This window comes from Diadema antillarum, unplaced genomic scaffold (genome assembly GCF_040938485.1).
Source record: "Diadema antillarum isolate AM-2024a unplaced genomic scaffold, OU_Dant_1.0 seq00001312_RagTag, whole genome shotgun sequence".
NCBI classification, from domain to species: domain Eukaryota; kingdom Metazoa; phylum Echinodermata; class Echinoidea; order Diadematoida; family Diadematidae; genus Diadema; species Diadema antillarum.
The window spans coordinates 180,620-252,708 of NW_027272085.1; the positions used below are offsets into that span (position 1 = coordinate 180,620).

The 72,089-nt window shown below is 39.0% G+C and overlaps 3 protein-coding genes across 4 annotated transcripts in view; 1 reads left to right on the top strand and 2 right to left on the bottom strand.

Moving 5' to 3' along the window:
- Window positions 1-1,157: 1,157 nt before the first annotated feature.
- Window positions 1,158-45,171, bottom strand: LOC139708144 (serine/threonine-protein phosphatase 4 regulatory subunit 3-like). 2 transcript variants are annotated; one of them, XM_071620121.1, is made up of 16 exons: window positions 44,908-45,171; window positions 29,989-30,044; window positions 28,094-28,192; window positions 25,998-26,621; window positions 18,130-18,273; window positions 17,470-17,514; window positions 16,823-16,939; window positions 15,410-15,464; window positions 10,797-10,873; window positions 8,824-8,923; window positions 7,787-7,945; window positions 7,137-7,306; window positions 6,563-6,708; window positions 5,723-5,937; window positions 5,011-5,273; window positions 1,158-4,030 (listed from the first exon to the last, which is right to left on the bottom strand). In XM_071620121.1, exons 1-16 carry the CDS (start codon window positions 45,065-45,067, stop codon window positions 3,932-3,934), a joined length of 2,529 nt encoding a protein of 842 aa, XP_071476222.1. In that variant the 5' UTR covers window positions 45,068-45,171; the 3' UTR covers window positions 1,158-3,931. The 2 variants fall into 2 exon arrangements, with proteins under 2 accessions (XP_071476222.1, XP_071476221.1); XM_071620120.1 differs by having other exon boundaries at window positions 1,160-4,030; window positions 8,824-8,926.
- A 7,587-nt stretch (window positions 45,172-52,758) lies between these two features.
- LOC139708139 (RNA-binding protein pno1-like) lies at window positions 52,759-59,526 on the bottom strand. The gene is made up of 5 exons (XM_071620116.1): window positions 59,308-59,526; window positions 56,961-57,110; window positions 56,167-56,250; window positions 55,340-55,589; window positions 52,759-54,855 (listed from the first exon to the last, which is right to left on the bottom strand). Exons 1-5 carry the CDS (start codon window positions 59,524-59,526, stop codon window positions 54,788-54,790), a joined length of 771 nt encoding a protein of 256 aa, XP_071476217.1. The 3' UTR covers window positions 52,759-54,787.
- A 1,809-nt stretch (window positions 59,527-61,335) lies between these two features.
- The window catches only part of LOC139708140 (KICSTOR complex protein kaptin-like), a 15,118-nt gene continuing 4,364 nt past the window's right edge, over window positions 61,336-72,089 (top strand). The window contains exons 1-8 of the mRNA XM_071620117.1: window positions 61,336-61,552; window positions 63,394-63,476; window positions 64,240-64,327; window positions 64,794-64,848; window positions 66,172-66,245; window positions 66,865-66,937; window positions 67,644-67,750; window positions 69,866-70,079. Coding sequence (XP_071476218.1) covers window positions 61,336-61,552; window positions 63,394-63,476; window positions 64,240-64,327; window positions 64,794-64,848; window positions 66,172-66,245; window positions 66,865-66,937; window positions 67,644-67,750; window positions 69,866-70,079 — 911 coding nt within the window. The remainder of the gene's footprint in view (window positions 61,553-63,393; window positions 63,477-64,239; window positions 64,328-64,793; window positions 64,849-66,171; window positions 66,246-66,864; window positions 66,938-67,643; window positions 67,751-69,865; window positions 70,080-72,089) is intronic.

The following is a 72,089-nucleotide window of genomic DNA, read 5'->3' on the forward strand; positions in this document are numbered from 1 at the left end:
GTTCCTTGGTTGTTGTTTTTTGTGAAAGTAAATGGCAGAGGGATTTTTTTGACATATGTCACATTATGAGAACCTCTTGAAATTGAAGATGCGAAGACAAGAAAAATGTGTCGGTTTATCGTTCCATCTCTACATTTGACTCACTCTCTCAGGATATACTCTGCAGTCTCCTCACACTGTAATTGTTTAAAAAAAAAAAAGACAATTTTGTGATTCACAGTGAACCTAGCCGTGATGTGCAAATACTGTATTGATGAGGTGTTCCATTCACACCCAGTGCGACGGAACCTTTCGTTCGGCATCTATATCTAATGACTGCGCAATTACACATCATCCCCCAGCAGACATCGTACAGCCGTCGGACCGTTTCGTTTGCCCTTCAGCTGTGACGAATCAAACTTCTAATGGGACTATCATTTAAAATGCATCCTGATGCAATACAGGCTCAAAGAGCAATATCTATGGCCAAGTCGAAATATCGGGAATGAAAATAAAAACCGTCTGTAAAAAGTTCTGAATTGACCATCAAGTGAATTCAAACGAGAATCTGACTGGCAAATATTCAACTCAATAATATAATCCAACAATGATTTCAATTTCATTACTCTCTGTATCATTGGCAATAGGTAGACAAGGGTACTGAAAACATTACAACAAAAATTTGAAAAAAGGGGCACAGAAATATATTACAGGACAGGCACCTTTAAATACAAAATAATTCCACTACATTGTGTTTTGTATTACACTGGTAAACAAATGCTCAAATATTTTGCCACAAAGTGCAGACTAGCTGTACAAAGTTATACAGGTTTTGGTACACTCTGATATTTTACACACAGCATAATAACAAAACACATTGGCTTCTTCTCATATTTTTTCCTCTTTTTTTTTTTTCTTCTTTTTATTTTGTTTTGTACAGATAGTACAGGACTGTAAGATCCAATGATTACACAGCTCCAATCATTTCTGGCATTCACAATTTGAAATAAAACACGCATTACAATAACACCAATACACTGGTATCAAACACAAATGTAATGTAAAGCACTCACTGAGCAAAAGCTTAGAGAGAAAGATAAATAGATTAGAATGAAAAGATTGATAGAACAGGACAGACAGATAGATAGATAGATAGATAGATAGATAGATAGATAGATAGATAGATAGATAGATAGATAGATAGATAGAGAGAGAGATAGAGAGATAAAGAGATAGAGAGATAGGTAGATAGAGATAGGACAGATAGATAGACAAGGGATAGGGTAAAAATAAAATTTGTATTAAATAAGCCACAGAGCACAGACGGGAAAAATCAGTGGTAATCGCATCTTCCATTTGTGCTTTAAACTTGGAATGCATTTTTGTGTATTACATCTACCTATATTGTCTGGAGAACGGGTGACAAGGAGCCAAGTAAAATAGTTGAAAACATGACACTTGTAAACTACGTGCATATCAGAGTCCTGCCTATCTTTAGAGGCAAGACACCAAGTCAGCGCCAATGATAAAACATACAAGCAACAACACCCAAGCTCAACTATTAGTGACTTTCATGATGACACAAGCCCAGCTCTCTGTGAAATGCAGTGAAAACAAATGGGTGACTTGGACATGCAAGCACTGTGTCCACAAGGGAGGCAATCGTGCCCAGGACTTGGTTTGAAAAATGGCCAATTTTACGGCCAAAATTATCATCTCAAATGTTGTTGAATTTTGGTGCTGCCCCTGTATTCATCAACGGCTTTACTTTGCACAATGCAAGAGTGAGTATGTGCGTGTGTGTGCGTATACGCATGGGTGAAGAAATAGGGGAAGATGCAGAGGATCGTCAGGAGGTATGATTACAGGCTTGACCTGGAGTTTATGCAAGGAATGTCAAGAATGAAATCCACTCATTGCTCATGTGCATTACACACCTGTCAAACAAATATCAGTTTCACGGTGTATGGAAGCTGATCTTGAATTTACAACACGAGTTCCGTTTGTATAAACCATCTGCCAAGCATGATGTACAGAGCAACACCGAATGAGTTCTTGGTGACATATTATCATTTGGCTTCACATCTGAACTTTCAATACCTGGTTATCATGCGCGAAACAGGTGTGGAGGTAGCGCTGAACTCGTTTTGTACCGCAACTCACATACTGTATACACCAAATATTTCGCGAGGTTTTTATTTTCGCGAATTTCACGAGTCAGCTGCTATTCGCGAAATTAAAAACGCGCGAAAATATTGACTCTGATCCTGATATGAATGTGACGTATGCGTACACATTTCTCCGTTCAGTACAGGACTCCACAATCGCGAACTTAACCACTCGCGATATTGTCGGAAAGTCTCGATTCGCAAAAATCTAGACTTGCGAAATATATGGCGTATACAGTAGCTTACAGCAAATATGTGACTGCGTAATCCCCCTTAATTACCTATGCAAGTACAAATGGCACCAAATATTTTGAAAAGCTCGGATCACACTACATTGCATATCATCTGCAAGAATGGTGCAAGGAAATGTGTGCCTGCCTCTAAACTAAAACAATCAGATTTTGTTATGAACAAAAGCATGAGTAAATGAAATCCCTCAACAATTTCACTATCATTGCATATACAGACATATGGGCATACAAACAATGACACACACACATGCACACACACACACACACACACACCCTACACACACAAATTCACATCCACAGAGGGAACCCTGCAATTGCAAAGCCATGTCCAAAACTGATGAGCATCTGATACTGGGGACAAACATGTGCGTCACTCTGAAAAGAGTCAGCAAACATCCTGCCAACTTGTGTCCGTTCGCACTGCAGAGCTTGGGCATTGATGGGGGTGTCTGGAGTCATCAAATCACCCCTAAAGTTTTCCTGAGATACGGTGCAGCATAGAGTCTGAGGAGGAGGGGGAAAGAACCATGTCACACGACAACCCAGTCCTGGCGGATCTATCTTCCACACATACTTGCACACTTCGGTTGGTTTGCTCCGACGGTCCACTCAACGCAGGGAAAGCGGACTTTGCACACAAGTTGTTGCCGCTTCAACCAACCATCTCCTTCCCCTGGAGCGGGCAGTAAATCGCACCACAACGAACAATGCCATCCGGGTACCAATAGCACGGTGTCACTTCTCACAGGAAACAGCATGTCTTAAAAGATATGTCGTCAAAATAAAAACAACGTCTCAATGCTGATGCTACAATTTAAAAAACAAAACAAAAAGACAAGATTTGCCATCTCCGTCAATAAAAAGAAAATTTGAGTAAAATACAGCAACACAAGCAGCCAATTTTCACACGCGACACACAGTTGCATAATCCATGCTGACAACCACTGCTTACAGGGTGGGAAGTGAGACGGACGGGGAGGTGGGGAAGAGGGGAGGAGAGAGGTAGTGATGACACCAGGCCTCTAGCTACCCTCAGTTGGCTCCAGCAATGCATCCTCTGATGGATCCAGCCCTTGTTTACTACCCAAGACTGGGCCTCATCTTGTTGATAGGACAATTTCTGGCATTGGGCACGAAGGTTTACAGAAACCCCCCGGGGCTTCACCAGCGGGTGCTCCACCTCTCTCAGAGGGCTAACAGGACCTAAACTTAACACATCTTTCGTTCTGCGAGCTGAGGGGGACCAAATCCCTCCCAGCTGACATGCACTACTGAGAGCAACTAAAAGGGAAAAAGGAGATTGACAACAGCAGACTGGCACAGATGGATGTTGGCTTGTGGTCAGTCTCTCGCTCTCTCTCTCGCTCCCTCTCTGTGTTGTCTTTCGCTCGTTCTCTCTCTCTCTCTCGCTCGCTCCCTCTGCTATGTGGGCGTGCATCCACCCGTGGCTGACCGGCCGGCAGGTCCGTTCGCAGAGACTCAAGGCATTGTTGACTGGTTTTTTGAAGGACGGGTTGACTGAATGGGATGCTGCTATAAGAGACGAGCCCTCTTCAGTGGGGGGTGGTCCTCTGCATCGTCGTCCTCGTCGGAATCCTCATCGGGGTAATCTACTAATCCCACTAATCCTCCCTGCAAGAGGAAAAAACAAGAGATAGACACACGTTCTTATTGTTACAGAGTCTGAAAAGTCTGAAAAAATGTGAAACATCTGAAAAATGGTCCTAAATGCATTAATCTGTGAACATTTCAATGCATTTCAACTGTCAAAAAGTCTGGTAAGTGGGTTTGGGGCAGAGTAAAAAAGTCTGAAATCAACTGTCACATCCCTGTAACAAGCCAGTACATCCAGTACAAGCACGTGCCAGAAAAATCAACCGAGTACTGTTGATGCACAAATTTTCACGGTGCATTAATTTTCGTGTATTTTGCGCTACTTTTGGCTAACGCGAATTCTAAAACCTGCGAAAATATCGTCACGATTTTCTCTGCACATTTTGAATGGGTTGAAAATCGTGCAGCATGAATTCAAGAACCCACAAATATGTGTTTGAGCCACTCAGCGCGAAAAATCAATGGCACGAATATATGGATGTTTACGGTATCAATAATCTTCTTTTCCAGAGAGTGTTACCCTTCACTGTCATTAGCTCATAATCCAGAATTGATGTCATCTTATACTACATGGAATTATAAATTTCATGCATACCCTTGAGAATGGCAAGGGAAACTAGAAATATCCCTGACGGTGATTAATAGTCCTACCTAGTACTTCTGTACTGATACACTGCAAAGAATAACAAACAGAAACTAATGTGCTGTTACCATGGCAACATATTTTGCACTCCTGTTGAAAAATGCATTCTCAACACCTTTACATTGCAGTCAATATGGGTGCCAAATTTTGTTTGTATTGCTTGAAAACTGGAGAAGTAGTTACAATCCACAAAATTTATGACAGGTCACCTGCCCAAACACCCATCTGACTACACGCTGACCCCTATATACCCCTTCAAACTCTGTTACGCAGCGGTATAACTATGTATAGTCTGACTGCTGCATCTGTTGGAAACAACCCAGTGCGAGGCAAACCTCCTACAATTTCTACGCACCTTTGTTGCCACACTGTTCGCTTTCACTTCCGGCGAAGGTGTACCCGTTAACTTCTTGGCGACGCTATTAGTCTCAGAGTCCGAAGCAAGCTTTTTGAGGGGTGGGGTGTTGACCACATTGGACGACGGGATGGGGACAGGGCTGCTGGGCCTGTTGGGTAGTGTGGACGCCCTCTTAGGACTGTTCCCTGAAGCTGGTCTGAGGGGTGTGTCTACCCTCCCATTGCTGGTGCCCAAGTCAGGCCGGTTCAAGAGTGGGTTTTCTACAGACGATGACATGAAATGATCACATTAGCCACGACAGTTTAGTTTTTTGTGTTTTTTAAAAAGCAACCATCCTGCACATGAAAACAAAATGACAAGTGAGTTTACTGCAATGAGTTGTACAATGGTATGGTGTGCAGACTTAAGAAAACACTGCATACAGAAAGTTCAGGCAGCTAAAAGGACACAAGTGAGAAGCAGGTAAGCTGGCCTTACTTACACAATCATTTACAGATAGCAAAGATATGAATTGGGACAAATGACGAGAAATATGATGAATGCCACCGATCCATTTCTGCTCCACAATAAATAAAACTCACAAAGAAAAATGTCAGAGATCCAATATCACCCTGCAGAATAAAATTATTGCAAGACCATAGTGAGTTATGCATCAATAGCTGTCAGGTGGAGTAAGCCAGCAGGCATTCACACCATCCACCTGTCTCACCTTTCTTGTTGCCGATAATCCTGCCCGTGTCTTCCACATCATCAATCACATCGTCGCACAGCTTGGCCGACCGGAAGGCACTGTCCACAACCGGCACCACTGCCTCCGAGTCCTCACCGTCTTCATCCTGGTCAAACCACAGCTCCTCCTCTTCCTCCATCTCCCTGGGGTCCCGCCGAAACCGACTGTTCTGCAGTATGCTTGCATGCCTCAAGCTGCAAAGGTGACGTGCACAAGAACACATGCAATGTAATAAACAGGTGGCATACACATTAGGCAAATTAACCCATTCAACCAATCGTTGTACCGTTCATCATTGTATTTCAGCATGTAACAAACCTACAGAAACCACCACTTAACATCACTGTCTTTCATTCTATTGTCATAACCTTGATTGCCTGCCTACCCTGAATTCTATAGAGATCTGCATTGTTACTACTCCTGATCTCAGCCCAATTAGGACAACTAAAAACAGGAATCATCAACTCCCGACCCCAATCCGTACAATAAAATGTGTACGAAGTAATGTAACTAATGGGGTGGGGGGGGGGGGGGGAATTCCATACCAATGATGATGTAACTAACTGATATATGCATCACTGTCATCACTTGGGGGTTAAGAGTAATAATACCTGTACCAGAGCCCTATCTCACATATAGTACAAAGTGTGATGTCCTGGCCATTCATCATCACCGAAACTGGTCCTAAACAACTTCACCGCGCCCAAGTGTTTATGTCCACACCTGGTTTCAATCAAAGCTTTAACACAAGATAGTGAAAATATCACTTCGGTACTCTATACCAGGAACAAGCAAGCTTTCTGTCAGTGCCTTACTCACTTGTCAAGATTTGGCTTGGTGTTTATCCTGTCCATGTACTGCTCATACTTGACTTTGAGCCCCTTGAAGGTGGCCACGTAGTCCACATCCTTCAGCTCCTCCCCGTGTTTCTCCACGATGTGTGTCAGTAGCATCTTGATGCCCTCCTACATGACATGGGGAGAGAGGAGATGGGAATGTAAGGCTACGGCTAGGAACAGAGAAAACGACGTAGTGAGGACAGTGGCGCAAGAATTGGCCTCTCCGTTAAGGTCTGACCAAAGCACAAGCAGAACTTATTATCCAAATGAACTCCTAGAATTCAGTGAGGAGGACTTGCTTTCTTCGCACACTCAAACTGTAAATGAGATTACTTCACAGTCTAGATGTACTCATGAGAGTTCATTATCTTGCCATCCCCAATGTGCTCAAAAATTCAGTGAGGGCTTGTTTTCCTAATGCACTTCATAGTAAACTGAGAACTTGCTTTCCTAATACACTCTAAATAAGATTACCTTACAATCCTAGTGTACTAAAAAATAAAAAGGACTTGCAGTCGTTTCTTAGACTAAGACTTTAGATGAGAAAAACTTACTATCCTGATGTACTCAAAGAGTTCAATGAGAGCAGAGTTCAGGAGGTTGTACTTCGGTCCATTGGCCATGAATGACACTACGAGTGGTCGAAAGAGGTTTCCCTTCACGATGTACCGGTCATAGAAGTCGTCCCTCATTGCAACAACTTTTCGAAAAAAGCGGACAGCACCTGCAGAATTCAAAGAGGAGGAGTGATACGTTACGTACTGGGCATCGTTTTCAGTTTGTGGGAAGAGAGCATTCCATCCATGAAGTGCGGCCCATTTATGTTAATTCCAATCTTCAGACTTTATTTCTCCAGTGTCAGAAAATACACAGCAAGCATATCTCAAGTGCAGCTTACGAAAAGGGCAAAGAATTTGCACTATGCATATGTTCAATGCAAGACTGCTTGTTACACAACCGATAATTTGTGTCACATTGAAAGTAAACTACATATGATGCAAAAATGTACTGACCAATCACTCCGTGAGAAATTGGATGCAGACTAGTCTCACAAAAAAGAACTTCAAAACAAAACATGGCACCCTTTACTACATCAAGCATTCATAGAACACAAACTTACATAGAACTAGTCTCACAAAAAAGAACTTCACAACAAAACATGGCACCCTTTACTACATCGTGCATTCATAGAACACAAACTTACATAGAACCAGGAACTGGTGAGAAGACTTGAGTAATACTAGTATCCTTCTCAGGAGGTCTTTGCTAATGATGTAGTTCTTGATGTGGTATGTATGATGCTCAACAGCAAATGTCAGTAACTCTAAGATCAAACTTAGCAGTTGTGACGTCTGATAGTCATCTACAGCACACAAAAGAAAGAAAATATAATTTCGAATGAAGTCGGAAGGCAATGCAGATTCACAGCTAACAGATAACATTTATGTGATCAGAAATTCTATCATTATCTTTGTCAGTGCAATGGCAGGCAGAGAGCTCAAAGACATACACAGGATTACAAACCAAATGCATCAATAAAACAACAAACTTCTGGGGGCATTATTCCCATCTGCCTTTAAACTTTCTGTACATACATGACCCAGGCATTCCTAGGAATACGAAAGACCTCCACTAGTGTATGAACGAAGGAAGGTGCATATAGTAAGCCACTTGAACACATGGTATGTAACAAAACTGACGGGTAATGTGGACCACCAACCTAATTTCAAAAATAAATGTAAACAATGACTTTAGAGGTCCCTATCTCTGCTCTGCCGTTGACATCACTGCCAGTTGGTGATCACTGATAGTGATCCTTCTGTCATCATTTGAGTCCAGCACTGTTAATTGTCTTTTGCCTGTTATCTTAGCAATTGTGGACAAAATTTTTGTAGCGTTTACTCTTCAAAATATGTATTTCGGCATTTTCTAAAACCTGTGGAAAATCAGCACAAAAGCAATTGGATACCTTGCCATCTCACAGAGGCTGGCTTCTAGCTTAAAACAAAACAAGAACAACAACCAAACCCAGACGACATACAACTTCAAAAGATGCCATGACACTATACTGCTTCACAGACAAAGACCATCTTCTGATGGGGTATTTCCACTTATTTTCTGAAAGAATTGACTTCTACTTCGCGTCAGTTGACTGCGCGCATTGTCTTGACATGAGGTAGTGGTTAGTTAGACAAGACTGAGGCACATTGTTAGAAAAACAGCTAAAAATCCACATTTTACCTTTGCTTGGTTTTTCCTCCGTCGTGTTGGCAAGGAGAGGAGCAGTGAGGACGTGCATACAGTGCTTGTAGAAAAACGTCAAGAATTCCGTCTTCTCCGTCTTCTGCAGCCAAGAATGAAGAAAATACTTGCAATGCCTTTTTATAATCATGCTCCATGGAAAATGCAACAAAACTGTTCACATCAATGATATTTCAGCACATCTGGCCAAGAGATGATTCAAAGAGCCAAAGTTCAATACATTTGCAAGGGTTGACACGTAACTCCTTGGACAAAATGTTTTACCTACAAAGTGTTTCCCTAGCCACATACGTCTATATGGTTACCTAGCAATGCCAGGAGCATTGATAATGCTAGGGCACTCGGTTTTCACACCACAAAGTCTACGGTGGATATGTTAAGATGGTATCATTCTTATCACAGTATGGTAAAAACATTGCGACACACCTCTTTAGGCACCCTTCTCCTTACTAGCACATTTTATCAAACAGCTGGCATTTGGTACCAGAACGGAAAACACCAAAGTTAACTGAACCTTTTTACACATACAGCAATGACTGATGAATGAATATACTGTATACGCCAAATTAGCGAGTCTAAATTTTTGCAAATCGGAACTTCCCGACGATTTCGCGAGTGGTGAAATTCGAGATCATGGAGTCCTTGAACCGAATGGAGAAATGTATACACATACATACGTCACATTCATAGCTTGATCAGAGTCAATATTTTCGTGTCTTTGCGAATAGCACCTGACTCAGGAAATTCGCGAAAATAAGAACCTCGCGAAGTATTCAGCGTATACAGTATTCTTTCAACTCATTCTGGATCAATGAATAAGGCGTCCTCCTGTCATCAAAGTATAAAAGGTGGTAATTTATCATAAATATGGCCTGGGCATATTGTACTAAATGATAAATGTCTATTAGTCATCACTCAGTGCAAAGATGAATACCGTATTCTCCTGCAATAAGGCCGCATCTCCGCATACGCAGCACCCCGACATTGGCTACAAAAAGAAGAAAAAAAAAATCTTTCAAAACTTCAAAACTTTCAACCTTTTTTTCTGAATTTTGAAAATAAACTTCTTATGTATTTCTACCTGGTTTTGGATGTTTCCAAATTCTTGTGCATGTGTGTGTGTGTGTGAGGGTGTGTGTGTGTTTGTGTGTGTGTAATTCTAAGTTTTGACTGTATGAACACTGAATGACGCAAACCCCGTGTCCCATAATGTGAAGGAAAACTGAGTGGTGTGCTTGATGTTCATGAATGAATTTATGGAATAAATCTTTGTTGAAGAAGAGCGTACACGCTTGTCTTTACATTCACGCAGCTTGCTGTACATCAATAGCAGAGCATTGTGCAGCATGAGATTATTGTAATGCAGTGGCCAGGACAGCTCTGCGAAGCAACATGTTCGTGCTGCCCAAAAAATGGCACGGAAACAACAGCAGTTAGTAGGTGATGACAAAAAAGTTGTCACTTTATTGCAAAACATAGCGTCGTTTATGAGATTGCTCAATTTCTTGTATGATATCGAGTTGCTCATTAGCACATTGCATAGTCCGTTACACGATTATATGTGTCGGTTCACCAGTTTATTCTCTTTAGATTGAACAGGCCATGATATGGTTGTGCTGGTGTATAGGCCACGCCCTGAGTTTATTACTTCTTTTTCGTAAAAATTAGTGCAGCCTTAACGCCGGAGAATACAGTGACTTTTTTGAACGCTTACCACATTGCTGTAGTGATGAGGGTCACTATATGACAAATACTGGCCTTTTAACACAATTAGTTGATCATAATCTACTGCCAGGTCATGCACTTGTTCTTAATAATTTCCACCCTCCCCTCCTCCTTCAACATTCCAACATCACTTCAAAGATGTACTGCATTTAACATGGTAATCTGTTTACGTCATAACACCAGATGAATAGGGTCTTTTGTGAAATGCAAAACAAAAAGCTTCTCACCACTCCTGTTGCCATCATGTTTTCTGGATCCAGCAGCATCCGCAGGATGTTCATTAGTTGGAGAGCACTCCCGAGATCTGTGACATGAATGAAGTTAATGCATTTAATCTATATAATATAATCATATTCATTATTTGATCATAATACATATAAAAAATCTTAAAATATACACCAAGACTCGCGGTCTGTTCAAACCTCAGTTACCTCGAGGGAGCTGTGACTATACAGGCATCAGGCAAAACAGAGCAAACCAACCATGTGCTCTCCATTCCCTTTCTGCCCATTCACAGCATGTTAACTTAACCTGCTATACTAATCAGTACGTGTGTACATCATGACACGTTGCAGCTCCATACAAACTGGAAGAAGGGGGAGGGGAAAATTACACATGGAACAGTTGGCTTGGGTTATGCAGCGCTGCACACTGGCACTGGTCCGACGGTCCCTGACCAATAAATATCACTGGCAGACCAGTAACTTTTTCAGGAATTGAGTTTGACCAATAAAAAGTGGAAAACCTGGGTACCTACTGGTCCTACCTCTCTGCTGGACCAGTAGAAAAATGGGTTAGTGTGCAGCCCGGGTTTATGATATGATGTCTGGGTGGAGATGGGGAAGAGCATATGGACAAGACTTTCAATTATAAAGCCTGTTCATAATTAGCTAATGTGTCTTAGCTCCCACATGACATTTCTTTTTTCTCAGTTGGTCAAGCACTTCACTCATTTTCAAAGGGACGTGATGATAATACAAAAGCTTGTCACATGGGGACCTAAAAATTAATCTCAGGAATTCTTACTCAAATGTAGAATGAACTTCGGTAGACCAGGTGACCAGAATGGCAAGTCAATTAACACTTGGAGAAGCATTCATTTCATTGTTTTGCATTTCATGCATGAACAAATTTTTACTATCATCATTGCCAAATACTGAGCTTCATGAACACTCTGTCGCTGTCTAGAGGATGTGCTGGCAAGCATTACTCATAATTATTGCATTACATTACTATGAACATGTGAATGATGGTTGAATTGTGCATTGCAAAAAAAAAGGGTTGACAATAATTACTCAAGTTTTCTAGCACACAAAATCCTCTATCACATGTGAATAAGTAAACAATTCATTGCACATACGCAGGGCTGCACACTAACCCATTTTTTCTGCCGGTCCGGTAAATGCCCCGTTTTACCATTTTTTGCCGGTCGGAACAGAAAATTTACCGGTCAACAACAACAACCTAAAAAAACATTAAATGACTTGCTAACTTATTTTCTTGGTTTTTATGGACGTACCCCCCCCCCCCACCCATGTACATTTTACAGATTAATATATTTTTCATAACTTGCATTATTTATTGCACAAAAAAGATAGGAAAAAATAGAATGTTTGTTTGTGAACAGAATCAAAACAAAATCAGATTGTATCAAATGCGTTTGTGACTTTTTCTAAACATCGGCACACAAACTTGCTGCGTAACCTGCTCTTGGGTCAGTTGGATTGCGATGATTTAATGAATTATTTTAGCTGTGATATTTTCTGGTGCACACGCTACAAGGGTTCTTTATTTTTCTCCCGATAATCTATTCGCATTTGTGCATGCGTTCTTGAAAGGTACATGACATGCAGGGCCGAATTCGTGATCCTTTTTGCGCCCATTTCCACCTCAAATATTAGCGGGATTGTGACGATTTCATAAATTACTTCGGCTGTAATATTTTCTGATGCAAGCGCCAAAAGAGGTTGAAAATGTGTCCTTTATTTTTTCCCGACAAACTCTTCGAATTTCCTATTAAAAGTGCGTTCTTAAAAAGATGCACCACATGGCCGAATTCATGATACTTTTTTCGCCCATTTCTACCTCAAATATCAGCGGGATTGTGACGATTTCATAAATTACTTTGGCTGTAATCTTTTATGATGCACGTGCCAAAAGGGGTTGAACATGTGTCCTTTATTTTTTCCCAATAAACTCTTCGAATTTCGTAAGTGCGTTCTTACAGATGTTCCACACAGCCGAATTCATTGATACTTTTTGCGCCTATTTCTACCTCAAATATCAGCGGAATTGTGGCGATTTCACGTATTACTTGGGAAGTAACTTTTTGTGATGCACGCACCAGCAAGAATGGTTGAAAATGCGTTCTTTACTTTTCTCCCCATAATCTCTTCGCATTCCGTACATGCGTTCTAAGACACGGCCGAATTCACGATCACTTTTGTGCTTATTTCTACTTCAAATATCAGCGGGATTGCGATGATTTCATGAATAACTTCAGCAGTAATCTTTTATGATAAACGCGCCAAAATGGGTTGAAAATGTGTTCTTTATTTTTCCCGGATAAACTCTTCGCATTTCGTAATGCGTTCTAAACAGATATACGACACGGCCAAAAATCATGATTCTTTTTGCGCCTATTGTTTCCTCAAACTTCAACGGGATTGCGATGATTTCATGAATTATTATTCGGCCGTAATCTTTATGATGCACGGGCCAAAAGGGGTTGAAAATGTGTGCTGCATTTTTTTAACCCAATAATCACTTCGCATTGCGTACATGCCTATACGACCGAATTCACGGTCCTTTTAGCGCCTATTTCTACATCAAATATCAGCGGGATTGCGATATGTCATTAATTATTTCGGCTGTAATCTTTTGTGATACATTCACCAGAAGGGTTGAAAATGCGTTCTTTATTTTTCTCCCGATAATTTCTTCATATTTGGCGTTTTCAAAATTATACATTGCATGCAGGGCCGAATTCGATATTCTTTTTGCGTCTATTATTGTTTACTCAAATTCCAACGGGATTGCGAAATTTTCATGAATTACTATTCGGCTGTAATTTATATGATGCAAGCGCCAAAAGGGGTGAAAATGTGTCCTTTATTTTTCTCCCGCTAATCTTTTCCCATTTGGTACATGCGTTCTTATCTACAAGGTATACGACACGGCCGAATTCACGATCCTTTTTGCGCCTATTTCTACCTCAAATATCAGCGGGATTGTGGCGATTTCATGAATTACTTCGGATGTGATCTTTTGTAATACACGCACCAGAAGGGTAAAAATGTCTTTTTTATTTTTCTCCCGATAATCTCGTCGCATTTGTGTATGCGTTTTTGATAACCAAGACGGCATGCAGGACTGAATTCAAGATCCTTTTTTTTTTTTTTTTTTTGCGCCTATTATTTCCTCAAATTTCAACGGGATTGCGTTGATTTCATGAATTGTTATTCGGCTGTAATCGTTTATGATGCACTCACCAAAATGTGTCCTTTATTTTTTTTCTTTTTCTCCTCTATAATCTCTTCGCATTTCGTACATTATCTTTTGGAAGATACGACGCGGCCGGTCGAATTCATGATCCTTTTTGGGACGATTTCTACCAGAAATATGTAAGCGGGACTGCCATGATTTCATGATTTTTTTTTCTCCCTAGTATTATCTCTTCACATTTTGTGCATGCGTTCTTAAAAAGTACACGGAAGGGCCAATTTCGTGATCCTTTTTGCGCCTATCTTCGTTATGAGAACATTCTGAGCGAATGAAAATATTAATTTGTGAAATGACTGTGCAAAATGAAAATAAATGCAATCAGATCCATTTACTGTATCGCTGAATATCGAATGCGTTTTTACTTTTTCTAAAAATCAACACAAGTAATTATTAGTTCTAACGTAACTGCCACGCTGCTGCGAAGCCGGGATCGGATCGATCTTGCGTTAAAAAATCATGAGTAAAATGACCCAGAAATGCGTGCGCTTCTTTCAATGCTTCTTGTCTGGCATGACCGCCGATTGCAAGCAAACGAGAAGCAGTTACACTGTACATGCTTTGCATCGTTTGCTTTGCATGTATTGCAGCATTGCATGGCAGTGCGTAAGCAGTGCCAAATGCGCAAGCGAGCGCGAATGTAACTGGTCGATTGCTAGTGCTCATAACTATGTTTACTGTACAAATTGCACCGGTAGACATAAACGAAAACTTGCGTAAAACTTGTTGAACAGTGCGATATCTTGCATTCTGTTTCTCCCTGATCGGGGCTGCTCTTTTCCTTTCTATTGACCCCACCAATGCTTTTTTTTTTTACTGGTCATGTCGGACCGGTAACTTGTGGATTTCCTGAAAAGTTACCGGTCCGACAGTGACTTTTACCGGTCTTGGACCGTCGGACCGGTGCCAGTGTGCAGCCCTGACATACGGATGTAATCTCTGTTCATATTCACTGCTCTATTTCCCCAATAACATTCACGATATACTACAAAATGTGAAGAGAAAGTGTCATAGTACAAATGCATCATGGCCACTTTAGACTTGTTTCATCCAGAAGAATATTATACTTGCTAAGATGTGTAAAAATCTATTTCTTGCAAAGCTAAAACAGATCTTATAACTTATCTGACATTGCACACAAAACAAAAGTAGCATTTTGGTGCTGTCCAACTTTACAGCCCAATATTTACACAGGACATGTACATTCATATTGGAATTTATCTGGGACACAGCCCCAAACAAACATGAACAAGGCCAAGGAAATGGGTTTTAGTACCCCTCTGCTGCTGCACAGACACACACACAAACACATTACACTGTTATAAATAACTGGACTTACCTGGATCTGTGTCGCAAATCATCTGCTCAATGACAAGGTTGATTAGAAGAACATCCTGCAGGGTAGGCAATAAATAGAGACAGGCGAAGGTCACACACACTTTTCTCTTCGCAATGGAACATGAATGTGACAGATACACGGCTGAACTGCACAGAGACAAGTGGCCCTCGAGAGCCCAAAAGTGTTGGCAAAATGCAATCATTTTGCAAACTGCACATTTGCTGACTCCTGTTACTCATAGAGGAGAGTTCATTCCCACTCAACTACAAAAGGAGAAAGCCAACTATTGCTGGCTGGTGCTTATTTGTTGGGGGGGGGGGGAATCCATGAATAATATGATGGAAACTAAATACGAACAGTGACTGCAGAGGTACAGAGCACATAAAAAAGATGTAAATGCGACTTTACATGCATTTATACCAACTTTGGACATGTTTTTTGAACACCAGGGCCCCATTTCACAGAAAAGTTGATATGACAGCAACTCTTACTGGAATGGCAATTGTCATGGTAATGACAAGAATCCAGCTTCCTGACTGGCTGTTGCTATGGGAAGTTGTCATTCCAGCAAAGAGCTGCTACCGTAACATCTAATAGGAAACGTTGCCAAGACTTCTATGACCGGAGGAACAAATTCGTAGGCAATTACAGTTCGACAGGTCTATTTTAGAGTCCAGGTAAAAAATAGGGGTACACTAAAAGTCAGATGACAATCTTGCTCATGATATTGGTCTTATTACTCCTCACAAGTGCTGACTGACCTTTGTGGAAAATAAAACAAACACAGTTTTACATGTCACCACATTACAATCATCACTTCCCACACCACTTAAAACTTGAGCGTGGGTGCTACGTCTTTCATCCCGCATGTCAACTTGGCATTAACATTCCTACCCCGTATCATCTTCAGGCCTGAATGAAACATTCTCTGCAATACAACTTGGATGATGAGGTACATTACAATTACTGTTCATGGAAGTTTGCTCTATAAATCATGAAAGTTCCTTTCTTCCGGTGAACCCAAGCTTGAAATATCACTGGAAGGGTTCTGGGCTCCGCTGGCTTCCAACTCATTTCCTGCTATATGAATAATGTGCTGTTTGTTTGGTTTCATTTGGATATCTGTTTTGGTTTTAGGCAGTCAAATTCAGAACCACACATAATATTGCTTGTTCTTATCATCAAGAGCCAAATCAAATTTGCATACATCATCTGGCAGCCAGGACAGCCTAGGCTTTTTACCTTCTTGACTTACATTCCCTGGAGGGATTATTCAACATCAGATTTGCTTTGCTGCCTACTTAGCTCAAGAAATGAATGTAAGAAAACAGCTCTACCACTGACAAGGTGGCTTTCGCTGGTTTCGAAAATCTGCTCTAGGCAAGGAAGAAAGCATCGCAGCGATCAACTTACATCATCCGATGATGACCCTTCGTGCATAATGAATTCCCGCACCATGGAGGCATTGAAGCCAACGACCAAGGAGAAGATATCTATTGCTGCTTGCCTTACATCTGGGTCATCCATACCCTGTTGGGAGAGATGAAGGCATCGTTAGCCTAATTATCACTCATCACTGCCTGCATCAAAACAAGTATGGTGGCGGAATGTACGAACCAGAGCACACACAAGTGGCTTGTGTGTCTTGTGTGTCTATTTTAGAGTCACTATAGTTTGCTAGAATGCCCAGGAGCTGCTTCTCTTTGGCACAATGCCAAAGTTTACCTTGAGCAATACAATTGTTTATGATGTGCCAGAGGGGTTCAGTATCTAAACATGCTTGCTAGCAAAGGGGCATTGACAGAGAAGAATTAGAGCTTGGTCCACATTCCAGAAAACTACATCAAAGTAATGCTTTACTATCAGATCTGGCTAATAACCAATGAGGCATGTTAGGTATAGCTTCATATACTGCAACTGACTGACAAATTGCCCTAGGTGTATATCAACGTAAATAAGCACTGTACATAAGCAGCCACACATACTGCTGGAAATACTGTGAATCGACAATAATCTCACTTAGAAAATGGTAGGGATACACGACACAAATTGATACTCACCAACACTACTTCCAGGGCAGGAAGAATACCTAGACTTGATAACGTCTGCAGAGTCGTTGTTCAAGGAGAAACAAGTGAACAATAAGAGAAACAATCAAATGACACCGTAGATTTCCAAATCCCTGCATTATTTTACGCGACCGACATATTTCACAGCCCCTCCACGTCTACAAGACTAGAAAGGAATAGTGTAATCAGATGTTCACGTGAATATCTTCTCTCTTCAGATATGGCCACACTCAAGTAAAATTTAGAGTATATGTGTAGTGTGCTGTATCACAGGCAAAGACAGAATGTCAGCATATGAACACAAGGGTACATGTAGAAATCATGCCTGTAGAGAGCCATAGATTGCTAAGAATGACATTTGGAAATGCATCATAGGGTTTCACTGCGACATGACTGACAGAGCACAGAACACAAAGAGAGACATAACAGCCTCCTTTGACAATGATTGAGATGAAGCAGTTTTTTAATGTGCATGACCTTATGGGACAGGCCAGTATCCAAACAGGGCCTTACATGTAAGTCAGACATTTCATGAGACTTCATGGATGTGTATATGAACTGAAATACTCAATGGCTTAATATGAATATTTGTCCGAAATTTTAGTATCTTCTAACAAAACAACAAAATTGCCACTTGACATGTTCTCCTACCTTGAAGAAGCCCTCTCTGTTCTGGCAATTCTGCGCAAAGCAGCAGAATTCTTTCAGGAACAGGACGAGATCTCTCCGCCTCTTGTTATCTGTATTCTCGTTGATGAGTTGTGCAAACAGCTCGGGTAAGAACTTCTCGTCATCCTGGATGGAAAGATGGCAAAATCATATGAATCAAAACATCATCACAAGTCTGTCCACCATTCACCTCATTCCATCCACCATGAGTGACAATGTCACAGTATTACCAGACACTCCACTAGCTACATGGCTGGAAAGTAACACTTTTTAGCCAATGTTCGGTGACTTTATGGTCTTTGAACTAGAGAGATTTTGCCCCAAATAAAATCAGCTTTATAGTACCTCAAATAACAAACATTGCACATACTGATGTGCCATATATCACGACAAACCATTAAAGACTTTCTTCTGTTAATAAGATTTAAGGCATACTGATAGACAAATGAACAGACAAGCCAAATACACAATGCCATTACTGTTTAGGGTGGAGGCACTGAAGAAGAAGAAACGTCAGTATGAAGCGCCATATAAATGCAATTATTATTATTATTATTATTAAGAAATATGAATCAATGCGTAGAGGAAGTTAAACTTGACACATTAAGACTGAAATCTGATCTAAAGGAGCACAACAAGGTACACAATCTGAAAGATCTGTTTAATTACTCCAATTTAAAAACACAAATAATACAAATAACTCATAACTGAGTTTGAAGTACTTCCTGATACTCAAGCCTCACATGAATGGCCGATTGTAGGAATTGGCACCATTCTACATATCATTTTACTCATCAGGTATCAGGTAACTGATCAATAAAGCTGAATGCTATGCTTCCTTCTGCAGCAAACATATTTTTAGACATAACTCCTTCATTCACTTAAGGCAATCAAACAGACAGATAAATGTACCATCAATTGAGTAAACACCATGAACTAACAGGGACTATAGTTCAATATCTTAACTGTGATGATTAAAGTGTTCAGTTGATCTCCAAACACTACCACTCAGGCAGGGCTCAATGAATCTCTAAAAACTGCACAGTTGAGGTGATACTGAAATTTTGTATGCCAAGCTCACCTACACTCCCCCCGTACATGAGCGGGATGGTAAACTTTATTAAGATTCAGGTTGTCATGAAAGCAAAGTAGCACATTCAACTGTTAAACATATACAAACATACCTTGGGGAACATTGTATGTTCACCTACACATCCACAGGTGATCATTATTACCACTTCTTCACAAAACTTCACAATTTGCTCATTCATCTGATCAAACTTGGAGAAAGATTTCCGAACATATGGAATTCACTGGCTCTTATAATGGGCTTGAAAATGTGTACTATTTGAACATTTGATGGTATACCACAGAGGAATTCATACAATATTATTTGCAAATTTGTTAAAATGCACTAAAACCATTCTTTATCTTAACCCCTCTCAATTAAAACAGAGGAAGGAAAAGAGGCTGAATTAACATACATGTATTTTGTGTTTCTCTCTTTGGAACATTAAACTTCTGACAAGGCCAACGGTAATATGAATACGAAAGAAAAAACAACAAACAACCACACACACATATACATCCCTAGAAATCAGAACATATCCTTGGTTCATGTCCTAAATATGCTACAGCTTGTTTCCCCTAAAGAACATGATTCACTGCCATGTTTAAATCACTGCCCTTCCCTTTTATACCTGATGACAGCTGCACATCAAGCACAAACATGATTACGTGATATGGTGATTTAATGTGGCAGCAATCGTCGGAATATCGCAGCAACCTGGAATAACCAGGTACCGTGGCTCTTGGGATCCTTATTGCTGATATATCATTTACGGCTAAGGCCGCAACACTCCGATACCTTCACAATAGCTCTGACAAACACGTCTGAGCAAAATCTGGGCACTCTGCCTGTTGGCTTTTCATTGTGTTTCCAGAGGAAGCCCCAGATTACAGCATGAACAGTCATTGGTCAAAGTGTGTGCGGAATAATCAGCTTTTTCTGGTCAGGATATGATCCTCAAACTGCATCTTTGAAATCTTGCGCAGGAAAAGCTTGGAAATTGAGGTACTTTGCTCTATTTCCGCGCAGAATTATGCATGTATTAATACCCAAGCATGATTGTACTGGGCAAAGTTGTTTCGACGCAGTCAAGGAGAATGTTATACAAGCGTATAGAAATAACAATAGATGTGAAGGATAAATGGTCCAACTGCTGACTTTACAAAATAGAGCTACCTAAACTTGCCAGGAAAAAACAAAACAAAAACATGAACAAAACAGAGTCCATTTGGACTACCAAAGAATTGACCTCTTAAATCTAGCATATTTAGCAAGCATTTGATTATCAAATATGTGGATGATGCAGTGATGATGCAGAAAAGGATACTGTAAAACGAGGAATGTCTGCGTGCATTTTAATTTCGCAAAGTTTGCAAGCGGCAACATTCGCGAGATTAAATTGCACGCATAAGTTTTTGCCTACACAATATGCATTGGATGCCAGTGGTAATTCGCGAAAATTTCATGCCGCGAGAAAGGCAGTCGGCTCCAAACAGCGAAATTTTCATGCCGTGAATATATCGTGTTTTACAGTATTGATAAATATTTTCATAAGTTGGAGAATTACATATGATAGGTGTCAATAGTTTTTGTTTTAACTGTAAATGTTGAGTCAATGTATTACAGTTGTTATGGTGAATGTGATATTGTATGTTAATATGTTTCAGTTTCAGTTGCACCTCATGACATGTCTTTGGGTGTACTTGTAATGTAATGTACTGTATGTAATTTGTTGTAATATCCAATGTACAAAAAATTCCACTGCAGAACAATATCAAAGCAATCATTCTATTTTCTTTTCTAACACTAATGTTAAAACTGCCCTATTAAAATATCTTTACAGTAACCAGGAGACAGCGCATTTACAGTCCAACATTATTACCATTATAATGTACGGTGTATATAATGCATGATCATAAAGGACATTCACCACTCCCCTAGTGAACAGACAACATTCTAGCATTGCCATCCCAAAAGGACATCTAGCATGCTCTTGGATCCGTAACTACATAATGACCCAAAAATGTTGCGATGATGTGGGCAATAACCTCTTCATGGGGGGGGGGGGGGGGGGGGGGGGGGGAATACCTACGTCAATTAAGCAGATAATTTTGAATCTCTGTTTATAAGTAGTTACCCTCATTTTCTAGACAATGTAATACACCTAAAGACGGAATCCCCTCATGTACAATTAAATGTTCAGTCTATGAGGCACACATGCCACATACCAATCAGGGCTCCAACATATCATCATTTGTACAGTAGTGGACCTTTTCACTTTGAGGCTGTCTAGAAGAGGTCGTGAGCACACTGAGGTAAAATATCACAGACGGAAATTCATGCAACGCTTTTGTTGGCACTCCTAGATGCACAGGTAGCTCGAGCAGAAATTTGACTTATGCCATTTAGCAGACCCTGCCGCCATATCACATCTCCAGACAAAATTTGATGTAAAAGGCTGGGAGAGGGAGGGGATGGAGGACTTGGGAAAAAAAGTGCTCTTACATCTAGTGTACTGCATTCTGAAAAGGTAAGGCAGTGTATTATTGATAGATCCTTATATCACTGTGTACATCAAGAACACCCAAGTCTCCCAGACTGAATGTTCCACTTTTCCTAACATGTGACTAGCAAATTTATTGGTTTTCTTGGTTTGAAGTTTGCAGCAAAGAAAAACCTACATTGTATCAGCATTTACGGGTGCTTACAATAACTGTACCCACAGCAGGGCACTACAAGACTATGTATCAGCTTACAATCCAAGTAGCCCCAGTGTAACAAATATTTGCCTGACAAGCAAGTGCTATTTTTGCAATAATATGCACAACTAATTACACAGAAAACATTGCTTAACTATCAGTGAAGAACACCGATAATATCATCTGTATCAGCAGCCAATAAATCATCTCTTTTTCTATTTCTTTTCGTTAACATGTAACAGAAAAGTATCCCAAAGCATTTACTAAACATTATATGTGGGTATAATACTAACACTCTTTAGTGTATGGGTGTTTTTTTTTTTTTTTTTAAAGAGACCTTGGAATAAGGCGACAACTTTCTTTACACACTGCCTACATTACAGTGTATAGTGAGTTGAAGTCATGTTAGTGGCATCCCACACAGGAACATGATTTAGCCTCTTGCTTCTTTCTGTCAGAGCCAAGCGCCTTCAAGCAAATGCAGCAAAATCTTATCTGAAATGTACCACAAACTGTGCATCATGTATGGTACACCCCTTTTACCACCTCCACGCATGCTAACACCGTAACACACAGGTATGGCACTGACCCACTTTGAAATCAACAACATAACTCGGGAAACAATGAAGAATGCATGTTTCACATATACAGTATATACATTGTACCTACTCCATGCTTCGCCTGACACAAGAGTAGAGTGATTACTGAGTATTTTGTTTGCTTTCTGCACTGTGTCAAGGTTGTCATCTCAAGTTTGGGCCATGTGCCAAGAGAAACATACACATATCTGCACTACATGGTCCTCATCCTAGCCTTGAATGCAACCCACATAATATTCAGTCATATTTCAACTTGAGCAACTTTCCAGTATGGTGGCTAATTGACAATGTCTACGTCTGAACATGTGCCTTGCTTGCAAGGAGTGTAATGACAATGCAGTTCACCTGGTTGGGACACACTCTGAAAAAACATGACAATTTATCAAAACTCTACATGCATGGTAGGGCTAAAAATAACCTGAATTGTGACCCAGATAAATTATTGAACAAGCAGATACATGTATAAGGCAGCTGGTGATTTGAGTGGCTGGCTGTAACTTATGTAAACATGTAATATTCTTGGGAACACACCTGGAACTTCAGTTCTGATACCACACCATACATGTACCTTCTCCAAATCCAGGACTGCCAACAGTTAGGCACCAGAGCCAAAAAAAGGTTTTGAACAGCACTCAGGGAGATATCTTTGTATAATGTATATCTTACTAGTCAATTACACATGTGTACTGTATGCAAATCCAAAATCAACAAGGTTTTCACATTCTCACTTCAGAATACTACTGTTTTCAGGAAGCCTCTTGCACAATCAGTGAGACTTGGCAGGCTCTGGAATTCGAGGCAAATATCTGCCTGTGCTTAATTTGGTTCACAACGAAAGAATGATTCCATAAATTACCTCTTATTCTCAATAGCAAATGACTAGTAGGAGTCATACCAAAGAAAGACAAACTATGAATGTGTCTAAATCTTGTGAACCACCCCATACAAGTTACCACTTGAGTTATCACTTGAGCAAATTACAGTGACCTTATAACACAAAGCCTACAAAAGGTCTGGAAACATGCATTTAAGGTCCACCCACTAGTTTCAGGTAGTCAGTTCTTTCTGACAGTAACCCTTTCTTTGGATCTCAATTTGTAGTATGTGAGTAGAAAAGTACAAGTAGCAACATAAAGAATCGACCACACACATAGAGTAGGTATAGACACTACAGTGTGTATCTTCCATGTATCATCACACATGCATGAAAAGTGGTTTCGACTGAGTGCATGCAGGGGCCAGCACTATGTAATCTATGCTGCATGGTTGCATGGAATGGTGTATCATAACAGCGCATCAACTCATCAAAAGATTGCACAAATACTGTCCCTTTGTAGAGTCAGTAGGGATTTTTGAGGTGAAAATAATATGTGATGTGTGTTTACGAGTTCTTTATATTGTATCTGTCTCATAAAGAACAAAGTCCTTTCTCAGCGGTACCCTTTGATGAATGTTTCAAGTTCTAGTTTATCAAATAATATCTTCACAGTGGTGGCCATGGAGAATAAATATCCTTTTTCATTCCACGGGTAATAAAGGATGGCTCAGTGCACTTGATTAGATGCTAAACTTCAGTGACTCTTGTTTATAAAAACATCACTCCCACATGTTTGGTTTTCCATCATTTATTTTAACAGATTAGGTACGTCGAATTGTGATGAATCGTACTTCATTCTACCGCTGAGAACCTCCTCACTCAGATTTTAACACTATCAGAAAATCTTTATCGGGGAACATTTTATTAGTTCTAAGATAAAGCTCATAATGTTCCTGGTTTTGATATTGACCAGAACGCAATGATCTGTTCCCTTGAAGTTCAACTTAGCCCATATTCCTTTCAGCAGTGATAATCATAGTGCTTGTTGATAGGATGCAAGCCCTACAACAGTATTACATATTGATATACCATAGGTCAACCATTTTTTCTCTAGAAAAATTGCTTTCAAAGAACCAAGCAACAATTTAAAATCTAATGAAGTTACAGCCTGTTATTACAGTCTGTGCCATCATACATTGCTGTTACAGGAAGTTCTGTATGTGACAGATCCTACCAATTTACAATGAGCAAATGTCAAAGAAATACGCATATAAACTCACACACACACACAAAAATATAAACAGTAGTCTACGCATAATTGGGTACGACTTTCATGGGTACTCTGCTTAATTGCCGAACAGGCTGAACAAACAGTATATGGGCAATTCCGCGGTTAGTAACGTTACATTTGAACAAATTTAGATATTTGTTTTTACTACCTAATTACAATTTATTCATTTTAAGTCAAAATTATGTCAAAAACATGTTCATCCTTCCCAGGTTTATGATACAGAAAAGAATGAATACAATCCAAGAAATATTAGAATTGCTATGGCAACTTAAAGGGCTGGTTAGTAACGTTACGAAAAAAGGACATGACAAAAAAATCAATGTCTTGTAACAAAAAGTGTGCAAAAATTCAAGTTACTTCAAACAAAGTGCTGCATTAATTTCAATTATTGCATCATGACAGATGTTCACACAATGTTTTTTAGCAGTTCGACCAATAATTTCTTAGCTAGACCCCCAAAAGCATGGTTAGTAACGTTACGGTTAGTAACGTTACATTTGTCCGGAGTAATTCCGCAGGTCATTTCACCCTTTCGTAATCGACAAAATGTCACATGACTTCTGAAGTATTTAAATGTATTCATCTTCTACCCTTTAGCAAAACTTTGAGGAAAAAATTTCAAAGGAACCCACTGTAATTTGCATTTAAGTGAATTTCAGCGTCCCCAGTCCCACATGTACATTTTAAATGATGGTTTTAGATCTCGCAAAATCAATAAATACGAAAAATAAAATCTACTGAATTTGAAAGACCTTAATGATAGGTGAACATCCATGGCATTAGTTGATACCTAGATTAAAGAGAAAGATAGAGAGGCACCTTTCTTTTATCCATGTCATGTCCACCTAACTGCGGAATTGCCCATATCGTTCTTACCAGATAATCAGGTAGGCATTTCAGTTAAATGGATATAAATTTTTCAAACAAATATGATCTACTTTTATAGTTTCCCATAGAAAATATTCAAAATAGGTCTGAATATAAAGTCTGAATACATTCTGAGATGCTGATAGGCAATGGAGCTCAGTTTCACGTATTAACACGTTAAATGTGCTGAGTATGCTCTATTTGCTGTATCACTACAAAGTAGAGGAACATTTTTCATGTCAAGGATGTTGTGCGACTTTAGCCTTCACAAGAGTCAGACAGACTAGCTGCGGCCGTAGCATGACATACCATGTAGTGTGTGTGATACAGGTAGGTGCATAGTGTGTGGTATCTGTGATTTTTTAATACTGAAACACACTCGGGTAAATCAGCTGCACAGCTTAATTGGGTGAAAAATGCTCTGGGCGACAATACCCAATTATGCGGCGACTACTGTTCTCATTTTTAAACAAATGGGATGACGATCTTGATGTCGGGATTAATTTACCTGAATCATATCTACTATGTCCACTTTGTTGAAGAAGACAAACGAACCCAGCGTGGAGAGCATGTTCTCCTCAAAGACTGACGGCGTTGGGAGGATGACATCCTGAATGTACTGAACCCGGTAAGTCTGGTGGATTTTATTTAGAAGGTTCCTGTTCGTGATGGGTATCACTTCGTGAAAGCTTGCCTTCGAATTCAAATATTCCCTATGTCTGTGGGGGTCGGTGCAGCTGGGGTCATACTCCAGGCAGCCGACCACGTCGTAGATGAGTTCATCCGAGAAGAGGATCTCCAGGAGTGACGTCTTGTTGAGGAGGATGGTGTTCTTCATAATTTCATACAGAAAGTGCAAGCTCTCCGTGTTCTCGAGGTCCTCACAAATACAAAACAAGTCAATAAGCTTGCGAATGTAGTTCTCCTTCTCTATTGCTATGGCGAGCTTCTCCCTTTTGATAGGCGACTGCAGCGAGGTGCTGAACAGCTCCGCAACCTCTTCCAGTCTGCTGAGTTCACAGGGAGGTAGCTCAATGGGCGTGGCTGCTTCTGGCAGTTCCTCAAACCTGTCCTCTTCCGATTCGTCCACCACATCTTGGGTGATGTCGACTGACGGGTCCTTGCCTTGCACCTGTTGATAAGAAAGAGTAAAGTTTGGATCATCCGAATTCTAACATGACTATAATCAGAATATGAAATCATCAAGCCTATGGATTGTCTTGTTCAATAACAGAACATGTCTTTTACCAGGAGAAAGTATCCTTGCCAGAAATCTCATGTGAATAACAAACACACGCAGCACATCGGCAGACAATTGACAGAAATTAGACGAATGTTTCAGTACAATATCCTCAGTATCGGTTAAGTCATCTGATTTAACATCTAATGGGTGCTGTTGATGAGTCTTTCTGATGGCATTACTGGTAAAAGTTTGAGATATTTATGAGACTGTTCACTATGCATTTCCCCCGCTCCTAACTCAACGGAAATCTACAACTGAAGAGCTAGCGGCGGAGCTGTGATAATGACTGGACATGTCTTTCCCTTGCTGTGATTAGCTAGCAGCAGTGCTACATGTAGCAAAGTTGCTATTCTATGCTAGCCTCAGCTCTCTTTGGCACAGTGCGCAAATGCAGAGACTATGTACAATGCACACACTCTCCCTACCTGATCTTGGCTGCACTAGTGCTGAGGGCAGCTAGCTAACAGCACATGTAGTCAATGAAAATGCAGGCTACAGTTGTCCCATTGATATATCATGGTAAATTTTCCACTTGCTCTACAAGCCAGATGTATTTTAATCTAGAAGGTAATGGCTGTAATGTCAGATAAAGGTGTTTTCAAGAAATGGTTGCATTTAAACTTTTGAGTACTGGCACTGAGATACAAATATTCCCTCAGAGGGAAAGCTGTGTACTTTTTTTAAGGGGTATCACTCTGTTCCCCATATGATCAAAATCATACCGTACAAATGCATGTGCATGCAAGCAATCGTTGATGGGCACAAGAGATCTTGATTGCACACTTCTGAAGTGGCATTGGTGCCTTTTTCATTGGCCTTGGTGCCATTTACAAAAAGAATCAAAGGTCATATGCCTGCAAGTACAGATGTCTTAATTTAAAGGAGACTTGATGCCCAAATAGTGGCTTTAGTGCCTTTTCTATTGGCCTTCGTGCCTTCAGAAAAAAAGAATCCAAGGCAATGTGCCCTATTTTTACAGTTGCCTTAATGCAAAGTGGCCCTAATTTAAAAAACAACAACAACAAACAAACTTAATTAATTTGCGGCCTGAACACTACATTAACAATTGATATGATAAACAAAAACATCACAATCAATTACACTTTCAAAGAATTAAGGAACTGGACAATTAGCCATACTGTTCTTCAAACAGGCGAGTCTTAAGTTTCTTTCTGAAACTGTCGATGTGGTTTCTGTCCTGAATACGGGTAGGGAGACTTGTTCCGATGATGGGGGGCAAAAATGGAAAAAGCTCCATCACCACAACCACATATAATGATGGGAACGAGGACAATTGTGAGCTGTGCTCCACATGATGATCTGAGATTCATATGTGTAGCCTACTTGAGTGAGATAAGTACCTGACAAATGATTTCCCAGATGTCATCACAACCAGCTCTCTCCTGGAAACTGAGAGCCAAGTCATAGTGGTCATTCTCAGACCATACGATCAGAGTTTCCTGGTGAACAAAGACAATGAATGACATGAAATCAATGTTTACAATAATTTCAAAAAAAAAAAAAAAAAATCCGACAATCGTAATTCAAGACAACCAATTTGATATAATATGTTATTGTGCTTGTAGTATGATGACAAAACAGTAATGACTGGACATGAGTTACATCACTGTGTATGTATACAGATGCAGTAATCATTAAGTGATAAAATCCTTTCCTGAATAAAGGAGGGCTCCTTCAAATGTATCTAATTTCACGTATCCAACTATTTCTATAGAAAATCAAAACAGTCAATACTTACATCAAGAGCTTTATAATAAAGTTATTTTACTTTGATGGTTTGGAGATGGAAGTCCATTTGAATTATTTTGATATTTGTTACTGAATTTTGTTTTCTTACATACTTACTGTTACTGGATGACTAAGTTTCACTCACTTTGCAATCTGCATCATCTAAACAGGTAGATTCTTGAATAAATGTAGTAACACTTTTGAAACGGAATGACATCAAAATATATATCTGATCTTTTTCTTTTTTCTTTCCTTTTTAGATTAAGGCAGATTCTTGGATAAATGTAAGAACACTTTTGAAATGGAATGACATCAAAATATCTGAAATTTTTCTTTTTTCTGTCCTTTTATGCTTGCTCTTGGAATTTATGTAGTAATGGTACTGATAAAAAAGAATGGTGACCTGAAGCATAGTTAATTTGGGATTCTATTTATTATTAACAACAAAGTGTCCCATTGTTTTTACTATTTTCTTCTTTTTTCTTACAAAGTTTAAATTATTGAATGGTGTCTGATCATCAGAGGCAGTGTTATGAAGCAATCCTTTACAAGCTGCAAAAATGAATGTTGTTTTTACAACTATTTCAAGGTTTTGCTGTCTTCTGGTAGCATATTTTCATTCCAGCCAGTACAACTTACTTGCATCCTCAATCAAATTAAAAGTAGTATTAGCTAAAACCAGTCAAGTTGAGGGATTTATAACAAGCTTTTATTGTGTTCAGTGGAACAAATGGAAATGAACAGAAAATTGTTTTCATGAAGATAAAACCTTGATGAAAAGCTTTACATATCTTACTCACTTAAACTCATCCCACCCACCCACACACACACACACAAACACACAAAAAATACATGATATCACTGATCATGTCACAACACACACAGAATAAAACGATTTCAGGAAAGACGTACTTTGCACCTGTTGAGATACACAATAACACCCACTACAATGAGGGATATTTTACACCTTGGGTATGTTTTTACACACTCGAGTGCGATCTTGAGCTTTGAACTCCTGCAAAGTATGCATTCATATTCACGCTACGCTTTATGTTTCATAGAAATTGCAAGATATAAATCCAAAGTCCATTAAACACAAATCTATCACGGAATGGCAATGGTATCTGAACTGACATCTTTTAGAGACAGTATGTCATCCTGGATAGTATCAGAGATTATATAAACAAAGCAAAAGGTTGACAAAATCATACTGAAGATTAAGTTTCAGAGTTTACAGATGAGTCAAAGATATGCATGTTGCTGCTGAATGAAATCTTAATTATAGCGTGTTATAGAAATTGTAATCAAGCCTGGTTGACAAAGCTATTCAGTACCAGCACCAGTCTAAAAATCAAGGGAACTTTTCACTGTATTTGCACTAGTAGTAGAATAGAATATCAGCATCTCATTCCACTGTCACCATATCACTGGAGAACATGCACTTTTCCTGAAGTAAAAATCAGTTTTATATCTCAACTGTGTGGCAAGGAATGCAACAAAAACTGACCTGTTGCTTCTGGTATGCAGTGTCTGGCTGGATTTTGGACTCCAGTATAATAGAACCTGTATCAAATTACACACACAAGAAGAAAACATAAATATGAGATATCAAACCTACAATGCATTTGTCTCATTATGTTCACGTAAGAATGTGGTATGAGCAGGCAGAAAAAAACATTAAATAATCAAATAAAGTAAATACTGTAGGTGGAGTAAAATATGCATTGTGATTGGTTAGATTGCATCACATGATTGTGGAAAAACTTCCGTGTAGTAAAGTAGCACGGCCGTGCCACTATACCGAACGCTTACAACACACCTATGCCTTGTCTACGCAAAGATTCGCGCAGCGAGGGACGTAGGACAGACAAGGCCAAGCCTTTTTACATGCGCATGTGTAGAGCACAGGACGTAGAGTCTGCTCAGAAATACGCATACGCGGCTCTGCTAGCTATACATGTTGTACGTACACAAAGTTAGTGTTGCTCTGCATGCTCCGTGCAAGAAATCAGTATGGTGAGTCCAACGTTAGATCAAGCAGGCCTACTTCTAGGTTATAGGCCTACAAAATGTACGGAAAATGCATGTAGAGTGTAGATCAAGGGGCCTATTTACTGTAACTCCAAATACTGAATTATCCCTCATGCAGTTCTACTGGTATTTACCTCAGCCTACAGCCTCAGTGAAACAAAACAACACTCGCGATAATTCAGTATTCATCGTTCTACAATCCAGTATAGTGCATCTCAGACCATGCCCTATTTGTATAATATTGATCAGTCAAATCTAACCACATACAAGCAAACAACTGCAAGATCTGGACAAAGACCATTTGTGCTGAAGATGGATAGCCTTAGGTGAACATTTCTGTGCCACTGGTAGATGCAGTGATTTTACACAAGGCATAAGATCAACAACTTTCAAACAGACAACGCATAATCAGTATGCTTTGCAAATTGCTAAAAACTTCCAAGACAACATAATAAATGTTTGTTTTCCATGACTTTTTGTCAAAAACAAACACATTGTACAATTCTTTGAGGTTACTATGACCACCCAACTGGTAAGGTAACTGCAATTAAAAAAGAAAAAAACAATTCTATTTATCACACACACAACACACACACACACACACACACACACACAAACACAAACATACACACACAACAAACCCTGAAGAGCATGTGATATCAATAGTCCATCACCATGTCTTCAGGATAGAAACACTAATGCATTGGAAGGCATGAATGATGAAACTGGCATACTTATGTAGATGTACAGTAGCTACATTTACATGTACCGTTAGTTTTCTTTCAACCTTTCACGGCATATGTTTCAAATTATCAAACTGCACCTGCTCTTATGCAATCACTACATAAAAAGACACAGGTGTACCTCCACCTGATGGTGTGCACATTGTAAACAAAGCAAGCAATTATGGCAGGTGCAGATTTTCTCTGCCATAAATACAGCAGAAAGTAAACATGATTTTAAGCACACAAGAAACACATGGCACATTGTGTTCATTCATATTTATAATCGTGTCGCTTGATGATCCATACAGGCCCACTGATGTACATGTACAAATATATGAATACATTGTACATGGCATGCAGCATACTTGCTCATCATCCAATGCAACATTTTCCTCATGCCCCCCCCCCCCCCCCCCCCCCGGCATTCACTTAAAATTCACTACATGTAATTTTTGCCAGGGACAGGCAAGGTTTTCGCAAGTTTTGTGGTTGTTAAGGGCAACTTTTGTGAATCGAGCATTGATAGAATTTGAATCCACTACCAAAACTGTTTTATTGTCAACTGCAATGACATGTGCACAAATGTCTACATACACAGTGACAAATTACATTCTTGGTAGGTTTCCTTCGTGTATATGTACATGTAGGTTTCAGGTTTTACTACATCCTTTCAATATGAGCTACTATGACCCTTGAGCTTAAAGAGGATGCAAAAGAGTTCTATGACCCAGGTTTACACTATACTCTCCATATCAACACCATGGCTAAAAGGATCAAAAGTTAATTCTGCTTTGCCCATTGCCTATTATACCTGAATATTAAATGTAAGCTTTCACTCAACAATTGTTTCTCCTTTATTTACATGTATAGATGAAATACTTTCCAACAGTGAATGGAGAAGTTTTCATTTTTTTTCTTTCTACAGAAAGACTGATTATTGGGTGCTGAAGTAGAACTATCTCCAAAAGTCTTTAGCCTGATTGATCTGAACAAAGTTAGTTCATGAAACCAAAGCTGTTAATACTCATTTCAACATCTTTTTTTTCTAATATACCTCACTTTCTTTCCATCTTGAACATATTTCTTACCCGTCCAAACTGACATGCTGTAGATGTTTATATCATGCCACAAAATAGGGCATGCACAAACAAGGCTCAAGTCATTACAACTGTTTAAGACATAATTCACTAAAAAATTACTCTGATGTATAAAAATAAACAATTTAAAAAAAATGTGATTTCACGACACAAAGCATGATTTTGTCACTTGACAATGGAAGGGAAAATGTGATAATCCTACATTTATAACAGAGTCAAAAGGTGCTGTTTAATGGAAATACTTGAGAATGTCTGGCACAGGTTAACATGCAGACATACTGTACATGATGTAAGATCACACAAACATTCTGACATAACACTGCTAAGGAAGAAGTGAGGATATTATGTTTCTACAAATCCTCAAATCTAAGCAAATCTAATCTTCAAGCAAACCTTCAAGCAACACATAATCCTCAAATCTAACTGTACACATCTCCTCCAAAAGGTAATAGAATCATAACTTGGACCTCATTAACATAGTACATGTTATCTTACACAGTAGTAATAAAATGACAAAATAACCACATAGCAAATAAAGCCACCATGCTAAAATTTTGCTACTAGTGAATTTCTTTTTTTTTTTACTAGTGATTAATAATGGAGCCTTCGGCAGAATTTCATGTAAAGAGACTTTATTAGTAGGTCAGCATATATTTTACTATACATACTCTTGCTCAACAAACTAATGGTCTTTCTACAGCGTACTTGGTTGCCATGAAAGCATAAGTCATATACAAATGTACATGCAGGCCTACTGTAATCAGATTAGAAAAGGTTATTGACTGATATGAAGAGCTGTGGTATCAATTTTAAGCATATTTTCCCCCAGCAACTGCAGTCTAACAATACATACAGTACATACATCCATTGCTTGTAGCACATGGATACATTTGTATCTCAGACCACGGGTATCATTGACATGTTACTCACACTTGATAACAATGATGCTAAGATTGACTGACAAGTAATGATGGTATTTTCCTGTGTTTTTGCTGCATGAGAAATAAACATCTACATGGTTACACAGTGAGATTAATACAGTTGAACCTCTCTTATCCGGCCTCCCTTTATCCGGATCTCTCTATTATACGGACGCAATCTCGCCGTGATTTTTTTAAAAAATAATTACGGGAGGAAAGGGGGATTCCAAACTCCTTGAGAACTCCTACACAAACACACATGAATTACATATTACTTCCAACATGATTAACATACATTACATCAAATTTCCTTCCAAATTGCTTACCTTCAGACATTTTAACATCCCCAAACATCCCCAAATCATCGCAAGAACATGGACAGATTATAAGCTCGAGTCCTCTTATATCGCATTGCCACATATAGGTCCATACACAGCCGTCGATATGACTAGATAGACATGCATTGTTTCGAGTCATTGGCTGAGGAACGAATGATATTGAACACTCAAAATTTTGAAGCGTAGTTTAGTCGACTCGTACTGTTTATTTTCAAGATCTACTTGATACATTTCTTAATAATTATTTAGGTAAATCATCCCAAGAATTTATAAAAGAAAATGATTTCATTCTTGCAAACACGAACCTCTATTTTGGGGTCTGTTACTGAGTGTAACAATGAAAACGTTGCAGTATACATATTACTACATGTGGTACTACAATGGGCTACATCAGTACATGTGTATGTATATGTACATGTTTAAAGCATTGAGTCTCCCGTATCCGGCCAAATCCCTTATCCGGATGAGCCCCGGTCCCGACTTGTCCGGATACGAGAGGTTCAACTGTACTACAAATTAATACTGCAGCAAAACCCCCAAGCAAACTACTGATGCAGCATTATGGTGAACTGTGTGCATACTGATAGATCAAGAGTATCAGGCCAACTTCAGGTCAGATATAAATCGTATCATCTGGAACAGGTGCATGGTCAACATTAGCAACTGCGCCAACAACATCTAGTCTGACATGGTTTTCTCAAATTTCAAGTTTCTGCTTCAGACAAGCTAACCTGATGCACGATGGCGATATCTCCAGTTTCAACTTTTCTACCACTGCAACAAATGTCTCACCTGCAGCTATTGATGTGGTGTGTTTATCCTCTAGCAATATTGGACAGGGTTTACAGACAATACAATGTACACTGTATATTAACCAATCTCATGTTGAAACTTTTCAATGGCATTATTCAAGGCCAGTTTGCCCTCTAAAGAAGAAGTACCTACAGTACAGTGTAAACAACAATCACAAGAGTATTAGTAGTATGTGGTACAAGCATGTGAGTGAAATTATTATTCCTACGCCACAGCACTTTTTTTCTTTCTTTCTTTTTTTTTTTGGGGGGGGGGGGGTCACCACAGAACTATCAAACATTTTGGTCTTGCCAACCCAACTGCACAAGTTACCAGAAGAGACTGATTTTATGTCACAAAGTCTACAGTAGGTACGGTACTTTAGATTTACCCTCATTTATATCTTGTAAAATTGTACGTCGTACCGGTATTTTGTTGTTATTTTTCACCACAACATGGGACCTTACAAGTTTCATGCATCTTTCTCGGCTAATTACAGTGAGGTACATTGTACATGTACACTGTACATGCAGGCAGCACAACCACTCAATCCCTTTAAATTTCCAATTCACATATTGTACCATGTATTTTCTTTTACTGTAATTTTGTGTGATACTATTCTGATATTGTTTTACTTACATGTATGGAAAGAATTACTGCAATTTATCACAAGAACTACAGTACATTTTTGTGAAGAAATTTTTTTCATTTTTGTAATCATGTTTTGTTCAGATAAAATGAAATGTCATTCATAACACAACTAATAAAATAAAACTGATAAATATCACTTCCAATATCACTATTATCATCACTGACATATCTCTTTTTACAGATACAACACTATACAACTGGCAAGAATATGGTAAATCCTTGTACAAAAGTTGTACCTGTACTCTTTCTCTGGATTGTCTAGATGACAATTTGTAAGAGTATGTGTGTATGATAAATCAGTTAATCACATGACTTTCAATATCAAATCATAACATTTTACTGTTCTTGTCAAGTTTTATGAGGGTCAAATTTCAGAGCAAACAGCCTACCAGTACATGCAGGCAGGGAATGCATGCATTCTTTTGCAGTGTTGTCAGCACCAGCATAATCTGTTACACTTTGATTTTGCATTTTGTTAAATTGCAATGCTAAAGAGACGGTGTGGATCATGTTCCTATCCACGCGAGTTGTCCTATGTAAACAGTTGATCATCTTTATTGCGGAGTTGCATGCATCTGTTTGAAAACTTGCCAAAATATTGAGCCTTTTTTTCTTCCTCTGCCACACTTAAATCAAGTTTGGTAGAAAGACCTGATGACAGCATCTGTAGCATAAAAAAGGCATTTTCACATCAGCCTGATAAAAATCCAAGCTTGAGATATTTTTCGCGATCGCAAAGTAGCGCGCTATTTCATTTCCTATTCACATCAGCCCGAAAAGAATTAGCCCGAAATTTTTCCAACTAATTCGACAGCTGAGCATGCGCAAACAGTGTCGGGTATACCAGTAGAGCGCACGCTTTCCAAAAAATTACCCATGTGATCGCCATCACACACACTAGGCATGATGGGATGCATCGCGCTAATTTCTTAAGGCGATTTCACATTATCAAATAGCGCGCTATTTCATGATCGGGTTAATTTCCCAAGTCAGAAAATAGCGCGCTATTTCGAAAGATCGGGCTGATGTGAAAACGCCTAAGGACTCCTCAAGAAGCACACAACTCTCATTGATGGTGTTTAGATAGGTCATATTTCTACTTTCTGTCAGCTAAAAAGGCATGCGATCACACTAAAATCATGATTATATTACGTTTGAACATGAAGATACCAATAAATCTTGAAGCCGAAAATGGCACCCCATTCTTGTAAATGAAATCAATTTTGAAGAACATCAATAGCTCTTATTCTAGTGCCTATGGTGTGTATACATTGTATGATATGATGAAACTCATTCCAATACATAACCTGTGAGTTTTCTTCCAATCTTTCTCTGCTGAACTTCAAATTGAGCTTATTGAAATGTCAATTGAAGTATATCAGTTGGCATTAGCCTGTTAATACAGTATATGCTGTGCAATACACAAGGTTTTAATTTTTTGCGAATTTTGCAAGTCAGGTGCTATTTGCAAATTTAACACCAAAAAATACTGACGCTGATCCCCACATGAATGTAACGTGCATAGTGTGTACATACATTTCTCCATTCATTACTGTACTCCGCAAACACAAATTTAACCACTCACAAAATTGCTGGGAGGCCCCAATTATCTGAAAAATTAGACTCGCTAAAAATATGCCATATGCAGTAACATAAAACTCAAGTCATAATTTTTCCCATACCACGGTATCCCTCTACTACTGGGAATTCAAAGGTGTGGTGTTTGCTGTTGTTGTTGTATTTGTTTTTTGTGACAACTTTTTTTTTTCTCTCTCATTGCCGCCTTTCACCCCGGAGAGGTGCTGCCTTAAAGTACAGCCATCGATATATTTCTTTCTGTCTGCAGGTCTGTCTCTCTTCTGAATATTCAAGAATTGATCCACAGCTGGTTTTTGTCATTGCTCGCTATACTTCTCTATCAAACTGTTACATTTCTCTGATATTAAGAAGTCAAATGGTGAAATAACATTGTCTTCAAAATCTTCTTTCATTGCTTTTTTATTTTATTTCTCACTTTTTTTTTCTTTTTTCTTTTTTTTTTTTTTTTTTGGGGGGGGGGGGGGGGGGGTCATTTCAATAGATTGTGAGCACATCTCTTATAATTTCTTTACATGTTGACAACTTATCAAACAATTGAGGTATTGCTCATATGGCCAAAATTTTGAAACAGGACCCTAGATAGACGGGCGCTTATGCAGTTTTGTACTCCATCAGTATTTTCATATAATCTATGCCAGCCACAACGCGAGATAGGGCCAATCATGCACTTGAGGGTCCTATATTATCGGTACCTCAATTCGGGTACATGCCAAGGTGATGTCCCATGAACCACCATGCACTGATGAGCAGCTGGCAAGCTCCTCTGGTTGTATGGAACGCCGTTTGACAAGCAAGGTGGCTAAAGCCCGCCTCACACTGAGATTTTGACTAGCAATAGCTTACAATCCGTTTCAATACAACACTGAGCGATACAATGCGCCACTGCTCTCTGTTGCAGGACTATCTAGCTTGTGTGTGTTGAGTTCCATGGCACCCTGTCCCTGCTCATGCAGCACATGGAAGGGCATTAAATTTCATCTTATGCACCTTTGTGTTTATACATGTATGACATGAAAGTACACTGCTGAAAGGTCATTTGATTTTATACACAAATATCAAACACAATTTGATAATCACAGATTCATATGCAACTTTGCATGATTCTCATTCATTGCAACATTTTGGGTGATATTTGCATTTCATGTCAAGTTTCATTTAATTGCAAGTTGAATTTCTAGCAATGGGGCCCAGTTCAATACACGTTTCAAAAGCCAGTATACCCCAACAGTGACAATTCATCACATTCGCTTGCTAATAAAGCGGAACATGTGCCTGTGCCAAGCATATGCGCATACGCATACAGTATGATGAGTAGCAGGCGGATCTTGAACTTGCATTCATACAAATTACATTGTAAATTCTGCACGCACTCGGCAATGTTTATCACAATAATTTCAATTTCCTTATTCATGGTCAAAGTTGTATCGTAAGACATCGTAAAAAAGCTGAAACAGGCCAGAATAAAAGTCGGTAAAATTTAACACAAAATATAAATTATTCTAGCGTTAGAGTGCTCTAGGTTCTACAGTCATTTTGAGGTCAAAACTGTGTGGCCCCCAAACAACCCCAGGATAGCCAGATATTTGGAACATTGAACGTTAGGCCTAGATTTAGATACTAATCAGAAGATCATGAGGATAATATTATATTCTGCGGTCTCTAGTCTATAGATCAACAATCAATGCAACATCAGGCCTAGGTCTACAAGATCTAGCAATGCCGGCAATCGTGTACTTTATGGCCCTCTATTATCAGTACCTCATTTCCCGGACGCCAAGGTGATATCCCATGAAACACCATGCACCGAGCAGCTGGCGAGCTTCTCGTGCTGCATGGAACACCGTTTGGCAAGTGATACAGTGTAAGGTCACTAAAAGCCTGCCTCACTCGCTGCGCTTCTAGCTGCGCAGCTGACACGTCGAACACTGTGCGATCGCGATATTGCATGCCTTTGCCCTCCGCGGCACGATTATCAAGCTTTACATTCATACTGTTGGATCGCAGAAACTTTACATGATCATGGTGCAAAGTTGGCAGTAAGCCTGTGATACAATAGCTTCCATTTTTGAACATCCTAGCTAGCCACAACAGTTAAATGTGATTATATTTTATGCCTCCTTCACCCATCCTGACCCCATCACAAATCGCGCCAACCACCCACGCAGGCGCGGCTTGTGTGTACGTGTGTGTGTGTGTGTGTGTGTGTGTGTCCATGTAGTGGCTGCCCATAAATCAGTAACTATACACAGCCCGGTCAATGTACACGAGTGCGTGCTTTGCATGGCGCTTGATCGGGCCGATCGGGCGAGTAAATCGGTAACTGTGTAGATCTAGACGATATAAACATTAAACAGACTGACAAATCGGGATAAGATTTTGGTGGGTTTTTTCCCATCATTTCACAGAATAATTTTGGTACTTAAGGCAATGGAAACAAGGAAAAGTAGAAATTACACGGCGCGTAATATATGTCCCCGCCGGAAGTAGCATTTTGTAGCAAAATGTGCAATATAGGTAAAAAATCAAGGTCAAAGGTCAAAGAAGTCAAAGGTCAAAATTCTGTGTAAAGTTTTGAAGCCCTCACCTAGTGCCATCACATAAAGCAAACGGAATCAAAATCGGGTTAGAAATGGCGAAGGAGTAGCATTTTGTAGCCAATGTACAATACAGGTAAAAAATCAAGGTCAACGGTCAAAGAAGTCATAGGTCAAAATTCTGTGTAAAGTTTTGAAGCCCTCACCTAGTGCCATCACATAAAGCAAACGGAATCGAAATCGGGTTAGAAATGGCGAAGGAGTAGCATTTTGTAGCAAAATGTACAATATAGGTCAAAAATCAAGGTCAAAGGTCAAAGAAGGCAAAGGTCAAAATTCTGTGTAGAAGTTTTGAAGCCCTCACCTAGTGCCATCACATAAAGCAAACGGAATCGAAATCGGGTTAGAAATGGCGAAGGAGTGGCATTTTGTAGCAAAATGTACAATATAGGTCAAAAATCAAGGTCAAAGGTCAAAGAAGTCAAAGGTCAAAATTCTGTGTAGAAGTTTTGAAGCCCTCACCTAGTGCCATCATATAAAGCAAACGGAATCGAAATCGGGTTAGAAATGGCGGAGTAGCATTTTGTAGCAAAATGTACAATATAGGTCAAAGGTCAAGGTCAAAGGTCACGACTGAAATTCTGTGTAGAAGTTTCAAAGCTCCCATGTAGTGCTATCATATAAAGCAAACAGAATCAAAATTGGCTCATAAATGACAGAGAAGTAGCAAATTGAAGATTTTGATCACACACGGACGCACACACGGACGGACACACGGACGGACGGACGGACACACACACGTACGGAGCCCGTTTCATAGTCCCCTGCTCGAACTCGTTCGGCGGGGACAATAATGTGTCCTCTGCAATTCGTTGATTATTGATCCCCTGTTTGAGATATAACGCAGCGTCAATTTATTTAAAATCATGAATGAAGGACGAAAGTTTACCACTGGTTGCGTTCAGTTGTATGCCAATATGCACAGCACCCTGTTTGTTTCTGCCCGATTACGCTGCGCAGGGAAGGCCTGGGTGTTAGAGCAGGGAGGTGGGATCCCACCCCCCTGGTTAGAGCAACCATGGGTGCGTTTATAAGATTTTTTTTTTTTTTTCTGGCCAGAAACAGTGTTTTGAAACACTGTTTCTAGCAAGAAAAAAAAAATCTTATACACGCTAGCCGTAACTTGAAACAGTGTTTTAAAACGCACAAAGTAGTGTTTCAAAACTGTGTTTCTGTAGAAACAGTGTTTTAAAAATCTTATAAACGTGACCGCGATCTCAAACACTGTTTAAATGACTTCACAATGCCTTGCGTGTGCCCTGTTTGACCTTTTGCTGAAGAACAAACTGCACAGAATGAGTTGCGCAATGGCACAGTCTGAGAGAGAGCCCCAACATGCTCGGGGGAAGAGTCTTATAAACGCACTCCTTACAAAACCGTGTTTCAAATCAGTGTTCCGAATCAGTGTTTCAAAACAGTGATTCTCGGCATGCAAAATCTTATTAACGCGGCCTACGTGGTGTACAAGTGCTTTCATTATGCTCACGCACACTGACACATCACACTGCATCCCAACGCAAAATCTCATATACAGGAACACAGCACTTGAACCCGCGGTGCCTGATAGGTACTCAAATTCCCACACACTGCTCGATTAGGGTAAAATCTCACACCGATAATATAGGGCCGGAAAGTTCACGATTGCCCAGTGCCAATGAAAGGGAGCATGGTTAAAAATGAAATGCACATCCTACGATTCACTAAATTAGATCACGATAGACTGTAACATTTGGGGATTTAGTAACTAGACTGTATACACAGCTCAGTTGCTGTAAAAACGAGACAGGGCTGTACCAGGATGGTGCACAACGTGAACATGGTGATCGTGTTGAGTTTTGATACTTAACATCATTTTTGTCACCTCAAACTCATTAAAGACAATCTTCATTAATTAGACTTCATGACTATGTTATCGACATCGACATACGCAACTCACAACTTACCGAAAACAAAGATTGTATGCAGCGTGTGTGAACGGTACAATGTCTTTCACTGATAATGTACATTGTACAAATCAGGAACTATAGATAGTTATCGCGTGAACTCCCGATTATTCAAAATGGCCGTCAGTGAAGGACAATGTATGATTGAGGGTACCACCTATCATCACCCACTGTAGCTCATTTACTCCAAAAGCGCAGAACAAATTTGCCTGAGTTTTGCCTCAAATATGCCATAAATACTGCAGTTATTGTGACCGTCCTGTTGATTCTGAATCTCCGTAGTGAAATAACGCCATTTTAGTGCATGCAATGCATTTTCTTTGTGCGGCTTAAAAAGGCACCTCAACATCGGCACCCCCTCCCTAAATAGGTAATACACATGAATTTCACAGTCATGCTTGTGTAACTGTGTTTTTTAGTTTGTGTACGAGTTTGTTTTTTGTGTCTTCATTATTATTATTTTCATAGCTTATGGCGCTTAATCCCACGCGTACTTTATCGTTCTATGCGCTAACACTAACAGCTATGATTAGGGTGTCGGATTGCGCCCTTCCTACCTTCGTACCGTTTGCGCCCTATCTCACAACACGCAACTCCCATAGGACGCTGTGCAAAACGCGGGGTGCGCCGATTTTGGCAAGCGATTTTGAGCCGGATTTTGCCTTTATTGCATTTTCCACATCATGCCGACATCAAATCCTCACAAATTTGGTATCATATGAAAGAAGAAGTTTGTCTTCACATTGTATCAGAGCGCTGGTACATGAGTCCTTCAATAAATTGGTGTAAATGTCGTTAGAAACACGTGGATCCCCATATCTCAGCGTCTGCTTCGGTACTTATGTGTGTATGTGTGTGTGTGTATTGTATGTTTGTGTACCGTACATATACATACGGCGCGCCACGTCTGCCGCTCGCTGCACACCCAGCTAGCTAGCTAGGGCATCGCAGCAGCTGCAGGCATGCATCACAGCTCTAACAGTTGGGCCGCCAGGGCAAGCCCTGTCAGTAACGTCAACCGGGCCGCTTGTGTTGCAAACTGCGCTACCCCGGTCGACAGCAATCAACGCACGATGTTTGATACACACCAATTCCACAATTTACACAAGGATAATGCTAAATGCCATGTGCCTTCATGTAGACTAGCTTTATACATACAAGCAACCACAGTCACAAACACTATTGATAACATTGACTCTCGCTTTTCTCAGACAGCCGATGTGGCAGTTATCACATGAGTTTAACCATGCAAACAAACAAGTTGTACGTACGTAGAGCCACAGCTGTAAATGATCGGCCTACGCGTGGAAGACACGATTGAACAGGAAACTGTGAGTACGATCGAGTACACCTATTAGTTACAAATACCAATATTTGTTACTGAACTTCTAATCGAGGATATTTTCAAAAGACTGCTTTAGCCTGTAGGCCCTTTTGTGATAAAATAATGCTTTTATGGATGGTGGTAATTTGGCATCACTTTCACGCGAGTGGCTGCTGGGCGATTACTAGTACTAGTATGCTCCCTGTGCATATTATGCCCATGTGCTGTGCATGCAAGCTAGCTGCCTAGCTACATGTATGAATGTACTGATACTGGCGCGCGGTGGCAAGGCTAGCTGCCGGAGGCAACATTGCGTGCGCTGTGGTAAAGACATATGGGCACGGTCGGCTGGCGCATATGGCATCCTCGCTCTGCAGCGCAAATGCATGCTTTCGCGCTAGCTTTATCGCAGTGATGGGGTTGCGTGCGTGGGTCTGCAATGTAAACAACTGCGCCGTGTGTGGTATGTAAGGGTCGCGAGCACATTGTATACACACACACACACACACATACACAATCACTACATGCGGTGTGACGACATTGTGGAGGAGTGGCTTCTGCGCTTGTTACGTATATTTTCTAACCGCTGTACGCTCATTATCCGATCGCTTGAGATCCTCACGCGAATGCAACTTTCTGGAGTAATGATTTGGACACATTTTCCAGTGTGCTCGACAAAAAAGTGGGTAATATTGCTGTGATTTGAAAGTTAAATTTCTCGAGATAGAAACATCATTTCGCCATGAAATTTGAAATGTGCCTTAATGATGCAATTCTCTTTCACATGAAATAGTTCAAAATTCGTTTTTCAGAGAATTTCAAAAGTTGTAAAAATGCTTCAGACACCCTACTATCATATGCGGGGTGCCGATGCTGAGGTACCCTGCCGATACGTGGTACCCTTACCATACCGTTCGCAAACACTGCATGTAATCTTCATTTTCGGTAAGTTGTGAATCGTGCAGACCCTAGACCCCGTCTATGTCAATATCGATAACGTAGACATGAAGTCCAATTAATGAAGATTGTTTTTAATGAGTTTGAGGTGACAAAAATGTTGACAAAAAGACCGGTCTGTATATGAATTTCGGGGATATGTTCCGCGGAGACTGCGTCTGGCTTCACGGATCCCCTCCTGGAGGAGAGCGATAACGTCAAAAAAATAAGACTCCTCCGGACAGACGGATCTTTCTAACAAAAATTGTGTCAAGTATCAAAACTCATGGCGATCGCCATGTTCGCTTTGTTGTTGTGCACCATCCTGGTACCGTACTAGCGTACTAGTATGGGTAAACTCAGCCCCCCAGCGCGTGCATAATAACAAGTTGTAATGCACGCGCTGGGGGCCCCAAGTTTACCCGCTAGGCCGAGTTTACCCATATACGGTAGATTCTATCGTCAATTACCGTATAGTCGCCACTTGCATGCATTTCCTATGCACTCCCGGGTTGGCAAACTAACAATGGGCACTGAATTAGTTCGCCGCCCATACTAGCGCGCGTGTTATTAGCGCATGTGTTTATACACACACTTCAATGTAGGATGCATTGTGTATCAGCACGTTTGAAAAACTTTTTTAATCTGCCATCTAAAATCCATTCATATCAAAAACATTCTCGCATTAAAAATGATTTTGTCACTTGTTACATGATATGGTAAAATACATTTGGATTAGAATCTACGTACGATTAATTTGTGTTTTTATGGAGGAAAAAGGTGAATTAGGAATGTCTTTTTTTCAGGGCGATGAAAATCCGTCGCCCCAGCTGATCTCCGATTGCGGCATGCGTTACATGCGATGTGAATGTCTGGCGACTTTTGGTAGTGCCGACTTAATGGTAATCGACGTTACAGCCCCGTCGCATTTTTACAGCGGCTGGTGGATGCGCTGTGTAATGTTTACAGTTAACGTTAGGGATTTGGAGGATTCTGCAGAAAATTCTCGATGTTTTTAATTACATTGGCAAGTTTAACCGTTTAATCGCTAATGGGAGATCAGACTAGATTCTAACTGTATTTATTACTAGGATTCTAACCATGCTAACATTACTCGTTAGCCTACCCTAGGTGGCTTACTTTAGTTTTGATCGAGAAAGAGGAGTGCATGCATGGCCCATGGGATGCCAAGCAAGCCAAGGATTGATGTGATAAGGAAAGCTACAAGTAAAAATTTATTTGTAAACTTAGCTGTCGAAGTTGGCATGTGAAGAAAACATTGGCTCTAGTTAGGCCACTGAAAGAAATAGACTATAGAACAACCACTATGTAATAGTCATGCATGAAAGCAAGCTAATTGTCAGTGAACGGCTACGGTACATAAGCTAAGAAGCAAGTGAATAGACCACAGTCTCGTTCAGTAGTTGCCCGCAGGTAAAGGGCCATCGCCTATTGCAGTTGGGTCTAGCTACGTACCGTCCGTTTCCGAACAAACGAGCAAACACATCCCATTCAGTCGGTCCACCAAACATGACGATACATGTCCAGTGCCTTTATCATCCCACTGACGCTCATCATTCAGCACATAAAGTTTAACTCTCCTCCTTGTATCTGACATTTTGGAGGCCAAATACATTCCCGATCCACCAGAAAATTAGGATTTTTCAGGGGACTTTCTCATGTCGCGATACGACGTATCATCTACGATAAACACTTCACTTCGCAGCCATCTTGGTTGGGCTTTACACACAGCCTGACGGGTTTCCCGCCCTATGAATATACAATTTCCAACTTAGGTGGTGGTCAAAGGTCAATGTTGCTGCGTGCGGCAAGTTTAAATAACTTTTGAGACATCTCAAAGCCGAAGAACTCAGATCTTTGGGACATTGTTGAGCGAAAAAAAAAATAACACAAAAGTTAACCATTGCCCTGAATCCCAGGAAAAATATTTCTCATTATTGAAAATCATGCTGATACACCTGTTAGTGTGTTAAGTGGCCATATAGGCCTAGCTCCGTAACAGCAACTGGCCAATACCACGATTTTGCCAACTGTCTAAAATTTGTCTAAAATTGATTGTTTGTTTGTTTGTTTTTTAAATCGAAATTAAAGTTGATCAGTTACTGTAAAGCTTTGATCTAGATTTATCAGTAGATCATGATACAATATTTCCCGCTTCTGAATTGAGTAGGGACTAATGTGTGGGTTATGTCATCAATCCCGGGTCTCAAAATCATGGTAAATTAATCTCAATGTTCCATAATTCCAGTCACTGGCGAAGAGTTAAAAAGAAAAAAAAAATATCTTGGGATATTACAGTAATACCTTGAAGCAATTGTATGGAAGTGGCAAAGTCATATGAAATAGCTTTGTATTTACTTTTCTTCACTGTGCATCCATTTTGTTAGTCTTGTGAGGTATATAAGGGATATATATATATATACTTGGTGATTCTATCCTTCTATGAAGAGTGCTCGATATCCTCAAAGGAAGAGCTTTAGACAGAAGTATTGGAACAAGTTCACTAGGTTGACAGCAGGTTCATCCGTATGAACCTGCTGTCAACGGATGAACCTGCTGTTAACCGAGTGAGCTTGTTCCAATACTTCTGTCTATATATATATATATATATATATATATATATATATATATATGATTGTATCATGAACATGGGGAAACCCAAGTTGAAGATTAGACCTTTAATGATGCTCACCTTTTGTTGAATATAGAAAATCATCAATGCTCTATTACACTGCATGTTTCGAGTTCATATTTCAAATAGCAAAGTAAAGCAAAAGTTCACTGAAATCAGAAAAAAAGCAAGTGTTGACACTTAATTCATATTTTTCAATATATATATAGGCCTACATTTTTTGTGAACAATAAGTCACTGTTCACTTCAATCACAATGCAAATCACAAAGGTGTCAATTGGACAACATAATACATTACATGGACAACAATGTAGTATCACCTCTCATGTTAGTTTGAAATTTACTGGAAAAAAATCAAAGCAAACATCCACACAATCACTAAAAACCAGGAGAGGATGATTTCGCAAAGTTATGCTATATACTGTAATGTTATGAATAGACAACTCAAGAATATACTGATCTTCATACACCCTGAAATAAATAGGATGCCTATCGCTTGATCTTGTCATTCTTGCCATGTGCACAGATATACATTTATAAGCCTCGGTCCTTTGAATCATGCATACAAAATCATTGTCAGATCAGAATGAATAGGAGAAACCGGGCAGCGGGAATAATCTCCAGATCATGCATATTAGTCATAATATGATTATGAGTCATTAGTGTTTCAGGCCAGGCAGTGGCGTATCTAGGGGGGGGCAAGGGGGGCACGTGCCCCGGGCGCCACTCCTAGGGGGCGCAAAAAACGAAAAAAAAGAAAGAAGAAGAAGAAAAAAAAGAAAAACGAAGAAAAAGAAGGGGAAAAAAAAGAAAAAAGAAAAGAAGAAGAAGAAGAAGAAGAAGAAGAAAACTCGCCCGGAAAGGGGGGGGGGGCAGAAAACCAAATCAAACAAGATAAAAACAAAACATGATGACGCGGACAAAATGACCATGTTTATTGTGTTCACACAAGAATTCCCTGTTCTGTAAGCTGAAATACAAAATTTTCGGCTCGATAGCCAACATTTATATAAAAAAGAAGGTAAGAACAAAACGTGATGATGACGCGGACAAAATGACAATGTCTATTGTGATCACACATGTCATTTTATATTTAGCAGGCAAAATGTTTCACGGAGCAGCGAATGCAATATCTTTAGTTCTGATCAAAAGAAGGCGCCAACGGGAGGGCGCAAAAAACAACAACAAATCAAACAAGATAAGAACAAAACGTAATGATGACGCGGAAATATACAAATTTCGGCTCACTCGCTCGTACGATTTAGAGTATTTTTTCAAGTCCTCAGTTTGTTGGTATAAATCGTTGTCTATACGGCCGTCACCATATCTTGATTAGAATTGTAAGATTTAATAAGCAAAAAATGACAAGAGTTCCATGTTTTGTAAGATGAAATACAAAAATTTTCGGCTCGCTCGCTGCGCTCGCTCGCCAAAATTTATCAAAAAAAAAAACAAAACAAAACAAAAGAAAAACCCCGTGACGATGACGCGGACAAAATGACAATGTCTATTGTGTTCACACATATCATTTTATATTTAGCAGGAAAAATGTTACTCGGAGCAGCAGCTGCAATTTCATTCGTTCTGAAACGATTGGATCAAGAGGACGCCAAATGGTTTCGAACATACAGGGGGGGGGGCGCAAAAAAAGTCAAAAAAGATAAGAACAAAACGTAATCATGACGCGGAAATATACAAATTTCGGCTCACTCGCTCGTACTATAAAATAGAGTATTTTTTCAAATCCTCTGTTCGTTGGTATACAGTAAATCGTTATCTATAAGGTAGTCACTATATCTTGATTAGAATTGTAAGATTTAACAAGCAAAAAATGACAAGAGTTCCATGTTTTGTAAGATGAAATACAAAAATTTTCGGCTCGCTCGCTGCGCTCGCTCGCCAAAATTTATATATAAAAAAGTGATAAGAACAAAACGTGATGATGACGCGGAAATATACAAATTCGGCTCACTCGCGCGTACTAATTTAGAGTATTTTTTAAAGTCCTCAGTTTGTACGTATAAATCGTTATCTATCAGGCCGTCACTATATCTTGATTAGAATTGTAAGATTTGATAAGCAAAAAAATGATAAGAATTCCATGTTTTGTAAGCTGAAATACAAAAATTTTCGGCTCGCTCGCTGCGCTCGCTCGCCAAAATTTATCAAAATTCATTACATTTAAATCACTCTCAAAAGACCCCTTTTAAGTGCTTGAAAAAGCATATCATGTGCACTTGGTTTAAAGTCCCTACCAGGATGGGGTTGGGTTGAACACTTTTTCAGAAATTAGGATCGCAATTTTCGCGCTTGCCCCGGGCGCCGTTTTCCCTAGATACGCCACTGAGGCCAGGGGACCGTTTCATGAAACTTTTTGTCAGTAATTTACACTGACAACTGTTAAAAGCTACTGAAATCCTTGCGTCTGATTGGCTGATAGCAAATTTGTCAGTGAAAACCTCCGACGAACTCGTTGATGAAACGCCCTCCTGGTCTTTAATTGCATGCTTCATTTGAACTATACAATTAAGATGGAATCCCATGAAAAGATAGATTTTCTATTTGCTGTGCTCTAAAATGTTTCATAAAAGATCTGTTATAATTAATTCAATTGGCATTCATTACACTTTCTGACAGAGAGGGAGATGGAGAGAGAGAGAGGGAGAGAGAAGGAGTGGAGTTGAGGAATCGAGTCACTAAAGTGGTGAGGGAGAGAGATTTCATAAACTTGGTTGCACAATAGGAAAAAAAAAACCCGACTACAAAAAAATTTGCTTCCGTGCTTGGAGTTTTGCGAACCTAATTGTCGTCCACTCCACTTTGCCATGAAATAATGTTGATTGATACTTGATCAGTGACCATGCTTATTTTTATTTTGTGTAATAAAATAAGTGCGTGCATGCGTGCGTGTTTGCGCTTTAGTTATAGATGCCCAAAGGCCGACATTATTTTCTCCCCTGTGACGTGCGAAAATAACAAACATTGCCGTTTAATCGAGCTTAAGGTATTACATTTTGCTTGTTAAGGACCTCACCGAATCATAACAGGAAATATCGAGTCATTATTTTAATTCATGATTATTGGCAGGTGTAAATATGTAAAAATATGTTCACTAGATTGCACATTTCATGGAAAACATCCCCCAGGAATTACGTCTCTTTCGTTAGGAGGTATTTCGTGAAGGAATTATTCATCCTCATCACGCACCTTTAGCGGGGCGCAAATAGGGCCAACACTGTATGAAAGTACAAAAGGATTTTTGTTTCCGTGGCAGCCCATTTGCAAACGTCACAAACGTTTGCATGGTTGAAGAATAATTTCTCTCAACATAGTGTATAAAATCTTAGGGTAATTCACCTCGGAGTTACAAAAGAAAAAAGAAAAAAAAAAACCCTGTAACCCCGCAGTATTCGAGAATATGACGGTCGGAATTTTTCGGGGACCGGATAAATTCACTGGAAATCTACTGTATTGCCATCATAAAGAAGTTTCCGGTTTTATTATTCTGAGGAAAGGCCTGAAGAATTACACCAGTCATAAAAGGACTACTGTTTCCAGGGTTGTAAATAGGACCCACTGCGTTTAGTATTATGCCAGTCCTTTTCATGGCTTACGATTGTTCAATATTTAATTCACGGTTCATAATTCATGGAACTGAATTGTGACTATAGAGGACGCTACTTTACATTCTTGAAAAGGCTAATCGAGCTGCTGCGGCGTGGTAATGAACTTCCCGTGCATTCCATAGACCTTGTACGTATTTTTATCTCGTCAAATACATTGTAGTCTTATTTCTCTCGTCCACAAGTAGCTTTGGATAAACTTTTGTAAAAAAGCGGCATAGTGAATCTATTTCCCCCACTCTTTATTTGTTGCAATGTTTTACTTTCTCACGATTTACAAAGTTATCATTCCTTTTGGAAGTTTTTGTCAGATTGCCTGTGTTATCATATTCAATTTCCTAGGCCTATCTACATTATTTCATTGTATGTTATGCTATATATCTATTTCATTCTGTTAGTATTCAATTCTGTTATTTTCTATTTTGCTTTGCAATAATGCAGGGATAAATCTCCAGATTAACAGATGAGAGGAAATATATGTATATTACTTCGAAAATGGGTGTAGTGAATAGGCCTACAATATATATACATGACATATATATATACATATATATATATATATATATATATATATATACATATATATATATATATATATATATATATATATATATATATATATATATATATATATATATATATATACATATATATATATATATATATATATATATATATATTTCAATTTCTCTGAATATATTTTTTTTTCCCCCGGAGGTGGTTCACATGATTTTCTACTGTAATAAAATAGAAGCATTACTTTTCTTTTAAAAACTTTATGTGATCAATTCTCACAAATGTGATTCTTGTTGCCATAGTTTACAGGAATGATTAAATCAAAACTATTTCATCATGGCTGTGCCAAGTTTATAGAGGGCTATTGTATACTTGACACTGACCACTTGGAGCAAAACTACTTGAAATCACAGATGTTGAGAGTAATCACCATTTTTTCTTATTATGTGATGTGAAGATCACATCGTAAGTGTTTTGATGAATACAGATTTTGTTACACTTTGGGATGCAACTTTTGTTGAAAATGCATCACTTCACACAGAATTTGAGATGTAGATGAGCTATAGCCTATAGCAAAGATGATATGATAGGGGGAAATTAGTTCATGTCCTTGATGATGAATGCAAATAACATTTTATCATCAAAGCTTTACAAAATAATATATAATGTCATGGCATAAGAAATCCACTGTTCGAGTTTGGGTATAGAGGTGGGAATAGAGGGTTTTTTTTTCATTTGTTTTGCAGAATAGATATCACAAAGTTATGTGTCTACCTTGTTTGATTATATTACGTCGTAACCTGATCGCAATAATTCAATGTCAAAATATTGTGACATAGCTTCAGCTATTTTTATGGTAAGTACTTGAGTTGAACTTTAAATAGAATCTATAATATTGTTTTGCTTTCATGACACATTCAAAGCGATTGTGTAAATTTCACTTTTATTACTAGTACATAGAATCATGAAAAAAGGTTTTGTGTGTAGGGACATGAAAAAGAAAAGATAACTATGTAGCTAAGACCTGTTTCAATGAGGAGGGGATTTTCAGGGTCACTGCAGGGGAAGCTGGTGTTTCTTTGTCACTTGGTCACCTGTTCACCCACTTTTGATGACACCAAACTCTGCAGTCAGTGAAAGGGGCATGTGTTGTTTATGGTAATGTCACTTTATCTTCTAGAAGTGCAGGGGCAGATTCAGGAATTCCCTAAAGAGGGAGCGCCTTTACAAAATTAAAGGGGGGCGCACGCACCCCCATTTTTCTTTTTATTTCTTTTGTTTTGAAAAAAAAAAATAAAGGGGGGGGGGGGGGGACACACGCCCAGTGCACTCCCCCTGGATCCGCCACTGAAGTAAGACTTACAGTATGTACATCTGACAACCGTGTCAGTGAAAGCACTTTTATGTGCTAATGTTAATTTACTTATAGCAACAGACAGGCACACACGCAAAAACTTGTGCATTTACACAAATACACACTTACATACAGACATACATACATGTATATCAATCACACACAACATAGACAACACCCATATAAATACACACATTAAAGGTACACATACACAAGGGTATTACAGCACTTCATCAATGGGTTAAATCTCTGGACCATCATCCCAAAACCCTGCTGACCTTTAACCCATTGAGGACGGATTGATTTTGCTACAACACATATTTCCCAGACACCTGCCCTAGTATACTTGGGGCTTGCCCTCAACGGGTTAACACATTGCCCATGTTACAAAAAAAAAAAAAAAAGAGAAGAAAAAAAAAAGTAACATATATCTTCAAAAACTATTGAAGCACATTTAATGCACATTGATTGTTTGTCTTTCTTTTGACTGAATATATAAATGTTATCAAATTTTATAAACAAATAATGGGGCTCCATCAAACTGTACTTGCTATAACATCTTAACACAAATGAAGATTTCTCACGTTTCACATTCTTGAAAATGCTATGGTCCTATGATGTTACACATATCATTGTAACAATGCGGTCATATGTAGTATACATGTGCATTTTTCGCATATCCATGACCACGAAATTATGATTACAGTGTGTGTGTGTGTGGGTGTGTGTATATATATATATTGTACATATATATATATATATATATATATATATATATATATATATATATATATTTATATATATATCAAAATATGAAAGTTCTGCGTCGGTGTGTAATGAATAGATATCAAGAGTAGAAACAGTCGTATAAACACTGCAGGAGTCAAAAAATTGGACTGACATTTCGGTCAAAGACCTTTTAATATCAAAGTCTTTATCAAAGACTTTGATAAAGGTGTTTGACCGAAACGTCAGTCCAATTTTTTGGCTCCTGCGGTGTTTATGCGACTGTTTCTACTCTTGATATACATATATATATATATATATATATATATATATATATATACACATCACATTTACACTGCAAATTGATGTTATCACCAAATGAGAACAAAAAATCTTTGCAAAAATGTCTGTCACACTTTACTAATGAATCTTATTTAAGTTGCTATTGCCTCCTAATAATCCAGGACCAACAGGGTATGCCATTAGGCCGATTGTGGTATCACCTCAGGTTTCAATGGCAGAGTAGAATACTTGGTAAAGGAAATTTCGATGACACAAAACACTCTTGACAAGTGCTATAAGTATTGATGTTTATAGGGAATAGAATCAATATTATTTCTTGTTTGTCTCAACTGCCAAGCATCTTTGTAACACCATCAGAAATAAATATGTCACTCCAAAACAATTTTCTCAGAGAAGAGACAATGCAATGCTACATAATTTTCTGCTACAAATGGTAGACACGAATTCAGATTACAAAGAACATTGGTAAATTGCAAAATGCACAAATCATAGTGGTGGTGATTTTGCCTTTTTAAAGAAGTTATTACACTCTTTATCATAACTATTTTGACATTTCTCTCTATTTCTGTTATACTTATCATATATACCAGGTAGTCTCCCAAAATTAATATGTTCGATTACAAAATAATTATGTATGGCAATTTGTCTCAACATAGTGATGATGACTCTTTCTAATAAAGAGGACAAATACATCTAGGAGGTGACTCTATATATATCAATACAATAAAGAATTAAGTTTTATCTGCTTTTTTAAAATTGAACATTCATTTTAGTCATTAAAATGTAAAGGAAAATTTGATTTTTAAGGAATGGTATAACAGTAGTTGAGGTGAAGATTCAGCTTGTAACTTTTCGCCATAAACGTAGAAACCACTTATAAAATGCTACAGAGCATACAATTCTAAGAGGAATTCAAAGTTTATTTGATGAAAACTGGTTTTGAAATGGCCGAGATATTCAAAAACAAAGTAAAAGAAAACGATCCTAATAACAGGTAGGTCCCACCTTTTATTAGTATCTCTTTGTTTTGGATATCTCAGCCATTTCAAAACCAATTTTCATCAAATGAACTTTGAATTTCTCTTGAAATTATATGCGCTTCCAAATTTCAAGAGAGGTTTTTCTGTATGTCAAAAGATCATCATCTAACAACATTGGAAACCCGAAGCCCCATCTCAACTTAAACTGTATCATCCATTTAGGCTTTGAAGCAACAACTACTGGTGTGGTACTGATGCTACTTCATCTGCTGAGAATAAAGATATATAAACTTTACATACAGAACATGTTTCAAAACAAACATGTTGACGTGGAACAATATAGGCTTTACTAGAGCAGTTCATATATGTTTCAGATACTTGGTTGAAAAGCAATTTTTGTGACAGGTACAGATATGGTACATGAAAACTCCATGTATTTTCCAGTCCACTAAAGCAGTGCTTTGTTGCAGGTCAAAGAAAATCTTAGTCTTCTTATCAAGGGTTATAAATTATATAGATGGTCATCTTTGGGTATGAATCCACAGAAACTGGTTCTTAAATGCAGTGTAGGCAACACAGAAATTGTTACTTGCTCATGGTTTGTCAGTGGGCTGAAAATCTGCTAAATAATCAAATGGCTTCATTACTGTATACTTTTAATGTTTTAAAACTTCCTTAATGTGGGCATACTGGATGTTATATGTTATGGGTCAATACTGATCATTTCTTTCCACTTCAGGGAACAATCCACAACAGCATATCAAAGAGATATGTGCAATCACAACCCAAACTCTTGTGATGCGAGACATCTTCATCCTTGATGCATATGAGACAACATCAATCCTGTTCTGTCACTGTAGTGTCACTTACAGAAGAGAAGCTCCGCAATGGTATTAACTGTGACAAACTGTTGTTATTCTCTAAACTTGACCCTTCACAGACTGCACATGATAGGGTTATATTTAGTGTTGGCATGAACACTGTCCACTTTCATCACTTCCTGTCCTCTATGCTGTCCACTGCAGAGGTCATCGCTGGCTGGATATGCATGCAAAGTCACCAACATAGCGGCAATCAGGGAAACTTTGTGGAGTCACAATGGTCGTAGCTTGTCACAACATGCACAATGATGTCCTTCATATTCCTTTCTTTTTTTAAATTGTCAAATTCACCACTAATCAGTCAGTTTTCAAAAAGTTTGTCAAAATCTCTCTGCTGATCTGCTCGCTACTGCTCGCATGGTTCCATAAACCTTGGATGGAGGGCTCCCTGAAGGCACAAATGAATGCAGAAACGTAAGTGAACTATCAATCTGTGAGGAATATTTCCACACTGACAAAGCTTACAGAACAATAACAAAAAGACTTAAAAACTATTGAACATGACCATGGCACATTTACTCAGTCTGTATGGATATTCCTGAACTAATATGTCTAGTGCAAAGTCGTAAAAGAAAGCAATATGGGTACTCCCGGCAGCATTGGAATACAAACAAAATCACAATGACACAGATTGATCAGAGTATTTGTTTTTTCTCGTCACCATTTTGTCACATTTTTTGAAACTACCTCTGAAGCTAATCTAAAGTATGACAGAATCAAAATTGTCTTATTACAGTAGAGACATATCATTTTATTGCTAATGAACACAATCCATCATTCTAACATAGTTATATGCCATGAAATATATATTGGTAACTGCAAATAAATAACAATGAGGAGTTGCACGTAGGTGAGAATATGGTTGTTCTTACCTAGGATCAAATTACATATAGCTGTCCTGGCAATCTTGATGTTTTGAAACGAGCCGAGGATATGGATCTTGGAATCTGCCAGCACAATCCTGGTCTTGGTGACATTCTCAATGGTAAACTTTGTCTTTCCCCCTTTCCCAGCTATCCTCCCGATGGCCCGTGATAAGTGGTCTCCCTTCAGGGGTTTGACGTCGGTCACCTCAAATGACTCCAGAAACAGTTCGTCGAGACGCAGCAACGCCAGGGCATCCTTCATGATAAACCAGAATATATTGCATGATAAATTAGTAAAATATTGGTGCAGACCATTTTCAGATTGTGCAATCCTTGGTTCGACAGACATCAACATGATTTTTAAAAAATGACTAAGCAAATAAAATGACAATAATAATAAGATAAACAGATAAATAAATCTCTATTTGTATAAAAGACATATGAATACAGCTCATTAACATATCATATGACAAGAATCAAATTATGTTGCGCTTTATCTTGAGATGACTTCTACATTATTGAGATTGGCAAAAGTGCATCATTGCTGCTCAAACCAAATGAAAAGTAGATCTCTCAATTATGACTGATAAAATGTTGTACAACAAGCTCAACAGAAACTTTATGAGTAAGTCCCTTTGCCAATCAGGGGCCTGAAGTCTACACCCGTATCACCATAGAGAGTCATTATTAACTTTTCTAACAAGCCAGTACTCATGGATGATCCAATCTAGTATATTATGTTTGTGAAATAACATGATGTCAATTCTTTCAGGTAGCACAGAACAGTAAAGACATCATTTCCAGACAACGACTGTGACTAATATATATATTACCTCAACTTCAAAGCCAAGAATGAATGCCTTGACAAAGTCATGTCCCTTCTGCAGGGCACTGACCTCTTGTGTCTCCTCAGACGACTGAAAGGAAGAGATCAAGGAAGAATGAGTGAAGAAAATCAATGTCGTGGCAAGGTATAAATACAAATTGTAGTGACACTGGAACAAATTAAACAGGGTAAATGGCATTGCAACATCTGTCAAAGCAACCATTCATTATGAAATGGAATCTACACTGCATGATTATGAAGGGCCACACATTGTGTTATTACTAGCATGTTTGTCAGCACATTTTTGAAAATTATGTGAAGGATGATGTCCACTTAACCAGTCTCATTTGATGGCCACTTACACATCTCATAATTTGGTTTGTTGGAATGGACAACAATTCTTACAGCACATGCACTAGACAAATACTACCACTGAAATACAAAAAAAAAAAAAGGGGGGGGGATAGATACTGTACCTACCTAGAGTGCCTCAATATGGCAATAACATAAGGCAATTCCAAATACTGTAAAAGTGGATATTTTTGCGCGACTAATTTTTCGCGCTTGGCCGGGTAAGAAGAGTTTCGCATGTTTTTAATTCCGCGGAATCAAGACATCACGCACAGGAACATATGGCAAGCAAAAATATTCGCATGCTTTTATTTTCGCGCTAGTTTCTGGTTGCGCGAAATGCGTGAAAATTTTAACACCGAAAAAATTTCCACTTTTACAGTATAAGTTCTTGTGTTTTGTTGTTGTTGTTTTTTTTTTTTTCAAGATTTACAGTCAAAATTTATTTACCCGTAATTCCACTTGTCTTGTTTTGAGGTTAAATCGTATTTGCAGCTTGAGATGTTCCACCACAGGTGTGAAGATCTTCATCCAGTTCTCCTTGAGTGGTGTGTATCTGTTGGCAGGAACTGGTATCTTACGCACTTCTGTGTTTCCTTCCTACATCAACAATTCAGAATTAAACAAGTATTCATTAGCTTTCGTCTCACACTGCATTTGATTTCAAAACCAGGATTGAATAAGATGTGTATCTGTCTACCTTGCCTTATGAGTTTTTGGAGACAAAAAAGGCAGCCCCTACAACTAAACAGTACAGCCATTCATAATTTAATTTCATTTTATCTAATTATTTGTTTGTTTGTTTGGGCTGTCTTGGCCTGGTTTATTCAATATCATGTAGAGTCTACTCTATGAAATAGTAGCTACATGCAAATATCTCCCACATACATTTTGTACATTCCAGTATTCCACAACAACGCACACATCTGGTACAAAGACAAAAGTAACTCTACATAAAATCAAGAATGCATATCTGTCATGCTATAAACACTTCAATATTGATATTTGATGAGATAGGCAATAATTAAAAGTCAAACGTCTTGAAGGAGAGCCATATGAGTTGGTGAACTGCTACTGCTAGACAGAAAAATCCATCTGTCTGGAGGAGTCTTTTATTTTTTTGACTTTATCAGCTCTCCTCTGTATAGTAGGGGATTCCGAGAAGCCAGACGCACGCAGTCTCCGCGGAACATATCCCCAACAACCAACCAGATACAGACCGATCTTTTGGTCAAGTGGGACGTAAATTGCATCTCCACCGTCCTGGGTCATGAACACAAACTCCTGCCCTCTATCATTCCCTCACAACTCCGACCAGCAATACCCATCAAAGCCCAACTGCTCAGCGGGGTATACCCAACCAACTCTTGCTTTCACACCATAAGAGGCAAAACAAGCCCAGGATGCCTTTGTGGCTGCACTGATGAAACAGTGACCCACCTGGTGGGTGAATGCTCACTGTACAAAACCCTCAGAGACAGCTTCCTCACCAAGTGGCCAAAGCGATGGAAAACACATCTCACCAAAACTGCAACACCACCCAAATGCTTTACCAGACTCACTCTTCTTGGATCTTGCTGCAACTCCACTGTCTCCCTCTCTGACTGGAACCCCCCCCCCCCCCCCCCCCCCCCCCCGTTTCATAACCGATCTCTGAGCTTTCTTTTCACCATACATACCAAACGTACAGCTGTGTAGTACCATTATCGTTATCCTGTTGTTATCCTGTTGTTATCCTGTGACATTGTGACTATTCATTCATAGACCTCACATTTTAGACAACTCTGCAACTTTAGCAGTTCTCCTTACTGGAGGAATTCAAGTAAAGACGAAGAAGAAGATGGTACCAGTACAAAATCAAAATCAAAGTGGATCATGATCGATGCATGGTCAAGTCCATGCCGACCATGGGAACAGGGAAGAAATAACATGGTTAGTAGATTAGTAGTTTAAAAGTACTTTAGACTACACTGTAGATGGAGAAATTAGAATGAGTGAAACTGAGTAACGTCTCTAACGAGCATGGCAGGTGAGATGATCAGTCTGTCTCCATCGACATCTCATCACCAGGAAACCAAGTGGTTCAGCAGTTGTAATTTAATTTATAGCCAGGCATAAATTTAATCTTACAGAAGTTGTTTACGTTGGTTTACAGGACTTGAACTCGAAATAGCTAGGTTTTAGACAAGCTAGACCTACACTATTGCACTAGACATCTAGCTGCTACCAGTACTGCATAAATCTTAAAGGAGACCTCCGGATGATTTGTAGATTCTTACGTTTGATCAACTATGAATTAGGTATACTGAGGACAGAGTTTCAGAATTTGTGATAATTGGGATGAAGAATAAGAATATTTTCAAAATTTAGAACAAATTGCAATGAACAAGGATGATGACATGGCAGAGTCACCATAAGAATGCATGAGTAGGGGCTCAAGGAAGCAGAACAAAAGAAGAAGGCATGCATAAATTATACACAGGTGAACTCGCAAGAAAGCGGTATTGTAATGGAATTACACTGGTACATTTCTGAAATATGTGAACCTCTCATGTCATCATCCTTGTGCAGTGTAATTTGTTTAAGATTTTTCAAAGTATTGTTTCTCTGCTCAAGAACCACAATAAATTCCCCAAATCTATACATGGAGTTGTTGATTTATGTACTACATAATGTGAAATTATGAAAATCGTCTGGAATGTCCCTTTAAATGGCAGTCCAGTGCAATATCAATAGCTCATTGGTACCACTAACACGAAAATGGAGGGATGGGGATACACATAAGTAGCCAACTTACGAGTAACCTCGCTCCTTTGAGCGGAGGGAAGTGTGGTCTTTTCACGGTCTTATCCGAACTTTCTTGTGTTTGAACAGGTAGTGTATCCATCTGGTCGCTATCAATTTTCCGTTTCCTGGCTGATTTTGGTTTGACAGATTGGAATTCAGCAGATTCCGTGCTGTTCTTCTCGGTCACATTGTCGTCTCCCATCCTCGTGGCTTCGGCAATACTCGCCATTTTATCAGACGTACACACCACCGTACACGCACATGGTATTGCGCAAGCAAGGAGCACCAACAGTTCGGTGTGGGAGCACCTCGTGCGTGGTGCGTACATAGAGCTTCCGTGTGCACTGAAACAGTCCCACACACTTAAACTGATGTTGTAATTAATCAGCCATGTTTTAATGTATTTGTACTGTAAATAGATCTAGGCTACTGCAAGCATACTGAGCGCGAGCAGCAGGTATGTACTCGTTTCTGCCTTCTGTTTATGCCTAATCGAAGGAATTCCAGCTGCAAGTGTAATATATGCCTTCAGGACATTGAAGTTAAAATGACAAAGAAGAACATGAAGAACCTGAAATCTAATAAGAAAGAAGAAAGTGTGAGTGTAGTGTCCCAAGATCAAAGCCAAGGCCAAGACATCAAGGCCCAACCGAGGGCAATAAGGGCCAAGGCAAGCCCAAGGCATGAGGAATTAATTCATATGATTAACTGAATTAAAATAGGTGCGATAACGTTAGTGGTGTGTTGCACTGACAAATTGGCATACACAAATTTATGCCTAAAATCATACGCGTACTAGTAATATGTACCCTCAATACAATGCTAGTCAGCAATCCTCTTGAGTCCGAATTCCGAGTGCTGGGGACCACAGAAGCGAAAGCGGTGGTGGGGGTGGGGGGGGGGGGGCAGGGGGAGCAAAGGAGGATTTTTTTTGGTTATGTTAGTGCTAAAGATATGCAGTAAATTTACTATTGATTTTGTTGATGCACATTGCAGTGCAGTGTACGTGTACAGCACCAGGGGGCGGATCCAGGAATTCCATAAAGCCAAGGGGAGGCGCCTTTACAAAATTTAAGGCAGGCGCACGCACCCCCCCAATTTTGTCCTTTTTATTTCTTTTGTTTTAACAAAAAATAAAGAGGGGGCGGGCAACCGGTGAGCCCCCTCTGGATTCGCCACTGGTGTACCCCGCCCCCAGAGACTCCAACTCTCCCATTTTCGACGGAGATCTCCCGCCGAAAACCCATTTTTGCAAAATCTCCCGTTCTCCCGCTTGAGATTTAATTTCTCCCGCCCTGGCTCTGTCTCCTGTTGCCGCGTTGGAAAGGATTTCTTACTTATTGCTATTGTATGTTGAAAAAAAAAAATGATGAAAAAACTAGCTTCTCTTGACAGATGGATTTTTGCTGTCTATGTACCCCCCATCTCCCGTCCAGGTGCAATTATAATGCATAATTGCATATCTTTAACTTAGTAGACTAACAATATATAGTGACATCTAATCTACTTTGTGTAGTACTTTGTAGTAATACTACTACAAAGTAGATTAGTTGTATATTGGTAGTCTACTATGAAATTAAAGATACTTCAGCCATTGAGTTCTGGGTGGGTATTTTTTCAAATTTGATGTGATACATTTAGAGCGACAGTGAATAACATGCAAATATCAAGTCTATGTTACCACCACTAAAACTGTTCAATTTGAATTTTTCTGATTTAGATCGGCTAAAATTATTTGTGCAAAAACGTCCTTGTCTATATACTTATTATCTTGTGTTTTGACTATTTGAGCAGATCTAATCATGAGATGAGATTAGGGGATTAGATTAGGGGATGAGATGCCACTTGTATCGAGTTGAAACCACCACCATGGACACAGTGAAGAATGCAGAAAGTAGTTGATGTCCTACATGTATATATAGACAATTTTAATTATTTTATTGTGATTCATTCCCTTTCTCTTTCAGTATACCTGATAAGACAGCAGCGAATAACATAGTGTCTCTTTGTTGTTGCCACTACTCTTGGAACTGCAAAAATGGCAGAACGGCATGGTTTCCACGAGGCCCACTTCACTTCCCTGCCGTGTCAGAGCAACGTCTATGGCCTCACGTCACTGATGTATCCAGGTGGAATTGGAAAAGTCCTTGTGGCTCCCCTCAAGGACAAAGTTGTCTCCCTGGAGTACATGACGGACCAGGAGCGAGGCAAGCTCAAGCCCGTCGCCAAGGAGATCCACTTTGCTGGAATCCCAGGTTTGTTCACTTTTGTTAAAATGAATGGGTTTTCTGTGTCATAGATTGACCCATTTGAAAAGCATGATCAAATTGCTATCATTCCTTAGTTATTATGCATGATGCATTTGAGATTAAAAAAAAAAAGATGAATGTACATATTATAATGATTTAGTTCCATAATCATTTAGAGGTTGCACAGGCAATTTTGAAGATGAAAGTCGGAAAATGAAAGGATGGGAGGACAGCATTGATAGCGGAAGGAAGAGTGGTCTGATGAGGGCTAGCCAAAATATCATCAGAAGTTGAATAAGGATGGTGATGATGACAGGCCTCGAATTAACCGACGGCCACCGACGGCCATGGCCGTCGGTGCCCCTCTCGTTGGCCGCAATGCCTTTTTTTTTTTGATCAAAGTTACGGCCAAAAAAAAATGTGCCCTTTTTCTTGGGGCCCTTTTAGAATGAAAGTTATTATTTATGACGTATGATATGCCCTTTCTCAGAGTCTCTTTAATAAGCTTGAACAACTTTCCTGATCTCAAATATCATACCTTCAGTTCACTCGCGTCCCGATATATCTGATTCAAACTCAAAGTATCTTTCCGAGGTACGAGACGACGTGTACGTACATGTACGCCCGACCGGCTTTTACCGTCCCGACTGCCTCCGCAGCGCAGCGGCCGCGAGTATGTACTAGCTAGGCAGCGCATATTCAGATAGAGTAGTAAAGAGTGAACACCAAGTTCACCAAGAAAAAAGAAAAATCCCACGATGCCAAGGTGTGCCAGACTGGGGAATGGGGAGGGGTGGAGAGAGAGAGACCAATCAACAGAAGAAACCGCGCGTACTGGCGCATTCTTGGAGGTCATGAACTGTCTGTCACAGACTAATCATAGCAATCTACACGCGCACGCAAATTCCTTTGCCTTGTGGTTTTGCCAGCCAGCTGTCGGAAAATGTGCTTTGAAGTTTCATGGCAGCCTGGCCTGCCTGGCCTGAAAGGGTGTCGAATTTCAATCAATACCTACTGTTGTTTTATTCCTGTTTTAAAAGATGTCATTTCACCTGATAGAAACACGGAGATCGGGAATGTGTTACAGCTATAGGGAAGAGGTTTTTGTTGTGTGTTGCACTTTGTGTGTGTGTGTGTGTGTGTGTGTGTTTGTTTGTTTTTCTCGGTTTGTTTTTCTTCTTTCTTTTTTCATAAACACCAAACATGCCCTTTCCAATGTGGCCTTGGTGCCCCTCTGACTGACTTAAGTGCCCTGGCCTCTTGGAAAAAGTGCCCTTTTCTAAATGGCCTTGCCCCTCCAAAATCCTATTTCGAGGCCTGTGATGAGGAGGTATAGTGGCTACTGGTAGAAGATGATTATGAAAATGATATATTGCCCTCCTGAAGTTAATTTCTTAAGACATGAGTAAACTTCACGGGCAAAGTCAGCAACAGAAAATTCCCTCTCTGTTCTCTTTCCTATTAAGTTCATTGAGGTAACAATTTTAAATGTTAATTCATCTGTTTTCAGGTAATTTCCGAAGTTTTTGATATTTTTTCTTTGAGTTTAACTCATCCACATGCCCCTTTGTGTATCAGGGAGGTTGGTGGAAGGCGAATGAGAAAGAAAGATTCTGAATATTTTAAGTATATAAGCATATGAATGTGTCTATCCTCGAACTTCCAACAAATTGCTTTGTAATCCATCTTTAATCTGTTTTCTCATTACGTCCCAAAGCCCAAAAGTTTTTACCCTCCCTATCACCATATTATGTTCAACTGGTTTGTCTTCTTGCCATCAGAAGTCTATGAAATCTGATGAAAACTGTTTTCTTCCAAATGACTGTGATGCATTGCTTATATTTCAGATGATGCAGAAATTATATCCATTCACTCCTACAAGAGACTGAAGAAAGATGGAGGACACATCATTGGGATCACATTCACAAAGGTGATACAGAGTTAGATACCTGTAACTCTTTCTTATTAAAATCCGAAGAGGGATATAATTTACAGATAACTCCCATTGTAACAAAGTCCTCAGTACCCGCAGTTTTCTTTTGTTATTTCAAAATTTTGTTTTAGCTGAACAGAAAAAGAAGAAGAGTATATAAAGATATATAGAAGATGAACATTTTTGGACCTGAATCTTTAAGTTGATGTAACAAAATATTGTTGTAAATGTTATAATGGGAGTGCACTGAACTATTTTCTTTTCCTTGTAGAAAATGAATAGTAAACAACACTTCCAAATATCAATCACTCGTTCATCACCTACAGTCCCAGTTGTACAGATTGTTGTCATTTTATTGCTAAACATTCTGGAAGTAAGCACATTTTATTTCAGAATAGCAATATCAGTAGAAATAGTACACTTCCGCATAGAGCAAAGTCGAATAGTAAGTTGACTCATTATGTACCACAAAACTTGTTAATGAGGTGAACTCTTATGAGAACATGCAATGAATATTATTGACTTCTGATTTAATGTATATGGTTTCAAATGTATCTTCAGTAATTTCATTGTCCAAATTGTACACAACCTCCTTGGAAATGTCAGTCATCAGCTATTTTCAGGTTTGGACGTTAGTCATTGTTAGTTCACCATTATTTACGTTAGTCATTGTTTATAGGTTAGTTCACCACTATTTACGTTAGTCATTGTTTATAGGTTAGTTCACCACTATTTACGTTGTCATTGTATCTACATGCAGGATGCACAGACCGAAAACCCAACTCACAATCTCAATATATATGCCCCATGGGAAAAAGGCTCAGAATATGTCCTGGAAAACATTGCCCGTAAGTGTTGTGTTGAAGTGTCAAGAATGGATTCATCTAAGGGTCGTCAAAGTTGTTTTGGTACCTATTAGTTTATACTAAATTAAGCAGGCAACAATACATGTACTGTAAGGTTAGATTTGGCAGATAATTGTATTGGGCACTGCCCTGGCAAAGGTTAGGTACCCATGCCTTGCTCTTATTATGATGATACTAACATTGTTCTACTGTGCTCAAGTATGCAGCAAACTGAAACAGTTGCACAATAGCAGCTGTTATTTTGGTGTGTTTTGATGCATATCTAGTAGTTACCTAGGACTGCTCACAATGATTATGAAATTTTTACTTCAGACACATGGAAATTTTAGTTTTCTTGTTCATCTGTTGGAAAAAGAGGAATTAATGTGCAAGGGCCTGCCACCAACATTTCAAAAGCAATCATTGTGCAACCTAACACAACTGTTTTTCATTTTCCTTGTCTTTACAGAAACTTGGACAAACATTGAGTTGGATTTCACTCCGTTCTTCCTATGCCATACAGAGTAAGTACATATTTTTATGCTCTTTGTGTACTACTTTTGCAGCAAGAAGTAAATTGTGACCATAATTTCTCATCAATCGTCATCACTGCATTATAAAAAGCAAAAACAAAGCATGAAGAGCATGAAACCTCACTGGTAATTCAACATGACAGTGCATGTGATATTTTTGTATGGTGAACGATGATGATAAAAGGGCTATACCAAATAGCAAGTAGTAAACTCTTTTGACTTTTTGGGATGCTGCGTTTACACCATGTCCCTGGCGGCCATGGCAGTCACATTTCAGGCCACCTTAGACAGAACAGGAGGCATGTGAGACAACTGGATAGGACGGGATGGGCAAACATGACAGGCCGTAATTGCCATGGATGCCATATCAGATTTTTAAACAATCAAAAACTTTGCCATGGTAGGCCATAATGAAATGGGTTGAATGCAACAAAACGTGATGGCACGTAATACATGTAGGTCATAACAATACTTGGAGACGGTCCATAGCAGGACGCGATGGAAAATGTTGCTAATCTAGCCTGACTAGACACCATGAGAACAGTGTCTGATGGCTATATGTTCATCGGGGTGAGGACTGGAATGAAAAAGACTGGAATATGAAGAGGAGAAAACAGGAGAATGCCTCATTATACAAATGGCACACAGGTCTGAGTGCGTCAGTCGGAATTGTGTGCATAAGGTAACTATGGAATGCTTAACCCACGAGGTGAAGCCGAGTGGGTTTAGGCTTAATTCCATAGTTACCGCATGCACACTTTATTCCGCCTGAGGCACGAAAAGACGTGTGCGTCATCTGTGTTATAGAATGGGTAATTTTCTTGCCAAAAATCCATTTTTCTATTGTGTTACCCAATGACAAATTTACTGGATGCCTTTCCTTTTGGCTTGCCATAGACGAGAGTCCAAAAATCATGCATCAGTTTTTACTGGATGCATGGTTTTTCTTCAGAGCCATGCATCCAGTAAAAACTGATGCATGGCTATTCTAGCCAATAGGCGTCTCGTACTGAGTGCGCGAACGCTTGCTTAGTGCGCGAACCTTTGTTACAAGTGCGCGTACTCTTGCTACAAGTGCGCGATAACATGTTTACCACTGTGACTCAGTGTGCGGCCAGTACAAAGTCAACATATAGCTCTCGACCAATGAGATCGCAGGATTCTCGCTACCCATTTTACAACTACCCACGACGCACTATGCTTTGGGCAAAGGGGCTGCCGTGGCCGCCGGGTAACATGGTGTAAATGCAGCTATGATGCTGTTCTGTAAACTATTGTTGTACTGAAGAGTTATGTTTGTCATTTTCTCTCCAGAATCATGGAGGACGGAAAAGGGGAAATGGTATTTCTCCTGACTGGCTCTGATAAGCAAGTTCACATGTACAGGGATACAGTGCAAACATGGAATGTAAGTTTTTCTTGCTTCCTTCCATAAAACACTCTACAAACAGCTTCAGTATTGATAGAGAAGTATAACTTGATGTTGAACATTGGAAGTAAGTCCTCTAACTCACAATTGTATGCTTAATCACTGATTGATTTTTCTTCCCTTGAAAATTTCAAACGTGGGCATGTATGGTTTATCAGTATATCAAACAATACTAAGCAATAATCTGGAACATAGACTTCAAGGAAACATGCTTTTTTCAGCAGGATATGTCCAACAGTGAAAATCGATTCACTGGTTGAGGGCAATATTTGAGCATTGTTCAGGATTGAAATCCAGATTAAAACAGATTTGCTATTCATTATATAGCAAGAAAATTCCAAATGGTTAAAGATTTTGAGCTCTTCTGACAACTATGCTTGAACTTTAACATAATAGGCTCACAATGATTTGTAACACACAAATGTTTTGGTAGAGATGTCCAAACAGAAAAAAAAAAATACTGTCATCTGCAAATTGTAGAAGGACAAAGTTCACTCTAATTTGCCTGGCACAAGAAACTAGATCACAGCAAAGTTTCCATTTTGACAGTACAGTGTACCCGTTTCTCCCGAAATTACAGGAAGTTGGCAGTCGCTTCTCTGAGCACCCAATCAGTGGCAGTTTTCCAGAGTTTGCTGATTTACCCTGTGTGTAAGTTGAAATGGTGGTCAGCAGAGTGAAAGGCATGCTGATAATGTAGCATTGCTTCATGTGCGACACTTTGAGCACTGTTTGGATTTTATTGTATATTGCATTATCCATGCAGCCATATAAGCATGTGAAAATAGTAGCATATGGTCCCAATTAGGCAAAGCTGGACCATGAATGTGATGTTTTATGGTATTGTGAAGGTCTATGGAGGAAACATTTTAAACCATTAAGAAAAAAAGGTGTATACTCCAATTCAAACAGTGAAAATGAAATCAGTGTCAAGATTTCTGGAGATGATATGGTTTGTCAAGAAATACACATTTGTTTTTGTGGAATACATGTACATGTAATAAGAAATCTACTGTTTGTGTGTTTCTTTGTTGTCCCCATAATGGCTCTAAGTGTACAAAAAAATATAAATGTGTGCTATTCCACTTTCTATCACTGAGCCTTTTTTTTCTATATATATTTATCTCTCTCTCAGCAAATATTTCAAGATTCGTGAAGAATGGAAATAATGAAAATGATATGTCTTCAACAAGATATGATCCAATGATAGTGAAGGCTTTAGGTAGAATTCTGAATTTGTTGATTTTTTTTTGTATTTGTTATTATTATTATTTTTTTTTTGCTAATCACTTAGAATTAACAAATTGATAAATATTAATGGCTACTGAATGCTCGGAATATCACCACACACATACAGAGCTCTCTGGCTGGACTGTAGAACCCTGGGTGATAGGAAGCGTGTGAGCGTGGTTGGGTGCCGCAGTGGATACATCCGACTTAGCATAGTGGATACGAAGAGTAATGGTAAGGAGATATTTTATCATGTTTGTTCTGTATTGTTGACCCTGTTTATTATATGGGTGTTAAGACACAGTTTGTCAGTCAGTCATATTTGAATCATGGAATATAAAATCTGTGACATACCTACCTTTGTTCATATTTCAGTGGGACAAAAATTGTTTGATAGGAATGAGAAAAGCTTTGCCAAATTTGATTGCTGAAAGGAGGACATTGCATGTAGTGACATATTTTAGATGCATCTCAGGCTACATCCCAGGAACAAATCATGTGTAACTAGAAAAGCCCTTATGAGCATAGACCTTCACTAAGCAGTTATTTGAGTTATTTTGTGAACAGACAGACTAACAAACCAGTGCCGACAAACCTCCTTGGTGAAGGTGATAAAAGCGCATTACAAGACAGTATTAATAACTGTTTTCAGTTTTGAACATTGATGAATTATGAAGCAAGGCATCTTGCAGGAATTTAGGAACATTGTCTTTTTCATTTGACAATTTTATGTACATGATGCAGTCATTAGGTTCATGTAAGAACAGATCTGTAATTTTATATGTTGTAAATTTGTCAGAATGTGCTAGGACAAAATGTCTGTTATGAATATTTTGTAGCATATTGATGAAATGTGTATTCTTTTGAAAACATGTAACATATAACTCCCCCCCCAAAAAAATAAAAAAAAAAAAAAAATAAAATAAAAAAAAGAATATTTCAAATATCACACAGTACTGAGATGATGCAAACATTTGACCAAGACAATATCGGGATATCCCCATTAAAGATATGGTAATAAGGAAATTGTAGTGTTTTCCATCACGCTGCGATACTCTATGATGTGAATAAATACCCAGTAACTGGCATCAAACCAGAAAAGAGAAGAATGCAGTATCCAGTGATAGCATCCATGGTGCACAGCTTTGCAAATATCTGTGAGAATTTGTAGGGGTAAAGGAGAAAGATTAATTTGTATTCTAAAGACGAAAATCAAGAAGAATAAGAAGGATGAGGAGGGCAAGCAAAAGAAGGGTAGGAAGGAGAAGACAAGGAACAAGAAGAAATAGATGAAGGAGAAAAAAAAATGAAAAGAGGAGGAGATGGAGGAGAAGGGAGGAGTAGGAGATAGGAGGACATAGACATGCAGTAACTCACTTCATTCACTTAGGAGGATATCCAACCATGCCTCAGCCATATCTTAACTTTCTGGTGCTTACATGCTCACTCTCACTACATTTTTTTTTTTAGCTACCTATTTGAAATTTCATACACATTGTACAATTGGGTATAGAGGAAAGATTTTGATTACCCGGTAGGTCTCTTTCTCATGGACAGAAGTGCAACATTAGGGCTCAAATCCTGGACAGTGTCTCCATGAAAAGGCGTGTCTATTGCTGTTTCTTTAATTCCAGTGTAATTTCTACAAGCATAATTCTGTGCATTTGGTAATTCTTGCATTCAGGGTGCTTGTCATTTTTTGTGTTTTGTTTGTTTATAAATGAGGTCACAGACATTTTTATATGATGTTGTTTTCGCGATTTAATGCCGGGGCTATCATAAGTGCACTAATGCCTTGTCCATATGTGATCAAGATCACGTGGTTATATTGTCGCGTGTTGTTAAAGGGACTGTACAGTACTGGTGAGGTGGGTATTCATGTTTTGAACATTCCTAAGTGAGATAATGAGAAACCTCTTATGAAATATGAAAGAGCACGTAATTTTAAGAAGGATTCAGCATTTATTTGATGAAAATTAGTTTTCAAATGGCTGAGATATCCCAAAAAGTGATAATAATAAAAGGCGACAGGCCACGCCTTTCATTAGGATCTCTTTGTTTCACCTTGTTTTTTGATATCTCAGCCATTTCAAAACCGATTTTCATCAAATAAACTTTTGATACCCCTTAGAATTGCATGCCCTTTGACATCTCATAGAGTGGTTTCTGAATATCTCGCAAAATGTTAAAAGCTAAATCCTCACCTCAACCAGAACTGTACACACCCTTTAAATTTGCAGCTCCACAGTGATTCATAAAATTCATGACAATTAAACCCTCGCGAAAATATCAGCTTTTACAGTTTTTAACTATTTTTTTATTCCTATGTGATTTGCCTGCCCAAAACAGAAATTGTGAAACAGTGGCATACTCACCACGACAGTGCCATAACGTGCTGCCGCCTCTTCACCAGGACGACCCATGTGGAGTCAGCATCATCCTGGCTCCAAAGAAGGCAGGAGAGGATACTGGATGACGAGAGGGGATCACCCTCCCAGGAGGAAGGAAACCATGACTACAGTTTGCTAGTGACAAGTGCGCTGGAGGTGGCTGCTGTGTATGGGTAAATAATTGAAGCCCTCCCTCGATTGTCCACAGATGGCCAATGTGGCAATCATTTCCGCTAAATCTCATGCTTTACCACCTGTCATCTCGATAGAGAGAAATAATGGAATTACTATTTTTTTAGCAAGGCAAAGAATGCAGTTCTTGATAAATGCATGATTTTCCATCTTCCATGAAAGATCTACGGGAGTTTCCCTGTCCTGAATTTTTGTTGTAATTCATTGGTCGATGGATTTGATTTATTAGCCCATATGAAATGTGTGATCGTAATCAATTTATGCATAGAGTGATATTTGCCAATATTTCCAAGAGGTTATGATGACCTTCATATGCTTTAATACATTGACAAGTTTTGCATGAAACCTTCTCAGACATCTGCATTAACTACCGTTTGCATGGAAGTTAGTCCACTAAGGGCTGTTAGTGAACACTAGTAATTGCGCTAGGCCACTATAAGTGTCACCATTTATTGCTGATAGAAGTAGTATGTGGTGCAGAGATGTGAAGCTGATAAAACCAAGGAGGTTCAAGAGAATGGAGTCACAACTGTCGTATGTCCTTTGAAGTCACATTCGATGCCGCCACTCGAAAGTATTTGAAGCATGTGGCAAACTGGATCTGCCGCGCAGATAGGAAGACAATTGACTCATGTCTCATTGCATAATCATCAGCCACTTTCTAACGAAAATATGTCTTTGTGATGGTAATTACTTTTCGCCATCCCTACTTATAAAAGATAGGTGGTATATAATGGTAAAGACATGGGGATGCATGAATAGAAATTGCGCAAAAAATGATGAAATGAAAATGAAAATCGCTCGACTGGCCGTGCCCGGCCACTAATCTGATATATCTATAAATATAGAATTATACTCGAAGATTATTCCATATCCGTTTTATTTGGAGGAATTAAGTGGAAAAGTGATAAAACCGGTTTTCCGGGAGGGTACAGTTTTAAACACTTTCACATGATACAGCTCTGATTTACACTTTTGCACATATTTCTTGAAGGGATTGACCTTTGTTTAATGAGCTTTATCATTAAGTGAGATTTCGTTTCATTTAAAAGATAAACAAGCAAAATATAGCCAACATTAAGTTAACGTTCAAAATGAATCTTCAGATTGCTCAGCAAGATGACGGCATCAAATCCCGTCACCAAAGGCACAGATGCACCTGTGGAATTCTTTTATACATCAATAGAAAAGTGACAACTGTTTGAATAATTACAGCCAGTTGGAACTCCATCTATTAAACCTCCTTGATAAAACAGATTTTCATCAAAATGTCTACACTTATCAAATATATAGCTGATAGACATCCAAGTGTGTACTTACACTGTTGACATTTTACAACCATTGATAAAATCCAACCCTGTGTTATGGCAGTGTTGAGCATCAGGAAAAATTTTGATCTTTTTTTGTTTTTAGGAATGAACACTGAGGGTAAACAGTCTCTCATATGAACATTTTCCAGTTTCCAGATTCCTGTACAAAGTTACAGAAAGAAAGGCCAACAATGTTGCTACCCCTGTGCAGTGAAACGACAGACTGCATTATTGAAATCTTATCACATCTTTCAGCAGCCTTTTGAATTTACAGGTTTATCTCAATTACATTTTTTTTTTCTCTATCTTATATTATTTCATCCATTCAATTCTATGTACTGACAATAAATGTAAAAGGAATGACTGCTTTATGAGTTCAGTTTAGCTTATTTGGATCCATGTAATGCTGTGTAAATGCATGCCTTTTAAATGTCTCTTTTGAATGTCATATTTTTGCAGTCATAAATCTTATGTATAATTTGGAAAATGTCAAAATTGGGTATCACAATACTCTTGTGTTGAAACAAACAAAATGATAAGCAACAGAAAGAAGAGGCAATAATGTCAAATATGGAAGTCACAGAACCCATATAAGTATTTTATTTCAAAATAGATGAGTGATTTTGTGTGTGTGTGTGTGTGTGGAATTTCTGGAACTATTTATGGCTCACATTTCCTGCA

Bases quoted from the DNA above. Each gene is read 5' to 3' on its own strand.
- LOC139708144 (XM_071620120.1), bottom strand. From the start codon at position 45,067: ATGTATTTGGCCTCCAAAATGTCAGATACAAGGAGGAGAGTTAAACTT. The intron at 15,465-16,822 runs GTAAGTTGATCG...CCTACCCTGCAG, and splicing joins AAGGGTCATCATCGGATGAT to GATGTTCTTCTAATCAACCT. The intron at 10,874-15,409 runs GTAAGTCCAGTT...TTCATGTCACAG, and splicing joins GATTTGCGACACAGATCCAG to ATCTCGGGAGTGCTCTCCAA.
- LOC139708139 (XM_071620116.1), bottom strand. From the start codon at position 59,526: ATGGCGAGTATTGCCGAAGCCACGAGGATGGGAGACGACAATGTGACC. The intron at 56,251-56,960 runs GTAAATAAATTT...TCTTCCTTTCAG, and splicing joins CAAGACAAGTGGAATTACGG to TCGTCTGAGGAGACACAAGA. The intron at 55,590-56,166 runs GTAATATATATA...TTTATCATGAAG, and splicing joins TTCTTGGCTTTGAAGTTGAG to GATGCCCTGGCGTTGCTGCG.